The sequence below is a fragment of the Trifolium pratense genome, linkage group LG2 (genome assembly GCF_020283565.1).
Source record: "Trifolium pratense cultivar HEN17-A07 linkage group LG2, ARS_RC_1.1, whole genome shotgun sequence".
In the NCBI taxonomy this organism is placed as follows: Eukaryota; Viridiplantae; Streptophyta; class Magnoliopsida; order Fabales; family Fabaceae; genus Trifolium; species Trifolium pratense.
The window spans coordinates 22,373,686-22,428,812 of NC_060060.1; the positions used below are offsets into that span (position 1 = coordinate 22,373,686).

At 32.3% G+C, this 55,127-nt stretch overlaps 7 protein-coding genes across 8 annotated transcripts; 4 read left to right on the top strand and 3 right to left on the bottom strand.

Annotated features, from left to right (window-relative positions):
- Nucleotides 1-1,050: 1,050 nt before the first annotated feature.
- Nucleotides 1,051-3,046, top strand: LOC123910269 (glutathione S-transferase U17-like). The gene is made up of 2 exons (XM_045961358.1): nucleotides 1,051-1,660; nucleotides 2,409-3,046. The coding sequence occupies exons 1-2, from the start codon at nucleotides 1,340-1,342 to the stop codon at nucleotides 2,784-2,786; spliced, it is 699 nt and encodes a 232-aa protein (XP_045817314.1). The 5' UTR covers nucleotides 1,051-1,339; the 3' UTR covers nucleotides 2,787-3,046.
- Nucleotides 3,047-3,582: 536 nt separating this feature from the next.
- LOC123910264 (tetratricopeptide repeat protein 38) lies at nucleotides 3,583-9,345 on the top strand. Of its 2 annotated transcripts, XM_045961351.1 has the most exons (14): nucleotides 3,583-3,799; nucleotides 3,884-4,033; nucleotides 4,693-4,791; nucleotides 5,077-5,178; nucleotides 5,805-5,948; nucleotides 6,086-6,180; nucleotides 6,251-6,380; nucleotides 6,461-6,565; nucleotides 7,248-7,354; nucleotides 7,435-7,486; nucleotides 8,073-8,162; nucleotides 8,441-8,525; nucleotides 8,603-8,667; nucleotides 8,757-9,345. In XM_045961351.1, exons 1-14 carry the CDS (start codon nucleotides 3,698-3,700, stop codon nucleotides 8,841-8,843), a joined length of 1,413 nt encoding a protein of 470 aa, XP_045817307.1. In that variant the 5' UTR covers nucleotides 3,583-3,697; the 3' UTR covers nucleotides 8,844-9,345. The 2 variants fall into 2 exon arrangements, with proteins under 2 accessions (XP_045817307.1, XP_045817308.1); XM_045961352.1 differs by lacking the exon at nucleotides 4,693-4,791 and having other exon boundaries at nucleotides 3,631-3,799.
- Nucleotides 9,346-10,676: 1,331 nt separating this feature from the next.
- LOC123910265 (LEAF RUST 10 DISEASE-RESISTANCE LOCUS RECEPTOR-LIKE PROTEIN KINASE-like 1.5) lies at nucleotides 10,677-13,638 on the bottom strand. The gene has a single exon (XM_045961353.1). The coding sequence runs from the start codon at nucleotides 12,908-12,910 to the stop codon at nucleotides 11,030-11,032; it is 1,881 nt and encodes a 626-aa protein (XP_045817309.1). The 5' UTR covers nucleotides 12,911-13,638; the 3' UTR covers nucleotides 10,677-11,029.
- Nucleotides 13,639-18,399: 4,761 nt separating this feature from the next.
- Nucleotides 18,400-28,016, top strand: LOC123910263. Its single transcript, XM_045961350.1, has 4 exons — nucleotides 18,400-19,184; nucleotides 25,063-25,662; nucleotides 26,555-26,840; nucleotides 27,652-28,016. The coding sequence occupies exons 1-4, from the start codon at nucleotides 18,585-18,587 to the stop codon at nucleotides 27,684-27,686; spliced, it is 1,521 nt and encodes a 506-aa protein (XP_045817306.1). The 5' UTR covers nucleotides 18,400-18,584; the 3' UTR covers nucleotides 27,687-28,016.
- An 880-nt stretch (nucleotides 28,017-28,896) lies between these two features.
- Nucleotides 28,897-32,206, top strand: LOC123910266. Its single transcript, XM_045961354.1, has 2 exons — nucleotides 28,897-29,698; nucleotides 31,536-32,206. Exons 1-2 carry the CDS (start codon nucleotides 29,184-29,186, stop codon nucleotides 31,948-31,950), a joined length of 930 nt encoding a protein of 309 aa, XP_045817310.1. The 5' UTR covers nucleotides 28,897-29,183; the 3' UTR covers nucleotides 31,951-32,206.
- Nucleotides 32,207-33,535: 1,329 nt separating this feature from the next.
- On the bottom strand, nucleotides 33,536-34,695 carry LOC123910267 (TMV resistance protein N-like). The gene is made up of 2 exons (XM_045961355.1): nucleotides 34,151-34,695; nucleotides 33,536-33,970 (listed from the first exon to the last, which is right to left on the bottom strand). The coding sequence occupies exons 1-2, from the start codon at nucleotides 34,651-34,653 to the stop codon at nucleotides 33,655-33,657; spliced, it is 819 nt and encodes a 272-aa protein (XP_045817311.1). The 5' UTR covers nucleotides 34,654-34,695; the 3' UTR covers nucleotides 33,536-33,654.
- Nucleotides 34,696-42,312: 7,617 nt separating this feature from the next.
- On the bottom strand, nucleotides 42,313-43,298 carry LOC123904396 (disease resistance protein RPV1-like). The gene is made up of 2 exons (XM_045954068.1): nucleotides 42,743-43,298; nucleotides 42,313-42,580 (listed from the first exon to the last, which is right to left on the bottom strand). Exons 1-2 carry the CDS (start codon nucleotides 43,222-43,224, stop codon nucleotides 42,313-42,315), a joined length of 750 nt encoding a protein of 249 aa, XP_045810024.1. The 5' UTR covers nucleotides 43,225-43,298.
- Nucleotides 43,299-55,127: the final 11,829 nt, after the last annotated feature.

The following is a 55,127-nucleotide window of genomic DNA, read 5'->3' on the forward strand; positions in this document are numbered from 1 at the left end:
TAAAAACAGACACCACCTAATACACACTCCACAGTCACCAAACCACCAAAGAGGACCATAAACCGTTAATTTTGATGTGTCTCAATAACACATCAAATGATTTTCATTTTTTCTAAAAAAATTTATGGATGATCTATGTGTATAAACTTTCAATCCAACGGTGAATTTTATAAAATTTATATTCGTCGTAGAGTTATTGAGAAGTAGTGGTGTACCATGCACCACTTGATGAACTTGTTCATGATAGAAGTGACCAACTAAAACTTATAAAATAACATTAAAGTTTATTTATTTGGATAGACTATTTTTATAAGCTCAAAAATAAGTCAAATCTAAAGGGCCCTAAATCATTATTCGGGAGTCAGTTCTGGTATTAAGTGATTTCGGCCCCTCCTGATTGCAGTTAATCTCCATATTAATCAACCTTTAAGCTTGATACCGAATTTTAAAAAAAAATCTGACCTTAATTTAAATTTGAATTGGACATCATGGGCATACAAGTGTGTACACTAATTAACATCCATGTATGTCCATGACATATTTCATACGTATGAAATAAACTATTTTTAAAAAGGTAAATGCTTGCTGTTTAAAAGAAAAATTCAAACACTTCTAAGAAATGTATTCAAACACATTCTGAAAGTATTTATACCCGATACATTTTAGAGTAACTGGTTTGATAGGTAATTGTTAGTTAGCCATTAATATTCATTATGAATTTGGTAGATGCCCCTTCTTGCTTGCTTTGAATATTGAATTACCGGTACACCGGTTGGTCCCTCCTAGATTTTTTCATTTTTGTTGTTAACATGTACAGTAAGTATGAAATTTCTACGACCATTAAAGGTGGTTAATTTTCGACGGAGTGCCTAGGGAACTCATAACGTTGATTTTCTCCCTCTCAACTAAATTTGTTCGAACACTTGACCACCTCCCTCCTCGAATTCAATATGTACCATAATAGTTTTTTATTTTATTTTAAAAATGGTATCTAGAAGGACACCAATTTTCTCGTTTCCTTGCAGTGTTGTCTATTTATAACCATGACCGACCCAACACAGAAAATGACACTAGAAAAATTTGTACACGAAACATCCTCGCTCTCAACGAAAACTACCGTAATATTGAAGCAACCTTTCGTATAGCCCGAGCGAACTCCAATGACTCAAGCCATGTGGCTTTGTGCCATAATGGTAGTTTTTTTTTACTTTTTAGCAACAAAATAAAATTGGTAGGTAATACTATTGGTAGGTAACAACATGTGCCAAATTTGTTACTCTCTCAGCATTTTTTCTTTCATATAGATATCGGCACAAGAATTTCACATTCTTAATTAACAATGGCTACAAATGACTTGAAGCTTTTGAGTACACCTTCTAGTCCATTTGCATTGAGAGTAAAAATTGCCCTTAACATCAAAGGATTGGATTATGACAACATTGTAGAAACCATGAATCCTAAAAGTGACTTGCTTCTTCAATCCAACCCCGTTTACAAAAAAATTCCAGTTCTAATTCATGGTGATAAACCCATTTCTGAATCTGCAATCATAGTTGAATACATTGATGAAGTTTGGAAAAATAATGGTACTCCTATCCTTCCTTCAAATGCTTATGATTGCGCCATTGCGCGATTTTGGGTTGCCTACATCGATGACAAGGTATTTCTATTCCTTGTTCATTTTTACTAACCTTTATGAAATTTTTATTTTTATTCCTCCGTCTTTGAGTACATTTTATGAGAAAGATAAATCCAACCTTTTCATTTGAAATTATATCAAATAAAAACTGAAATACCATGTTGGATAAAGATACGAAGAATCAGATCGTCTCCCATTGTTCAGAAGTGCAACAAATATTTTTATCTAAGATAGCATACCACAACATGCGGTAACATTTTTTTACACATAAATTGTTTTGTTGCACCGCTCATGGAGACGATCTGAGTAAATATATGACCGGTAAAACTTCTTAGAAGTTCTAACTAGTTAGTTTTATGATGCGAGTTAGAGTCAATATTTTATCCTAACACAGCTAAAATATTTAGTAATTGGAAAATATTCAGTTTTAAGGGTCCGATTGGATGACTTATTTTTGAACTTATGCAAAACAACTAATACAAATAAATAAGTTTTTATGTATTATTTATAAGCTTATTAAGGTATTTTATGAAGTAACAACTTATAAAGATACAATTTTTCCTAGCGAGAACTTATGAATTAACATAAAAGCTTATTTATTTACATAAGTTACTTTTCATAAGCTCTTCAAATAAGCAAATCCAAACGGGTCCTAAGTCTATGTAAAAATAATTAATTATTTTTAATCACAAGTTAAATAAAAATTATGTATGACCATTATAACTCATCTTATTGTTTGTCAATGTTTTTTGTTTCAATGGGAGAGTAGTGGTATAATTCCTCAAGAAATCATTTGGTTGCTCAAAATGAGGAGTCAAAAAAGGCAAATTTTGATCAAATGGAAGAAGTGCTTTTGAGGTTAGAAGATGTGCTCAACAAGTACAGTGAAGGAAAGGAGTTTTTTGGAGGAGACAAGATTGGATTTCTTGATATTGGTTTTGGAAGCTATTTAAGTTGGTTAAGGGTCACAGAAAAAATGATAGGAAAAAAAGTGCTTGATGAAACAAAGACTCCTGCATTGGTGAAATGGGCTGAAGCTTTTGTTGCTCATCCTGCTGTTAAGGGAAATCTACCAGAAATTGATAAACTTTTGGAGTTTGCTAAGGGTTTGGTGCAAAGAATGGCTGCTGCTGCTTGTCCTAAGTAGTTGGAAATGTTTTAACTTGCATGAATTGAATAAAATGCATATTATAGCATATTCTGTAGTTTTTCTTATCTGTTTTTCATGTAAGCCCATATTGTTTGTTGTCACGAGTTATCTTATGAACTTTTCTTGCATTGGTGTAGTACAGATACACAATAGTTTTAAATTGTGATTTGCAACGCAATTGCGATAACAATTGATGTGTATTGCGTGCAATTGCCTGCATTTGGTTGCGATATCAAAAGTTTAGATTGTTACTTCAATTGCAATTTAGAACCATCTGTGATTGTTGATGTGAGTTTGGCGCATGCCAAGGTGTGTCCGGCACATCCCTTTCATTTCATTATTCAAAATAGAATCAATTTGAAAACTAAATTGACTGTCTTCTCAAAATCGCAAACACTCTTTTATTTTATTTTATTTTATTTTTCTTCCTAAATCTCTCATCTTCACCATATAAATGTTATTTTTTTTCACCCGAACATAATTCAGATGATAAAAATATCATATCATATATGCAGAAACCGTTCCTTAATTTATTCTAAAGGTTAATGTTGGGATAGGATTTCACATTTTTTATAGCACCCTGTTGTATAAAATCTAGACTGTCCAATTTTAAATCGGCAGTCCAAATTGTTTTATTGTGTAAAATCATATATATAATATTAACCGTCTGATCTTAAATAAACGGCTCAGATTAAAAACTGCGGAAATTGCATTAATGTTAGACCGACTACTCAACTACAACAAAAATGTGTATAAAAAAAAAAAAAAAACAAAAACAAAAACTTGTGAAATTGACACGAAGAAAGAGTCAAAGAGATGACTAGGATGAACCCAAAAAGCACCTACACGATCTTGTTTGTTATTATTAACATTGGGAACTTAACACATAGCAGAGCAGAAGAAGAACAATGGAAGAAGAAGAAGGAAGGATCAAATTAGACGGTTGTGGGTACGATGTTACAACTTCCTCTCAGCTCTGCATTTCAGCCATCAACTCCTACTACCATCAGGTAATAAGTACTAATTTACATAATCCTTTCTCTCTTTCTTGTGTTTGTGTTTGTTGAAAATCTATTTCGATCTTTTCAATGAAGGTTCTCACCTATGGTAGAAAGAGACGTGTGATTCTGGAAGCACTGGTCCATGATAACAATTGTGTCTTAGCAAACACCTTAGCAGCTCATTTTGTTTCCTCTCATTCTTCTCGAGCTACCTCTTTACTTCATGCCGCTAAGTCTCATCTTGTAAGTTCATGTTTGCTTCTGCGGTCAAAATAAATATTTACTTTTTTTTTTTAATTAAAATTTGAGTTGAATGTAAAATGGTTTATGTTTGTATTAGGTAAATGTGAGTTGAACAATAAATTTTAGTGTAAAAATCATGTGTATGTTCTATTCTGCGGTGAGAAAAATTGATTTTTGAATGAATTGATTCTGGCTAAAACTGAGTTGAATATAAAGTGATTTATGTTTGGATAATAATGAGTTGAACAATATATTTTGAGTGTAAAAATCAGTTCTAGAATTAGAAGCTACAATTTCTGGCTTCAAATAGAATCACTTTTGGAGGCAAAATTAATTCTACTTTAGAGAAATCAAACATGTTAAAACCAATTCTAGACCTCTAGAAGTAGAACCAAACATATACAATTCTTTCAATGTTTACTTGTATTTTTGATCTCCTATTTTTTTCAATGTAACAATGTAGAGTTTTTTTGTTCTTTTGGTCCCTTAGTTTACTAAAATCATCAACTTTGTGGATCAAAATTGCAAATATGAAAGTGTAGGTACCAAATTCCCAAAAAAATAATAAGTGTGGGAACTAAATTTGAGGACTATAATAGTGAATTTGAAAAACTAGAATTAAAGAAAATTCATTCATGATTAGGATTTTGATGTAACAGGAACATGCAACCTTGTACGAGAAACTAGTTTTCGATGCCATCAGTTATTTGATGTCACAAGGTAGAGATGACGATGTAGCTGTTGAGTTGCATTCTAAGGTGAGTAGACTGAGCTTAGTAGAAAGTGAATTTGACCGGACATTTTGATTATCTGTTATTCGTATTTGTAGTAACTGATTTCGATCAAGTTTACATGATCTTTTATACATTATTTCTCCAAAAAGTTCTCTCTAGTGTGGCGAGCTTACTGTGTGGTGTGTACTGTGTGATGCTTACCGCACTTTTTTCTTTCTTTCTAACTCTAGTTGTCTGCTCTGTGCTTTGAGATGCATCTGTGTTTCTACTCAAACTCGCTTAATTAACGAGACTTGTTTTTGTTTGAAGCTTCTAAAGGAGTTCCCGAGAGATTTGGTTTCTCTAAAGCGAGCACAAATCTTGTGCTTCTACATGGGCCGACCTGATCTGTCTTTATCCCTCGTTAACCAGGTTCCTTTTGAATTCAACATTTCTGTTATGTTTCTTTTATTGTTTGTGCAAACAAATTTTCAGTTTTCCTATTAAAAGGTGCACTTTTATTACTAGAAAAAAACTATGTATCTTGTGGATTGTTTAAAGAAGTTGCCGAAATCTTATGATATATAATATAATAGAAAGTTTTTACTCATAATGTATGTTTGCTTCCTTTGGTTGCATTTCCTCCAGAAGTTGAACTGAGGTTGAGATTTTGGGAGTCTTTTGCTGCCTAATTTGTCGAACAGAAGTTGAAATATGTCATGGACATATGGATGTTAATTTGTTTTCGCCTCAGCAATGGGAATATAATCTAATTACTTAACCGAAAAATTCTCTAATGATTTAACATGTTAGTGTTTATTTTTGTTGACCATACTTTTTTATCATTGAAACTTCAAAGTTGCGACAAACACCAAAATCAGGAACATTGTATTATGCTTAGTCATAATTGCTCTTAACCTGTCTTAATCTCTCATTCTTGTCATCAAAACAAAATATAAGTATTTCATATAATTTGCAGATAAACTTATTTTTCTTCTTAGTTTATATTAATTATTATTGAAAAAATGTATAAGTCCTTTTCCTTCTAAGTTTCACAGGTTCTACCTCAAAACGAAGGAGAAAATTACATATATGGAATGCTTGCTTTTCCTTTGTTGGAGCTTGGACGAATGAAAGACGCCGAGGAGGCTGCCAAAAGAGGATTCGAAATCAACGAGCACGACGGGTGGTCACAGCATGCTGTAGGTCAATGTATTTGTTAAAAATTGGAATGTTCACTCTACCTTCATGAAACTGTCTCGAATGTGTTGCAGCAAAAACTTTTTATAAATTATGACCTCAATAATTAATATAATAATAATTGAATTTTGCTATACAGTTGTGCCATGTACTTCAGTACGAGTGCCGTTTTAGAGAAGCTGTTAAGTTTATGGAAGAATGTTCGTCATCATGGAGTTCTTCTTCATCTTTTATGTAAGCATGTATTTATTTAACCATGGCTTTGTCGCATTTTGTCTTAATCAGCTAAAGAGTTTCCTTTCAGGTTAACACACAATTGGTGGCATGTAGCACTTTGTTACTTAGAAGGCAGTGCTCCAATGCAGAGCGTGCTCGAGGTATATGACAATTATATATGGAAGGAATTAGACAAAACTGATGCTGCGGCTCCCGAGGTAAACAATTTTATTAACTTTGTTACTACTAATAGTTTCTTTTTCTTCCTTTCATGAATTCTGACGTCATCTGAACATAGGTTTACTTAAATGCTGTGGCTCTGCTTCTGCGGTTGTGCGTACGTGATGAATTGGAATTTTTTGGTGATCGACTCCATAAGCTTGCAGATTGCCTTGCTGATCAGGTTAGTTATGATACATGTCACATGATATATAAACAAGGAATGGTGATTTAGTAGGATGCTTCAATGCTTCACTTGAAATGTTAAGTTAAATTCTCAACCCTTGTGTGTTTTGGTTTGAGTCGATACTTAAATGTGCTCTCTTCCAATGTATTGAAATCAGACTGAACATTAAACTAGTGATAGTTGCAGTACAGAATATGGACAAAAATATAACAACAATCGTATGAACTTGGAACTGGTGTTGTCATATAGCGCCACTATAGCGTAGCGGAATTTGACCGGACTGCTATTGTTTCATGATACGCAATTTAGTACAAATTGTTGTCAAATAGTGGCACTGTAGCGGAATTTGAACAAGCCACTATTTTCTGCAATCTGCAATAGACAACATTGTTTGGGACTCAAAAGTACAAAGAAGAGAAGTTAACAAATATATTTAACAAGATCTAATAATTTCTTAGTTCATAAATTTATAATTTTCAAGAGGAAATGTACATTACATATGAAGCCTTTGTTTTTCAATAAAATAAAATATTCTTTTCATGTTTCTTTATGATGATTTTGATGTAGCTTTTGTATAATACTTCAAGTATTATGTGGAAAAAACTTAAAACTCTTTACAATTTTAGGATATTCATGCTAAATGTTTCTTTTAAAATGCTTGGAATTATTCTATGTTTAGGCAAACTGGTATTTAGAGTGGCACCTTGATGTATTGACAGTTTGGGCTTTGGCAAAGACTGGACAAATTTCGAAAGCAGACGATCTTCTAAAGGGATTAAAAGAAAGGTGTGGAAGTGTTATATACAGAAAGTGTTGTTTTAGATGCAGCGTGGTATGAATTGTGATAACATGTTATCTTACTGTAGGATTTCGAGGATGACTAAAAAGAAGCAACAAATAATGCAGAAAGGAATGATGGTATGTTTCCGTTCCCACTTCCGTGATTATATAAAAATTGATCGATAAGTGACAAATCACCTTCGGGCGAAGCCACTTTTGGTCTTAATGCTCTTAATATACCTAAAAAAGTGACAAATCACCTTTTGTAAAGTACAACATTGACTAGTAATGTTACCGAAAATAGCATTATACAAGAGTCTTAGACTAGGGGCATATTTGGTTTGACTTATTTTAACTTATTTACTGACAGAAGTTCATATTAGACTGTTTGTGAGAGCTTATGATTTCAGATTATTTCCATAAGTTCTCTAGGACAGCTATGAAAGTAGCTTATAGCTTATATGAATTCAGTTTGACTTTATTTCTTTTTATTTGTTATAGAAATAGCTTATACGTAAGCACTTACCCCACTAGTGTTTATGCTATAAGCGCTTAATTAACATGTTTAGCCAGACAGGGCCTAGGTGTGAGAAGCAATCAGCACATTGATACATTAACTAATAATGTTACAAAAATTTAAAAATGATTAATGCTCATCCAAGTGGACTATATTTTGATTTTCCTTTGTTAATTTTTTTGCCTCCATTTCTTCATTTCAATATAGCTTGCAGAAGTACTTTATGCATATGGAAGAGGTAACTACAAATATGGACTAGAACTACTTGGTCCAGATTTTGACGGCAATGATTGCAAGGTTATATTAATTAGACTTCCTTTGAATTTGTTGTAGTCACAAATTCACACATTCACATAGTCAGCACTCAGCACACCGGTCTTGTTGTATAGAGATTGAGCAGTGCAGAAAGCAAGTAGATTTTACTTTTTTAAGACTCTATCTTGATCTAACAATTATTGATGTGCACTGCGTGGAATTTGTGACGAATTTGTGACTGCACGAAATCCAAATCCGGTATTGTGGCCTTACCATTTTTTTCTTCTGGAATTAATAATGACAATTTTGGTTATGTGAAGATAATTGGTGCATCTGATGAACAAGTTGATGTATTCAACGAAGTTTGGTACATCATGTTGTTGAACAGCGGAGACGCAACAAAGGGTAAAATCTCAAACTTTTCATTTAATTTTTCAAACTCATCATAAATCATCTTCAATTATGATGAACTTTTATCCCAGCAATTGAAGTAATTGATAAGCGAATCAAGAAGAGAGACGGAACTGCTTTCTTATGGCGTTTGCTGGTACGTTTAGTTGCATTGTGTCATCAAATCCTTTGCTTATGGTTTTGGAGAATTGTATTATTGTTATTGCTGCATTTTTTTCCTTATAGGAGAGAGGATACAAACTAGCAAAGAGACCGGAAGCTGAAATTGCAAATGAGAAAGCCAAGTTTTTCGAGAGTGCTTATTTTAACTAAGTGAATAATTATAGAATCAAAACATATCCGGTTCTATGTGAATGCATGTGATGTGAATGCATAAGCTGCCAATGCAAAAGAGAGTCCTACTCCTTTAGCATGGTTCACTATATTATTATGAAATAAATGTAACTCATAGTATATTATATATGTATAAAAAATAAATGCAACTCAAAAGTCATAACAATGACAATGATGCCTTGTTTGTGGTTGGCTAGGAGGAGCCTCCTTCCCCTCCTTTGTCCATGAATGAAAATCTGCGTTCATATAGTTGAACGCTTTTAGAACCCTTTTTTTTTTAGGGCTCGCTTTTAGAACTTGTAGTTACATAAGGTGAACAATAGTCTTAGAATTGGGAGTTGAGCTTAACTCAACTCTACTAAACCAACTTGTAAGGTGATAATTAACTCACTATATAAAGTCATGTCTAGGTCATCTCACCTCTGATGTGGGGCTTCTTATCAAATAGACCAGTGCTTAAAATCGGACAAACTTTTATGGATGAATGATGATGTCCTTTGAAAGTAGAAAAAATGTCTTTTCATCCATAGTACTGAGACGGTGACCTAATTGATGACACAACAAAACTAGAGAAAAAATGAGATAAAGTTGAGTTGAGTTGTATATATTTTTTTTCATTTGTTTTTATCAAGAATAGACATCAATTGAGTTATCGCTTTATCTAAAAGGATAGTTGGAAGTTTACTACTTTAGAAAAGCGACGTCTATCGTCTTTTGATTATTGTACAACAATTGTTGATGGACCAATTTGATGGTTCACATTAAAAATTTCCTTGATACTCCCCATGTGACTATGTGAGCTTCTTTTTTGGCATTATGCAATTTCGAATGCTCATATTTTAATGTCAAATGTTGGGGAAGAAACAAAGTGGGTCATGGAAAAGAAAGTGTTGGGTCCTCATGGGGGGTGCAGCAATAAGATTTGGAAACGCAATTCACGGGAAATATTGGTGGAGAAGTCGTCATTATTTGGCTTTTGTTAGTTGATGTCGTTCTCAAAAAAGCTTATTAGAAGACTTACCAGCCAACTTACTTGGCCACACAGCCACTTAATTAGTATATCTAGCCTTTTTCTATGCCCTTCAACAAAGGATAAAAAAATCCAAATTTGAAAAAGCAAGGCCACGTGGTAGTGGACCACAATCCCTTATTAGGCTTTTTTTCTTAGGGGAAATGGATATCGATAATTCAAAGTTCGGCGCGAGATGCGAGATAAGTAAAGTCTGTCTAAAAATTGTTTTCACTGTAAATTAAATTTGGGTGCTCCCAGAAAACTCATCCTAAACAAAGCTTGTTAATCACTTGGTTCAATGTCTTAGTTATGTTTTTATACCAATAAAACTAATAGTAATTTTCTTAAAATTAAGGATTAGCAATTAGCATAAATAATTGATCCATATATAATGGACTGCTAGCTAACTTCTCATAACCATCTTCTCATAACCATGTTTTCCCTTGCACATCAACTAAATTAGAGATAGACAATTTACCGTATATTTCAAATTTCAAACTCATGTTTAAACGGTAAAAATATGTCAACTGTTAATTTAATATCGAACAGTTTAAATCATAAAGATGGACAATTTACAGTATATTTCAAATATTAAACTCATGTTTATACAGTAAAAATATCTCAACCGCTAATTTAAGATCGAATGGTCCAAATCAATTACTATGTAAAAAACATCCAATTCCCATGAGCAGAAATGAAACTATGGAGCAAATGGTTAATTGACACTCAAACAACATACTATTACTACTAGTAGTATACTATAATATTATAGGGGGCCTAGGGAGAAAGGTGCAGTACAATTCAAAAATGGAAAATGTATTTTTCACAGAACAGTTAAACAGTACTATACACATTTACCCTCATAGATAGATATTTTGAGTAACAAAGCAATATCTAAAATAGTCCTCATCCACATACCCATTCTCAGCTGAGTCAATTCAAAGTACCCTCCCATACTAAATTTAAATTTCAAATACCGGTACTGTGTCACTCACATATTTACCCTACACGTTACGTAACAATAAACATTAATTAGAAGACACCCACGTGCGCACAACACCAACGTGTGAGTTTAATTTTTGTTCCAAGGCGGGTCCACGTTACCCTACGACAAAACTTCAACTCACGGAGTCAAACTCCACATGTGCACAACTCATTCATCCTTCGCCACGTCACCATTCATTGACGTTCGTAACCGAACCCGTTTCAACTCCTCCACAACCTCCTTTGAATCGGGTCGATCATCTGTATCCGATGCAACACATCGAAAAGCCAGCTCCGCCACAGCAGCCACCGCATTAAGCATTTCACCGTCGTTACTCAAATCAAGTACCGGGTCCAGTACCTCTTTCAATTGACCCGTGTGAATCCTCGAAACGACCATGTCAGCAAGTGCCATCTCGCGTTTATCTCTACAATAATCAACTGCTTTAAGCCCTGTAATTAACTCGAGCAAAACCACACCAAAACTATACACGTCACTCTTTTCAGTTAATCGAAAAGAGCGATGATATTCCGGGTCTAAATAACCTGGTGTACCTTGTGGACCAGTCCAAACAAAACCACTAGACGACGTCGTTTGATTATTAGTAGTTTCTTGCAAAACTAACAACCTCGATAACCCAAAATCACCGACTTTAATTCTCATATCTTTCTCAATAAAAATATTTGACGACGTTATATCTCTGTGAACTATCGGTGGTTTAACTGAGAAATGAAGATACTCCATCGCTAACGCCGTTTGTATTGCAATATCAAGCCGCGTTTGCCACGTCAGCTTATAACCGTTCCGTTTACTCTTTGAACCGTGAAGATGTTCCGCTAGGGTTCCGTTAGGGATGTAATCATAAACAAGAATCAAACCTCGTGGATCGCTACAGTAACCGTGAAGTTTAACGAGATTTGGATGATCGATCGATGAGAGAATCAGAATCTCGTTGCAGAATGATTTTGATGAGAATGCCGCTGTGTGATTATGCCGGTGAAGATGTTTCACGGCGGCGATTTTTCCGTCACGGAGGTTTCCGAGATAAACAGAGCCGAATCCTCCGTCGCCGATTTTTCGCTTCGGATCGAAGTTGTTGGTAGAAATGTTTAATTCATCGTAGGTGAAAACCGGTGGAAATAGATTCGCGTTGCGGTGGTTGTGGAGGAATACGGTGGTTGGATCTTCTTCCACCGTCGTGTTTAACTTTCTTGACCGGAGAATTGAAATGATAACTGAGAGAAACAGAATCAACGAAGTGGAAGCTATAATAATAGCGAAAATCGCGATTTTGTTAAGTTTCATTTTCCGAATCCACGGTGGTGAAAAAGTTGATTTTGATTGGTAACAAATGAAGTCTTGATTCGGGTCTGAAGAATTGAAACCGCAAAAACCGTTCTTGTTGATGCAATTGCTGCAATTTGTGAAGTAAGTGTCTTGTGTTAAAGCTTGGTCCCATTGAACTTCGATACCTAAAGTGAGAATTTCATTGAGGTAACTAAGAACATCACTTTGACAACTAGGTTCAGAATCTGAAACAGAGTGATGCATGGATCTACAATCATTGAATATTTCAGTTGGGTTTTTGATGATTTTGCATTGCCAAGGACAAAGACTGCAATTTGGGTGAGTTGGTGGGGAACAAGGTTGAAGAAAAGAGAGACGTGAACATGTTTCATCGGAGAGTGTGAATGGTGTGTTGGAGAGGTTGATTGGTTTGTTTGGGATTGAAGATGTTGAAGAACAAGTGGTGGTGGTGGTGGTGTGAGGGGATAGGAGGATTGAGGAAGTGTTGGGTTTGAAAGAGAGGATTGAGAAAGTGAGGTTGTTGATGGTGAGGAAAGAGTAGGGGGTTGAGCAGGTTAGTTGGAAAGATGGGTGGCCACAGCCTGGGGAGGTTGAGAATGGGAATGGTGGGGTGGATGAGAATGGAGGGCAAGAGTGTAATTTTGTTGTGTTATTGATTGATGAGCATGTTTGAGTGGATGTAGGGAAGAGTAGGAGGAGGATGAGGAAGGAGAGGGTAATGGTTAAGGGAAAGAGAGACATGGTTATGGATATGGGTGAAGAAGAGTGAAAGAAGTGTGGTTTGTGGAGTCATTAATGAATGGGAAATGATTTGAGTAAGATGGGATCTGAAGGAAGGTGAGTGGTAGTGATGCTATGGGTAGTAGAGAGAGGTTCTCTTGGAGTTGGAGAAAGGAAAGAAAAGGGTGAAAAGTGAAAAAGAACACAAAAAGAGGGTCACGTGCAGCGAACACACAAAAGACAAACACTTACCTCAAAATTGGGCAGAGGTTTCCAAATGCAAATTTATTACAAAAGTGAACAGCCAATATTAACCCTTACAACTAGCGGTACCTTTTTCAAAATTAAATTTAAATGTACGTCGGTAATTTTGATTAGTCTTTACAGTTACGTTCAGAAGATATATTAGGTTTGCACTATAATTAATGTGGAACTTCTAACACAGTCACTCACGTCAAGGACTGAACAAGCTAGAACCGGAATCAACAACAACGAGTGACACAAATATAAAAAGTCTCCACAACAAACTGGATTTAGGATAGATTCTGATATCATCTTAGAACTTAACTACAAAATCTAGATTGAGAGTTGAGGTTATCCAATTCCAAATAGAATAAATTGATTAAAACCCAGAATCATTTAAAGGGTAAGAAAAAATAAAGAGAATTGAAAAAAAAAATACACTCTTTTTTCTCAAATCTGTGAGCGTAAAGAAGAAATGAAAGGGGTAAGAGGAAGGTGACTGAGTTAATGGAGCAGAAGGTTACTGAGTTAATGGAGTACAAATTGGTTGGATCTATAGAGTTTTTAGAGATTGGAGAACACTATCATGGTGTTTTTCTTTTCATAGTTATGTTAAAAAAAAAATCATGTTATCAACTTGGAAAACCAGGTTTCCGGTAAAGAAACATAAAGATGAAATCACGTGGCTTTAGAAGATTGGGGTGTGTTTAAAGAGTGTGTTAGAGGGTGTGTCCCTAGCATTACTCATTTTCTAAAGCCACGTGATTTCCTCTTTTTACAATAAACCTCATGTATACTATCAAAATCTTTTATCATTAGATTAAATCCACTAACTTGTAAACACAAATTTAAATATAGTGATATAAGCGTTGAAAAATATATCTATCGGTTAATAATTTTCCTACCTTCATGCTTCAACTTTATGTCAAAAGAAAAAGAATGGAGATAATTATCAATTTTTCAAGACTTTTTGTTTGATTTTTGTTTTAAAAAGGTTTTGTTTGTAAAAAAAAATGCTTTTTATTTGAATAAGTATCAGCCTACATACATAAACTAGTCTGTATACCCGTGCGATGCACGGGACATTTATGAATAAGTGAAATTTAATTTAAAATTTATGTATGAAAATAAAATTTAAAAGTTAAAGATCATAAATAATTAAGCCTTTGAATTAATATTGACTTAATTGCATATTTGGCCCGTTATCTTTATTTTAAGTTTCAAAAGTTGGTCCTCTATGTTTAAAAGTTTCAATTTGGTCTTATTGATGTCAACTTAAGTTTGTCCTTTTTATTTTTAGTTAATTACGTCTAAAAATTTTATGTGACACCTTTCTAAGTTGTCCACACATGCAAATTTGTTAGCTATATGAACGATTTAAACCAAAATTTGACTAAAATGATTAAATTGAAACTTTTTAAACTTAAGGGATCATATTGAAACTTAAAATAAATATAAGGGACCAAATATATAATTAACCCTAGATCTGTCCTAACTTAGCTACACATTTGGTCATTTACGTTTATTTTAGGTTTTAATTTGATCTCTTACGTTTAAAAAGTATCAATTTGGTCTCGTACGTTTTCACCGTTTGTATTAGTTAGTCTTTTTTGTTAGTTTTGTTACATGTGGCAGACAGTTTGCATATGTGGACAAACACGTGGACACGTGTATAGTTGAAACGGTGTTAGTGAAAAAACTAATGGAAATGACTAACTAATGCAAATGGTGGAAACATAAGGGACCAAATTTATAATTTTAAAACGTAAGAAATCAAATTAAAACCTAAAATAAACATAAAGGATCAAATACATAATAAAGCCTAATAAAAATCACATTTTTTAAAAATATCTCTGAAAAATAAGTTACGAAAATGATTTTTAGTGTTTTTTGAAATTTTGTCATTCAAAAAAGTTTGTAACAAAATGATGAAATATTTAAAATGACATTTTAAGATAAACTATTTAAATCAAATTTTCATTTAAATCAAATTTTCATTTGAAGTTTTTATAAAAAAAAATATTTATTAAAAATAGTATAAAAATTCTGAAAGCAAAGCAAGAAGAAAAAAAAATCAGTCACATTGTGTGTTAGTTAAATAAAACTCACAAATAGTAGAAGTAGGTAGTGAAAATATTGGGAAGGAGAAGTCAAATAAAATAATTAATTGGTGTAAATGTAAGAGAGATAGGAAAAAAGTGATGGAAGCCGAAGAGTTAAAATGTTTAGGCGGGATAATGCAAGTTTAGGCGGCTAAACTTGTTTGCTTATGTTTTGTGTTTTAATATATAAAGGATAGAATCCTTTCTAAATTGTGTGACCATTTTTACAGTGAGTTTTGGTTTTATAGACAAGTATTATTTTTCTTTTCCTTATTTTTATAGACATAATATAGACCATTTCAAACATAAAAATGTTATAATATTGACATTAAAATGTCAAAATGTTGTTTATTAAGGACTAAAAACAAAAGAAAATAATTTGTAGAGATGAAAACAATCGATTTTATTTTATTGGGACGAAAACCAAAACTCGCTATAAAAATAGGACTTTAAAATATATTTTATCCTTTAAATAATGATACTCCATTCATGTCCTAATTTAATTGATAAATGTCAATATTATTAGTTTAAACACCTTCATATAAATTCAATCATAAAATTTCGCTATGAAAATATACTCCTCCTACTTCAATGAGTTTTGGGCTAAGTGTATCAATTGAAGTTTCTCGGGCTGGCTGGGCCACTATTGGAGTTTATTTTTTTACTTCTGTAATATACATGGGAAGTGACTTTCTGCACCCTCATTTTTCTTCCATATATCATGTAAAGATGGAAAGATTATACTAGGCCAACCCAATTTAAATTTCGATTAAAAATTAATACCGTGAAAAAAGAAATGACTCCTCTAAAGTGTAAATTAAAAAAGATTAAGAGTTGTTGCAACAAATTCATAATCATGATACCATATACTCCTAGTTGCAACATTCAAATTTAATTTGTTAATTAATGATTCATATTACTCACTTTTTTTAAAGGAGCCAGATTCGTGAAATGTATTTTTCTGAACTACGTACGTGTACAAAATGTTATCATTGTTCTTGTCCTCAAATTTAACATAATACATTGTTTTTGTTGATGTCATGTTCTTTAAAACTTGCCCATTCTTCTCCACTACTATGCCATTTGATGATAACTACTATATGTTAAGGATACAACACCTATCGTCCTAACACCCATTCTAGCTCCATTACACCACCCTTGAATGTCTACCGGCGACCAATACATCCTTTAGCGAAATGAAGAGATGGCATTGATCAACCAACACCATTCTTTGCTCCAATTGCTCCTCTAGTTGCGTCGCTTGCACCTGAACTTCCAATAACATTAAGAAAATGTATTTGTTCTTGCCAGTCTAATCTTAAATATACTTTTTGTTTTAAACTAATATAATTTGTCTACCTCCTACGTTGTTTGTTTCCTCTTTAGATTTTGTCTATCCCTAAGTCTACGCAGGTGATGCCACATAGGACTAACCCCTATTGCCATCAGACAATAGTGGAAGAGATATGGTTGCATTATATTCAAATAACACTTGTGACATTGCTCATCAAATTGAGTTAATTTTGATGTATCTTTTTGACATATCAAATGATTTTCGATTAATGTTATATTCTATATATATGATTTATGTTATAGTATTTTGTAATTCAACGGTCGATTTTGTAATACAATTATCTGGTAAAGAGTTATCGAAAGTGTCATATTTTTAAAGTTTGATACCTTGGTGTCATTTGATGATAACTGATATATTTATTTGATAACCCTGATTTTGTAATATATATATATATATATATATATATATATATATATATATATATATATATATATATATATATATATATATATATATTGGTTTATAATAAGTCGGAGATTGAACCCAAAACTTATAACATCCTACTTAAATCACTCGCCACTAAACTAAACTTAGTGACTTGCTTGAACGTATATTTGAATTCGTTCTACGTAATTGTCAACATTTTTTTTACGGAAATTCTCAACATTTGTTTTAGAATAAAAATATAAAATTCATAATAGATGTATATCTTTCATTTTATACTCATTTATTTGTATTACCTGGAACTTTCCCGTCAACTATATTATTTATTCAATTCAGACTTAGTACTCTTCTAAATCAACCCCACCAGAAGAGTTTCATTCCAATCTTTTTCATTTGTCATATTACAAACATTAAGCCTATAATTAATTACCAACTAAAAACAAGTCATGACCAAACATAATTAACCTTTTCGTTAACCTTTTCATTGCGACGTACTTCGATCAACTTTGTTTCTTTAACCTAGAATCTTAAAAGAAGTAATATAAGGTGTCTTTTGATTTGTAAAATAATTAGTATTAAATACATGACATAATAAAATAAGATAATACTTGACAGATAAAATTATACCGAAGAAAGATATAAATAATATTTTTTATATTCGAAAATAAAATATGTATCTTTTTATTTTTATAGTTGTATTATGGAGAAAAATCTTATGGTTCAGGGAGAACACAAATTTGTGTTTTTGCAGTGTCATTTACTATTTATTTTGTTCAGTTTCATAACTAATTTCTAAATTAAATAGGGTGCAATAAAAATTATTCGGTCATTTCATGTGCTTTTACTTTTCATCACTCAAGAAAAAATAAAAATGGATAAAAAAGGCAAAAACAAATGTTGACATTAAAATAACGTATAAACGTAATATTATAGATTTTCAACGCCGAGAAATCAACCACAGACACAGTTTCCATGTAATTTCAAGTTCAACCCAGGCCCTTGTATTCTCAGTCTCTCATCTTAGACTATACCGTGTGGAAGACTTTAATATTACTATTTCTCTTCTTTTTTCCCCAATTTTGATAATTCTCTAATTTATTTTTATTAAAGAATATATATTTTTAAAAACAATAAATCAATCCAAATGATAAGAGTTTGATTCCCGTAAACATGTGGTAAGAGATTCGATTTATATCTCATGCGTATGAAAAAATTTGATAGGGAGGGAGGATAATTCACCTTATGTACCATGATTCTAAATTATAATCTTCCACAAGTGATAATATTTTACTTTTACAATTCTATATCATCAATTTAAACTTATCTTATAATTAAATCAAAATTTCTCATAAATTTCCTATCCTTTTAATAAAATATTGAAAATGTCAACTTAAAAAAAAAGAACATTCATCTATGCACCTCAAAGTTCAAACTCAAAAGAGACATATAAAACCAAACAATTCAAGTGTCATCTCTTCACTATAATCACCTCTTACCCAAATTGTGTTAACAACAATACACACACAAAAACAGAACACTCTCACAAACCTACCTTATTAATAATCATAGTTACAAACCTTTGATTAATTAACCTTCATTATATCAACTAATAATGGAGTTTTTCAATAAATCAAAGATTATTAAGCTACGAAGCCACCTAGACAAATACTTAATCATCGACGACGACCACATCGGAAAACAAAAACTCCGTCAAAGCCGAAACGGAAGTGTTAGAAGAGCTCAATGGACAATAGAACAATTGGAAAACAATCCTCATCTAATACGGTTAAAAAGCTACAACGGAAAATACTTAACAGCAACAGAAACACCTTTTCCGTTAATTTTAACGGCAAAAACGGTTATTCTAACGGAATTAGAAAACGGTTTAGACGGTAAAAATGAGTGGGAACCAATAAGAGACGGTTTTCAAGTGAAGTTAAGGAGTTACTGTGGGAAGTATTTGAAAGGTAACGGCGGAGCGCCGCCGTGGAGAAACAGTGTAACGATTGATGATTCTTTTGGTTCTGTGAAAATGGATTCTGTTTTATGGGATGTTGAAGATGTGGTTGTTGAGGAAATGAATGAAGTGGTTTTTGAGAGGATGTTATCGTCTTTTACTTCTTCTGATGATGTTTCGTTTAATTCTGATGCGCCGTCGTCTCCGATGTCGGTTTTTTCGTTGGGGTCGCCGCCGGAGAAAGTGAATTCTCAGGTGAGTTTTTCAACTCTGTTTATTGTTTTAATATTTTTTTTTTTGTTGTTTGTTGAATTTTCAATTGTTTTCGAAGCTTTCAATGTTAGTAATTGAAAATCGCGGTTTATTTTTTTCTAGTTTGCGGTATATTGCACGCGCCAACTTCATATACGTAAATAAGTGTGAAAGTGTGAATGGAAGAAAATTGAATTGAAAATAATTTCTGAAAAAGAATAGTTGAGAAATTTATATTTTTTATTGAGAAATTTATGTTAATAAATCAATAGTTGAATAATTGAAATCTAAAAGAATAAGGTATAATTGTTTTAAAATTGTATTTGTCTTCTATCCAAAAATAAAATTCTAAATGTAAACAAAAATGTCTTCAAATTGTGTTTTTTCAAAGATTAAGAACTAGTCTAATAAAAACTATTTTTAGGTACGTGTTAAGAAATTATTATACACAATCAATCTATTTTTTTATTTATTTATAAATTACACTAACTTCTTCATGTTATTAATTATCATGACTCAACTTCGCTAATATAATTTTCTCACACTTTTTTAACAAAAGACAATGATGAGAATGTTATGATTGGTCAATGACAGATATTATGCACCTGTTTATCCTTGAACGTTTAAAATGGGCAAGAAGATAGTTTGGGAGAAGAAAAGAGATAGTTGAGAGAAGAGAGGAGTATGAATGTTGTAAAGTGCGAATGAAGCGCCATGTTTATAGAATAAAACGAGACAAATGATTCATTGTATATATAAGACCATTTGACCAAGACTATGATTGTCGGCTAATCCAGGGTTGTAATGGGTAAAACTAGAAAAAACAGCCAAACTGGTTCGAGTCGACCCAATTTGATGGTTTGAGTTGAATAAATGAGCACCGATAATTTGTAAAACCGATTATCAAATTTAGATAACAGTTTTATCTTGTACAAAAAAAAAAAAAACCGTTTTATCTATCCAAACCAAATCCATATAAACTATTCGACCCAAAAAAAAGCAAGTATAGACAAAAAAAACACTAAAATTTTGTCCATTCACAAAGTCCATCCCACTTGTTTTTTTACTTCTTCAACAAAACAGAATGATGAAAATATTATCAACTATAGATTATCCACCTGTTTATCCATGAACATTTAAAATGGACAAGAAGATAGTTTGGGAGAAGAGGGGATAGTTGAGAGAAGAGAGGAGTATGAATGATGTAAAGTAAGAATGAAGCGCCATATTTATAGACAGGGACGGACTGAAGGGGGGGCAAGCAGGGGCTTCAACCCCCCCCTCCCACATACATATAGTTGCTAATGACACCTCTTAAATAAATTATTGTGATTTTATTTAATAATTTTGAGTTAAATATATTTTTAGTCTTTATAAAATTATGAGTTTTTAAGTTTTGTCCTTCAAAAAATTTACTTTTAATCCATATTTATATTTTATAGGACTATTTTGAGGACTAAAAGTATCAATTTTTTGTAAGAATATTTCAAAATGGGGACTATTCTTAACAAACTGCAATATTTTAAAGGATATTTTAAGTTAAAATTTAATATGACTAAACATAAAAACTCGTTATTTTATAAGGATAAAAAATATATTTAGCTCTATTATTTATTGTTAAAAAAGAAATTCGGCCCCCCGTGTGATTGATTTCTAGATCCGTCCCTGTTTATAGAATAAAACAAGTTGCGCCTCCGTAATTCTCTAATATTTGTCCTCTATTCTAATTTTATGTTCCTGTTTGTTTTGCATTCACGAAGAATATATGGTCCATTATTTTTATAAAATTACAATTAGATTTTCTTAAAAAAATTAAAATAACAAAGTGGGTAAATCAATACCTAACCCAAATTGGATATTGGTGGTTTGACCCGAATCGACCCAATACTATAACAAGCAATTTTTAAGACAGACCCAAACCATAATTTTTTTCTATGGTTCAATTTGGTGTTTTGGCCAAAATCAGTCCAAGTTATGCACTTACAAGTTACAGCCCTAAGCCATGCATTATTCTACTAATTCAAATTATAAAAATCGAGCAATAAAAGATACTAGTACACTTCAAATTCTAGAATTCAAATAAAGTATTTATGAGTTTTTTGTGGGACGTGCGAATGTCTTAAAAGAAAACAAGAAAAAGAAATTCACTTTGATATTTTTAAAACTTTATGTTCAATGAAAATTTGGGTGCTCACACTTTTCATCCCACCCACATATAAGGAGTCCACTTGCAATTGATTGCGGTTTGGTTCTCAGACCCATAAATGTGTTGCTCCATGCCTTCACCAACTATTTTCCACTAATTAGGAAAATGTGATAACACACGTCACACAAACAAATGTTATTTTCACAACAATAAACTCCTTAATTAGGTTGGAGGCATTTGATGTTTCCTTGTTTTTTATGAATAATAACTTGTTGAGTCATATATTAGAAGCAACTTATTATGTGAATATACATTACTATACCTAAATTTATTTTTCTTAACAACCTAAAGAAATTGTTTACATATTCTTGTTGGGATTTATACGCCTCCCCAGCTAGTTAGTAAGCATTCACGAAGTAAATGGACTAACATTGCTTAGAGCATCTTTAATAAGAGTTTTATAAAAATTATTATAGTAAGATAAGATGAACTATGTCTTATTTTTCTTTTCATTAGAGTTACGTGATGAAATAATGTGAGTTTCATCAAGTTTAGTAAGGAAGGCTTTAATTAAGATATGATAAGAAAAACATTTAATTAACATCATAATAGTTTGAGTTGTTTAAGAGTCATATAATTTTTTACTATTAAATTAAATATGCATGAGTTGCATAACTATGACATAATTGTGTGGAGACTATTCGATAATTAATGTCCTAATTTTAATTTTAATAAATCGATTTTAAAGTACAAAATCAAAATAGTGGTTCAATCATTGCGATTCTTTGCATGAATACATGTAATCCGAATCCATGTATCTAGGCAAGCAATTGCTTCATGGGGAGTTTTTCTTATTAATTGGCAATTTGGGAGTGGATTATATATATGAGCTAACAATATTTTATATCTTTTCTAAAAAAAAAAAAACAATATTTTATATCTATGTAGAAATCAGTGAGTTCCTTACAAGATTGTTATTTTGCCAAAATATCTAACATTACATTTTATTTTGAACTTTAGTGTATATACGTTAGTTTCATGCATTTGGGTGTCGTTTGTCACTTTGCAATCTCCACTCTTCATAGCTTCTACATCACGTATTGTTTCTTTTCATTCTCGTATAGGTGCTAATAATTTTTATAGTTGAAAATGACACAAAAATGAAAACAATAAGTATAGACAAACAAAACATCACCTTAATTTCTTTGACATCTACAAACACGCCAAGGCAACGGTAACGCGACAAAGAGCATTATATCAACATCCATAATTAGATCCAGCATAGTATATACCATACATACGTACATACGTGGTTGCTTGATTGGGAATCATTATTGAATTTGGGACGAGTCACCAATTCTATCCAACTTCATAAGTATGAATATTTGTTTGATTTTGTTGAAAGCTTATTAGTTAAGTTTATATAAATTTCAATTTCACACTCAATTCAACTCACTTCTCAACTTTGTCAAAAAAAAAAAAAAAAACCTCACTTCTCAACATTCAGTCGGGGGAGGGGAACTACACATTTGGTTTGTAATTCTCTATCTAAGTCTTAGGTTCTAAGCCTTATCCTACTCCCTTTTTTTAACAAGCCAAAATCCTTATCCTACTCAATATCAGCATCGATCGATATGCTCTGTTTTAGTAAAAAAATAGCGGATAAACTGATAATATAATTTATAGTGAATAGTTTATATCATAGTAGTTAAGCTCGGATTGCGGAGCCGAGCGGCCAGCCCCAAAATTGGGATAGCGGTTAGCGGCATCTCGGGAAGCGGGATGGCCGGGATGCCGCTATTTTTATTTATTTATAAATTACATAAATAATACTATAAACATATAATTAATGTAAAATTAAACAAACATCTCAAAATCCATAAAACATTCATAAATTAAAAATTCAAAACACAAATCTCAAGTCTACGACACCTTCTTCATCATAAAGTAACTAAATATTACCAACAAAAGTCAAACAAAATAAATAAGCAAAAGTCAAGTCTCCAACACTTAAATTAATAAAGTAACTAAAAATTAAAACTCAAGTTCATCATCAAAGTTTGGATCGTGAGAGTGAGAGAAGAGAGTACGATACGCGTGAGAGAAAGAATGAATTGCGGCTAGGGTTTAGTTAAGTGTAAGGTAAAAAACCAATTTTACCCTTACTAAAATGAGTGAGATTTCAAAAATGCCCTTTAAAACCTATGAAAACAAAATCTCAGTCCTAACCCGGGATTGCAACTCGGGACCCGCTCCGCTCTGGTCCACTAGGAACCTGCAACTCGGGATTTATATATTATATTAATTTATAGTTTGTAGTGGATAAGTTAGACAATTAAATTTGTAGTGTTTGATAAAATTAGTTTTTGATTAGGGTAATATGTGTCCGCGTGTGTGTAGATATTAAATTAAATTAAATTTGATTAATTAGCTTATTAAATATGTTTGATTAATATTTAATTTTTGTTAGTAAGATGACAAGGATCTTTTTTGACAACAAGTAAAATGGCAAAGATAAAATTAAGTGAAAAATGATAAGTTATAAGCTTGAAGGTATAAGTTAAGCGATTTAGCTAATCAAAATAACCTATAATTTAGTAAAATTAAACTATGAATTTGTGAGAGATAAAATAGTTACCAAACAAAGCCTTTATATATATATATATATATATATATATATATATATATATATATATATATATATATATATATATATATATATATATATATATATATATATATATATATATATATATTAACTCTTTAGTTTCTAAAAAAAAATGATCATCAAGTTTGATCATAAAATAAATAAAATTTAATCAAGAATTGTTTGCATCCAAAAATTAAATTTGAATTCTCTTGAATGATTTCAAACAAATCTATTTTTTCGTGTGAATTTATAAGACATCAATTCAAAATTCGGCATAATGAAACTTATTTTACAATAATATTTTATCAAACTTTATTTAATATACAGTCAAACTATAAATTAACAGAATCTCTTTTCTCCAAGAATCAGAGGATTAATACAATTAAAATAGAAATTAGTATTACTCCCTCCGTCCTAAAATGAGTGAGTCATTTTGACTATATACACTATTCACATATTTTGTTTTGACCCTATTTTTCTACTAATAAATAAAAACAAATATTAGCTTATAAAATGTTGTTGGATTAATCTCGATGAGTATTTTCAAAATATCATATTTTTATAATTTTTACTATTATACGATTAAAAATATTAATCGTCAAATTATGCATTGACATGCGTGACGTGATCAACTGAGTCACTCGTTATAGGAAGAGCGAGTAACCTTTACCATTTACCGACATAAAATTAGATTACTGTGGAATGAAACCGTGAACCTTCAACAGGTACAACCTCTTAAAAACACACACGTAACTTAAATTCAATCCAAAGAAAGAGATTAGTATTAACCTGTACCGGTTCACCCACGCACGCAATCACCGCGTTCCCCCCCAAACGTGTTGTCCTAGTTGCCACTGCTGACTGTTGCCTTTTCTCAATCAAGACACCTTTTCACTCTGCACACAACACAAACACAAACACAACACATTTCAATAAGTCCAAATTAACTTTCCACCACATTTTATTCCCATATAAAAACCCATCACCATTCACACTTTCATAACAACACAATTTCATTTCATCTCTCCAAAAATAACCATTTCAATTTCAATTAAACTAAATAATCACTTATTATTATTATGCAGACAACAAAACCCAACAAGCTAAGAAGTGGAATGGACTTCTTCCACAGAGCAAAAGCAGTACGTCTACGTAGTCACCATGATAAATATCTTCTAGCAGAAGAAGATGAAGAATCAGTAACACAAGACAAAAACGGTTCATCAAAAAATGCTAAATGGTTTGTTGAATATGTTCCAAATTATGACAACGTTATCCGTCTCAAAAGCTGTTATGGTAAATACCTTACTGCTACAGATAACGCTTTTCTTCTAGGAATGACCGGTAGAAAAGTTCTTCAAACACTTCCTAAAACACTTGATTCTTCTGTTGAATGGGAACCTATTAGAGATGGTGTTCGTGTTAAGCTCAAAACTAGATATGGGAATTTTCTTAGAGGAAATGGTGGGTTACCACCTTGGAGAAATACTGTAACTCATGATATTCCTCATAGGACTGTTACTCAAGATTGGATTTTGTGGGATGTTGATGTTGTTGAGATTCATGTTGGTAGTAGACATCAACAGCAACAACCTTCTGCTCCATCTCTTCCAACAAAGATTCATAACCCTTCTCCTGCTGTAGTGGTTCCTAATGTTTCTGCAGGAAGTTTTTCTAGGCAACAGGTATGGTTTGTTCTTTGAAAAGTTTCAATTTTTTTTATCTGGGTTATTTTGGTTATGATTTGGGATTAAGTATGTATCATTTAGGCCGTGTTTGGATTGATTTATTTAAGCTTACTTAATGATATAAGTTTTGTGAGATTGTTTTGGAGAACTTATGAAACAAAGTTTTTTTTAACTTATTTTCATAAGTTCTCCGATATAGTTTATGAAAATAGCTTAGGTAAACTTATGCATAAGCTTTTGTGCTATAAGTTGCAATTAAGTTGTTTATTCAAACAAAACCTTATTCTTTGAAAATTATCATAATTTTTTTCATCTGGGTTGTTTTGGTTATGCTTGAAATTAGGTATGTATGATTTATTCTTTGGAAAGTATCATATTTTAATGTGCAAATTTTCAATTAGATCAAATTAGTTTAGTTGTGGATAATTTTTAAGGACAAAATGGTAAAATATGTTTCTACTATTAATAAATATAGGAATAAATTGACATATGAAAACAGATCTATGGTAGTAGATTTTCAATTTTCAGCCGCTATATCGAAATATTAGGTTGTTTACTTCTCTTTGTTCATATTTTCATCGAGTATAATAAGCATTATAGGTTGCATTCTGCAGATTTTTTATGATTCATTTTTAATAACAAATTCTATATTTTAAGAAATTTGAAAAATGCCAAGAAATTACTTCAAGTGTTTTATATAAGGCATTTTCTCTGGTGTTCGTCTTCTCTCTATCACGATTGTTGTTGTATCTATCTGTGGCGTATAATGTATTTAGAAAAAAACCATTCCTTAATGATTATAGAGACTAAACTTAAATTGATGATTTCCTGATAGAATTTTGCTTTAGTTGTAGCTTCTTTGGTTAATTGAGTTTGGTTTTATTTGCAGTCGAATGACGATATATCACCTAAGAAGACGGAGGGGCGAATTATATACTACCATGTAGCTGAAGATGATGGAGAAGTGACTGATGAAGGTATGCAAGGATATTCTTTGGTTTTCAAAGGGAATGGAGTTGAGGAATTGAGAAAGAAGTTTGAGGAAGAGACAGGTTTAGAAGGAATCATTGTTTGTAGTCGGAGTCCTTTGAATGGAAAACTTTATCCTCTTCGGTTGCAGCTTCCTCCAAATAATGTCACCATGCAAGTTGTTTTGGTTCTTCCCTTCTCAAAAGGTTAGAGGTCTTTGACCCCTTTTGATGTATCAGTCTAGTCTTAATTGCATTCACATTTTATTGAAATTTATGTGTTCTATAAAATTTTGTGATAGAATCACATTTGAATTTCAACTAATAGGAGAAAATGTTTTAAGAAGAGTGTGTGAAAAAGTGTGTTCGTAACACTAATCCTTTAAGTGTGTTTGGTTTTACAGTGGTGAAAATTGGTTTTAGTTGAGTTGCTTATGTCTGTTAATGTTACTTAAAATCAGTGAATTTAAGGTAAAGAATTTAACGTTTGAAACTTTGAATAGATTCATTTGAAAGTGAGTTAACCAATAAATTTTAGTCTAAAAAATAAAGATCATGTTTAGATGCTAAAGCTTCAAATCATAACTTCGAGTTAGAATCGATTCTCACAATGAACTCCAAACATATTAAATTTTTTTTTTTTTATTCTTTCGAATTACTTTTGGCTCTTCCAAAAGTGAATCCAAACATGCATAAACTAAATTGGTAAGACATTGAGCTCAAGTGGTTAATGAACTTCTTCTAGGACGAATCGTTCGGAAGAACCCGAGTTTGATTTCTGGTGGGAACAATTCTTGTCCGGACTTTACTTATCTCACGGCCGAATTCTGGATTATTAGGACCCCTTCTCCAGAGAACGAGAGGGTTAACACAAACATTTTTTTGCTGAGAAATAGTATTGGATATTTGATTTTTCTGATTTAAGTGCTTGCATTGTATTTTAGACATCATTCATTTTTGTTTTAATTCTTTCATCATTTATCAATTCTAACATTTTCTTTCTTTTCTTGTGTTTCAGTGGCAAGAGATTTGGAGGCACAAGGTTTTCTTTGAGAATCCAGATTTTGCAACACATGGCCTTTGTACATACTGATTCAAGCTTGTGAGAGTTATAAGTGAAAACAAAATTTAGGATTTGAGAATGTGTTGTAAGTTGTAACTTATAAGTTCCTCCTTGTACTAGTCCATTGCATTATTCAACAGATTACTATGGAAGCAGGTTAAAATTGTCATTGAAAAATGGATTTTAAGTATAACAGCAATGTTCAATGGTTTTGTAATGTTCTAGGCTTAAGATTGTTTCTCTAGGTGATGCTATGACATGTTCATATAAGTTTTGTCAGAATCAGATAAAGATTTTTTAATTATAAATTTATGATAGTACTACTGTCTACTTAGTTCTTTAAGCATTTTATTATGAGTAACTTTTTTTTTGGTCAACTTCAAAGAGATTTCAACCACTGCTGGGGCAATGAAACAGGTGAAGTGGTTGCATTTTAGGAGCTATTCCAACCACAGCTGGATGTGATTTCAAGAGCTAAATGAGAATCAGAATCCGAGATAAGTAAAATTTAATTAAAAAATATTCCCACAAAAAATTATACTCTAGTTCTTTGAAACGATTAGTCCTAAAGGGATCTCAGTGTAACCTTCACTTTTACGTTTTTCCCATTTTGGATCCGGTAGTTGCCACATTCTCTAATGTAAGAAAAATACAATTTTATGGACGGAAATTGTCTGTTGTACTGTTTTTATGCAGTAGACAATCTCGACTGCTGAAACATAATCAAACGACTCTAATTAATATAATTTTATTTAACTATTTTTTCACAATTTTAATCTCAACTATTCACTCAGACTGTTGTTAACAATTACTAGATGTCTTAAATTAAATTTTCAAATTTTACAAACACACAAAGTAAGTACATAAAAAAAGGCTTAATTACAGTTTTAGTCCCCCTATTTTCACCATTTTGAAGAATTGGTCCCCCTATATTAAAATTCGACAGTTTTGATTCCGTAACACATATTTTGTTTAAAATATAGTGATACAATGTGTTTTAAATTAACTTTATGAAAAAAGTTTCTTAAAATTTTATCGATGTTGGTATTTTCTCATGATCATATCATATGCCACGTCGTTTAAAACATATCACATCGTCAATTTATAGTTAAAAATTATGATAGAGAGTCAAAACTATCGCATTTTAAAATAGAGGAACAAAATCTGCAAAATAATGAAAATAGTGTAACCAAAATTGCAATTAAGGGTAAAGAAAACAACCCTTCCCACATTTTTCTGCTTCCCCACTCTCAAAGGGTCACACTCTCTTTACTTTCGTTAGAACTTAGAAAATAAACCAAAATCCAGAACAACCTTTGTGAACTCCGTTTGTCTTTGTTGTTTCCTGACACACCCTCCACAATTACTATCTGAACCCACTACCCTCACTCAATCTTCATGAATCTCAACACCAACCTCTTTAACTTTTAACAATTCAATCTTACACCAAACAAAAATCCCATTTTCACCTCATTTTTTGGTCTCTAATGGCTTCTTCACCTTTATCATTAACATCCCCATTCTATTTCACAAAACCCCACCAAAAAATTTCACTTTTCAAACCCCATTCTCTAATCCTAAACACAAAACCAAAAACCCTTCATCATGGTTGTTCTCCTATTTTCACACATTCTCTTGCAAAAATAGCTCATACCCAAATCAAAGTTTCATCTAAGGAATGTTTAGATGCTATTGATGAACCAGAAAGATTGATTTTTGATAATGAAAAACCGGTTAAATTTGCTTTCTGGGTAATTTTCTGGGCTTCTATGTCTTTGGCTTGGTTTGCTTATTCAAAGGATGCTAATGCTGCTGTTGATTCTATTAAAGCTTCTGGATTTGGATTGAAGATTGCAAATTCTTTGAGGCAATTGGGTTTGCCTGATTGGGTTGTTGTGTTTACTCTTGCTACTCTTCCTGTTCTTGAGCTTCGTGGAGCTATTCCTGTTGGTTATTGGTTGCAACTCAACCCTGCAACTTTAACTGTGGTTTCCATTCTTGGGTTAGTTTTTTTTTTCTTAAACCTTTTTTTTTTTGTGAAGGAGAAAAATGAAATGATATATTTTTCTTTGTTTTTGTTAAGTACCTTTTTGGCTAATAATATCGGATAGCTGATAACTTATAGTGAATAACTTATAAGTTAATTTATAGTTTATAGCAGATAAGCTAACCGATTGAATTTGTAGTGTTTCATAAAAATAATGTTTGAACTAGCTTACAAATATGAAATAATATAAAAAAGATATGTTTGATTAATATTTATTTTTTTAAGTAAGATTATAGGGGTATAATTAGGAGAAACAATGATAAGCTATTAACTTTAGGTTCCATTAGCTTATCAAAATAAACTATAAGATAGTGAGAAAAGAGTGTAACCAAACAGGTATTTTTTTTTTATAATATGAGCTTATAAGCTCTAAGCCATAAGCTCAAAGTTTGGCCTCGCCAATAAGAGCCTTGTTAACTTATGTGAACAATAAAATGACTTTTTTTTTGCCTTTTCACTGTTGCAAAGGTAGGGATGAGTGATAGGAGAAGATGACATAGAAGGTAGGGTAGGCTCTTCATTTCTATGGTTGTGTGTGTAAAGGAAATGTGAATCTTTATATATGTCACAGTCACACCTTTATAGAGGTTGTAAGATAGACCTAAATATTTATGTGGGAAAAAATCAGGACTTTATATGATGTTTTTTGTTTAACATCAAATGTGAGTTGGTTAATTGTTAGTCCTTGTTAGCGGGGTGCAGGGTTTTAAATAGTGGTTACGGTCGCGTCACAATTTTTATGTTGCAAAGAATTGTGGTAAAATGCAGCCAATGCGGTCTCAATTGCTGTTGCATTGTGGTTTTGGGAACATCTAAAAACATCAAAAACTGTTATTTCACGGCTTTGATCATGGTCGCAGACTGTTATTTAAAACCCTGAACGAGTAAGTTGGATAAAACCCCTAATTTCGAATAGTTAAACTACACATCTCAGACTCACCACTTTAGCTGCCACCTCGGGTTTATGTAGGATGTATTCTTGAAATTCACTGTAATCATGCATTACATTTGCCATTAGTTGGTCTGTAGAATTCCTCATGGTTATTGTTTAGGAGAATGTGCTTTTGTTGTTGTGATACTGTTACCAATTTCATACAATATACACCTTCACTTTGAACAGTAATATTAGAGGATATTTTCCAATGTAATTTCATCTTTATTGTTATGGATAGGGTTTGGTGTTCTCATTTTAAACACGGTTTTAATTTGTTATACTATGTTTCTTTTGATATGAAACACAGAAACAAACACGGACACTGAAAATAACATAAACATGGACACATTTGTTATTTGTGTGTGTAGCTTGTTTTAGTTGAAAACTAATTAATCTTGACCATCCTAATATGCATGTTTTAATACAAGGATGAACAAAGGTAGGTAACGACATTCCCAAACGAAGTGTACTGAACACTGTTAACAATTTTAGCTTTTAACTTCTTTTTATATTTTAAGTTGATTTTTCTGTTAGTTTTAACTTTTAACCTCTGGTATTAAACCTTAGAAACAAGTCATAGTTTCTGATACCTCAAGAAGGAGAAGAGTCCATTCTATATAGAATCTTTAATGCATGTAGTAGTGTTTCAAATAGCGGCCATAGTAGAGATATAGTGTAGTGGAATTTGAGTAAATAGCTATGGTTTTGTGATATGCTATTTAGTACAAGCAGAATTTGAACAATTAACTATTTTCCGCGATCTGCGATTGACAACTCTGGCTTCTTGACATATTCAGTTTGATTTTTTGGTAATGGGAGTTCATGGCTTAATGAACGAGTTTTGAACTAATGATGTAGGAACATGGTACCTGTGCCATTCATCATACTGTACCTGAAAAGATTTGCATCTTTCCTCGCTTCTAAGAGCCCTTCAGCATCACGATTCCTCGACATTCTGTTTAAGAATGCCAAAGATAAGGCCGGACCAGTGGAGGAGTTTCAGTGGCTTGGTCTGATGCTGTTTGTCGCGGTCCCATTTCCGGGCACAGGAGCATGGTCTGGAGCCATTATAGCATCTATTCTTGAAATGCCGTTTTGGGCAGCGGTGTCTGCGAATTTCTTTGGTGTTGTATTTGCAGGGCTGCTCGTAAATTTGATTGTGAACCTTGGTATGAAGTATGCAATCATTACCGGTATCATCCTTTTCTTTGTTTCGACATTCATGTGGACCATCCTTAGAAATCTTAAAAAAGGATTGAGTTCATCAAATTGACGTTTTAAAATGCCGTTTGTAGTTTTCCGTATCAATACAAAGACCTTTGTTAGAAGATTTCTTATTCATTCTATTCATTGGTTTTTATGAGCTTATATTTATGTAAATAATAACATGTAAGATTGAAATGGCTAACATTTTGTGTACATCCATATAGTTTTAAATTGCGACCGTAATATTTAGGTTTTAGTGGTCTCCACAACAGCATCGCATCGCAATTGCGGCCGCATCCTGTTCAAAAAATAAAATAACTTATGTTCAATAGCTGTTTGCAAGCAAATGGAAACAACTTATGACATGTTCATAAGCTATATTGGTATAAGCATATGAAAACAACTTATGACATGTTCAATACTATTGGTATAAGCACTTGTGAGACTTTTTGAAAGAGCATATGGAAACAACTTATGACATGTTCGTAAGCTGTTTGCAGCTTATTTCTACAAGTTATCTAGGTTAGGCTATGAAAATATCTTATAGTTGATATAAAAATAGTTCATTTATTTTATTTTTTGTCATAGGAACAACTTATTGACAAGCACTTATATAATAAGTGCTTCTTCTATAAGTGCTTAATTAAACTGTTTATCTAAATATATATTGCCTTAGTTTAAATGTTTTAGAGTAATCTCCAAAGATATGTGAACACAAAATACTGCCTAGAGGATATGTGAAGAAGTTTTGTATTTACAATGGATTAAAATTAAATCATATTGGCTTACTTTACCTTTGAACTGAATATTTATTTGTCGTTGTTGTCCCTTAAATTTCTGTATTTAATTTGCCAACTTAATTTTTCTATATGATATGCATTCTTATGAATGGAATAGTTCGTTTTGGATAAAATTTTTCTGTATTTATCATAATTTTTTGGGTTCAAGTATAAGAAATGGTGATTTTGTAGAAGATGAAACTTGTTTTGGTTAGCTGATTGGGGGTCTTAATCTTGATCCATGAATGATGTTTTAAGCTTCTGTATTATTTGCAAAAGATAAGTGCCAGACATAACATAATAACACAGATTTTTTTGTTTAAAGTATTGAGCAAGTTATTATCGTTTGGTAGACAAAAAGTTATTTTGATATTTTAGATAACTTGTATCTGAGACAAAAAAATTGTCTTCTGGTTTAATTGGGGACAAAAAATTCAGTTCAGTTTTCGTACAATTTCTTGCCCCCAACTTGTCTAGTCTCAGGAATAATATTATAATCAGTATAACCATAGTTATCCTATTCAGTCTTTTTTATGTTTTAGAAAATCAAACACGGTTTTATTGTTGAAACATCATGCTACAAGTTTCACATTAGAATCTCACCTAAAAGTGAGGTTTAAGTTAAATGTCAATCTCACTCAATATAATAGTCTTTTAGGTTGAATTATCCCTTTAGGTTTGTGCTCCTAAGATTGGTGAAAGGGGATACCCACAAAGGGTTTTGACAGGTGAAGAACTATGACTAGATAAAACTGAGTGAAGTACTGAAGTGTCGTGGAATGAAAGGCGTCGAGGACGTCAGCTCTCGAAAAAAAAATCATGTTGATTATTGTAAAAAATTAAATAAATCATGTCTATTTAAATATCACCTGATTTTTTGCACTTTGCAAAAACTGATTTTATTAAGAATTCTTATCATCATGCTCATCAAAACAAAACATCATATAACTAATAAACAACAATTGATTTGTCATAGATCTAGTACATAAATTTTAAAATCCAAATATGTTTCTTCTTGAAGAGGAAAATCCAAATATGTTGTTATCTTTTGATTCTAAATGTGAAAGCAAATCAGGTGACAAGCGAAGCAAGCGAAGACTTCTCTCCATATTAAGTTCTGCGATACGTTGATCAGTTGCTTTATACTTGTAGTATTCGTCAATGTTTGGTACTCTTTCATAGAACTCATATTGGAGCTTTGCAAGTTGCTGTAACTTAGCAATCTGCTGATCTATGTCGCTAACATATACTCGATTCAGCTTGTTAAGTACATCCATAGCAATTTCCTCAACTATTTCCAATTCTGTCCTGTATACAACAAAAACAGCACATGTTAGGGTTGAATTGACTGTGAGTATTGAGTTTAATTCGTAGTTGTGTATCGTGTGCGAGTGTTACAAATTTTGGAATATCTAGATAATAATCGAATTAAAAACGGCGAATTAAAACCAAGATAATAATCGAAAGAAGATGATGATAAAAAGTTACTTGTTGACATTGCAATCCCAACCAGTATAGTTAGAAGCTTCAAGCAAACCACTCCTCCATTCTTGCACCTTCATCTCATCCTCAAAGTTCCTCTCATGCTTAGCAAAAGCCTCAGCATAGCTTTCCCTCTGGTGCCTAACATTAGAAGGATCAATGTCAAAGAAAACGGGCACTACCATTTTCCCTTTCATCTTTTTACATTCAAGAATTTTCACAAGCTCTTCCAAGCACCATTTAGACGCGGCATAATTTTTTGAAAAAACAATAATAGAGAGCTCGGCTTCTTCGATGGCCATGGCCCTAACAAGGGTGGTCGGTATTTCATCCCCTCTATTAACATTGTTGTCTATGTAGGTTTTTATGTCTAATCTTTTCAAAGCACCATTAAGATGGCTTGTGAATGTGTTGCGTGTGTCCTCACTTCTAAAACTAATGAACACTTCATGTTTTTCTTGAGGAGTAGTATTGGATGAAGAGGTGGAGGATGGATATGACCATGCCATGATGATTTTAATGTGTAAGCATGTGACTATACTTTACTAGTATATATATGAGATTTTGTATAATACATCCACTAGTATTAATGAATGTGTGTTTTAGTAAGGTATAACTAAAAAATATTAAATACACCTTAAGGTGAATGTTGTTAGAACACTCATTCTAAAAATAAGTGGGTATAATAGGAGGCGGATGGTATGATATTCGTCTCCACCCCGTTGGATAAAACCATATTCATATCCGTTCCATATTCGTGTGAGTATTCACTAAGTGGTTAATTCATGAATTTTGAGGTATCCGCATATATTTACATATATTTATGGATAATGATTATTTTGTTTAAAAAAACTTGTGATTTTTCAAAAGAAATTTACTTGAAATTTGTTTATCTTCTTTTAAAGAAGAAATATATATTTTTCATTAAGACATAATAATATTCATACATTTCAATCTTAATTTAACAACAAAAGTCAACACATTCATTTTCCTTCTTTTCACCAAAATATTATATAATACTCATCCATTTATCTTAAGAAACAAAATTTATACATTTTTAATCAAAATAAAGTTCGTCACAAAGTTCTAAAGAATAAAAAGTTTTTTTTATATTTGATAATTAAAAATATTTATGTAATTTTCTTATTTACTAATATGTATGGATATATGTGGATACGCATACTATTAAATTCGCATCTGTATCAATTAACTAATCTAATGGGTAGTTGAAATATTCATTTATCTTACCCGCGGATATCCAACAGACTATCCGTTTTGTGTCAGTGACAATTTTTTTTTTGTTAAGTAGCCTAGTGGCTAGACTCTCACACATTTTAATGTGGAGAAATATGGAATCCGGGGTTCGAACCCCGATCACTCCACTAATATCTCTGATAGATACTATTTGAACTACACTTATAGGACTGTCCGTGACAGATTTTATCTACGAATATCTATGGATACGAATATGTTTGCAGTCCCTATGTAAATTAGCAACTTCTATAAATTTTTTTTTTAAATATACTCACCAATATTTATGAAAATGTGTTTTAACAAATTAAAACTAAAAAGTGGTTAAATACATACTCCTTCATAAACACTAAAGGTTGTACTCTCTCTATATATATATACTGTATTTGTAAATACTTGTTTTAATTTTAAAGGTTTATTATGCTGCTACGTATGCTTCGATGGGTGAAAGATAACGGTTGTTAGTTTGAATTTCATGGTTACTACTTCGTTATACGACCTTCCCCGAAAGTTATATTATGAATGAACCGAAGGGATTTTTTATTTTTTTTTTTAAATTTTTTTTTCAATGGCAATGAACCGAAGGGGTATATATCTTTTAGAGAACCAAAGGGCTAGTATTTTCCACAAATTATGACATGGTAAAGATTTCACTCTCGGTCTTGTTAGCGAGTGTCTACGAAACACTCTTTAAACATTCTATTTAAAGAAAAAATGTGAAGTCTACTCTACCCTTTCATATAATTTGAGGGTAGATGAGTGCTAGCAACACACTCTTTAACAAACATACTCTAACACACTCTCTTTTATTGGTTAAAATTTATATGGGTCCCATAAAAGTTATATGAGTCCACATTTTTTTATGGGACTCATGTGAATTTCAACCAATAAAAGAGAGTGTGTTGGAGTGTATTTGTTAAAGAGTGTGTTGCTAGCATTATTCTTTGAGGGTATATGTCCATCAACCAATAAGAACAAGTCACATGAGTAGATTTATGTGGTACCCACAAAACACTTGTAACAAACTTTTGAATTTGCACGTGCGGAGTTGCATATAGCTTGTTTTTATTGGTTGATGGGTATATATCCTCAATTTATGAAAGAGTAGATTAGAAAAAACAAAGAAAAAATTTATTTAAAAAGTAAAATATTTCGATTTCAATTCATAACATGTTGACTTCACATATTTTTATAATTTTTTTTATAAAAATTTATTACGTATTTAAGATGTTTAAAAAATGTTCCGAGAATATGTCATGTTTTATAGTTTTAGTACATGTAAGTTTTTTGTTTTGTTTGGATTTAGTCCTTGCAAATTCAAAAATTGGTGTTTTTAGTCCATGATGTTATATGCGGTCTAGTATAATTATGACATGTGTTGCCACGCTTATAAAAAATAAAAAAAAATGACATGTGTTGCCACATGGTCCAATAGGATGACTTGAGGGATTAAAAGCAATTTTCGGGATGCCTACTCTACCCGTTGATAATTTGAGGGTATTTACGACAACTAATAAGAATAAACCACATAAGTAAATTTGCATATTGTACTCGCAACTAACTTTGTAAACAACTTTTATTTTAATTCAATTGCATATGGTTTGTTCTCATTGATTGTTGAGTAAATAACCCTAAATTATTAAAAGGTATGTTAAAAAAACCCCATTTTTTAATTTGTAGACCCTGAATTAATCCAAACAAAACAACTTAAAGGCACTTAAAACAAAAAATACTATAGTTGTTAGGACTAGTATCATATTTAAACTTTTATTCTATTTAGGATGTTGGAGATCCCTATGCAACTCATTTGCTTGAAAGAAATTTACCTATTAAAATTTAATTTTATTGATCCATAAATCATAATTCAACTGATAGAAATATCGAAATTATTAGATCGAGCGTCTATCCGGTATTCGAACCCTATCCTAAGTTAAAGAAAGTCATCACAATCCCTTGTATCATGCGTGTCCATTACTCCTATGATCATCTCTGATACTACAGCTTTGTTTGTCTTTATAGAATTAACTTATTTCCTTATTTGTATTCATGTAATCATTGACAGCATAATTGTAGGATCAAATTGATCCACCTCTATGTATATTTAAACACATCATGTGAATGAATAATATAACACATTCTTGATCATTTCTAACTTGGCATCAGAGCTTTAAGCTTGAAAGCTCTCGATCCCCTTAGCCATGTCATCCGCTGCACAAACAAACCAAAAGAATGATTTGCCCTCAACCATCTCTGTTAAGCTGGACAGAGAAAATTTCCCCTTGTGGAAATCGCTGGTCTTACCTTTGATAAAAGGAAGCAAGCTTGATGGGTATTTGCTGGGGACAAAAAAATGTCCTGAACAGTATATTACATCAAACGATACAAGTAGCAAGAAGAGCAATCCAGAATTTGAGGATTGGCTTGCTCATGACCAACAAATCCTAGGTTGGTTGCGTAACTCGATGACAGAAGGAATTGCAACACAACTCTTGCACTGTGAGACATCCAAGGAACTTTGGGATGAGGCCCAAGGTCTTGCTGGGGCACATACAAGATCTCGAGTTATTTATCTCAAGTCAGAATTTCACAGTTCCAGAAAAGGAGAGATGAAGATGGAGGAATACTTGATTAAGATGAAAGGGCTTGCTGATAAGCTCAAGCTAGCAGGATCTGCAATTTCAAATTCTGATCTTGTAATCCAAACTCTGAATGGGTTAGACATGGATTACAATCCTGTTGTGGTAAAGTTATCAGATCAAATTGATCTAAGTTGGGTCGAATTGCAGGCTCAATTATTGGCTTTTGAAAGTAGACTAGAACAACTCAACAATATCAATAATCTCAACTTGAATGCCACTGCAAATGTTGCTAACAAGACCAAATTTAGTGGCAACAGGTTCAACTCTCGAGGAAATTGGAGAGGATCAAATTCAGAGGTATGAGAGGTGGCAGAGGCAAAGGTAGATTCCATAATTCAAAGCCAGTTTGTCAGGTATGCACCGGTAGTCACACAGCTATAAATTGCTTTTATCGCTTTGATAAATCCTACACAGGCCCAAATTACTCAAATTCAGAAAATGAGAAGCAAGGTACACACAATGCATTTGTAGCATCACCCTACAATGGTCAAGATTATGAGTGGTATTTTGACAGTGGAGCTAGCAATCATGTTACACACCAGGCTGATAGATTTGAAGATCTCACTGAACACACTGGTAAGAATTCATTGATGGTTGGAAATGGGGAAAAACTCAAAATAGTTGCCTCAGGTTCCTCCAAAATTAACACTGTCAACCTACACAATGTTTTATATGTACCACAAATTACCAAAAACTTGCTTAGTGTGTCAAAGCTAACATCTGATAATAATGCTATTGTTGAATTTGATCATGATTATTGCTATGTTAAGGACAAGGTGACAGGGAAGGTTCTTCTAAAAGGCAGACTTAAAGATGGATTATATCAACTTTCCGATGCTACTCAAACCAATAAATCGTGTGTGTACTTGTCAGTAAAAGAAAGTTGGCACAGGAAGCTTGGCCACCCCAATAATAAAGCTTTAGATAGAGTGTTAAAGATTTGTAATGTAAAGACTTCACCAAGTGATCAACTTGAGTTTTGTGAAGCTTGTCAGTTAGGAAAGTCTCATTTGTTGCCTTTTAAATCGTCTTCCTCTCATGCTCAGGAATTCCTAGAATTAGTTCACACTGATGTATGGGGTCCTGCACCAATAAATTCAATTTCTGGTTTTAAATATTATGTGCACTTTGTTGATGATCTCAGTAGGTTTACTTGGATTTATCCTCTCAAACAAAAATCCGAAACCATTCAGGCCTTTATGCAATTCAAAAATCTAGTTGAGAATCAATTTAACAAAAGAATAAAAATTATACTGTGTGATGGTGGAGGTGAATTCAAACCTGTCCAAAAGGTTGCGTTAGACACATGGATTCAATTTAGGATGTCATGTCCTTACACTTCACAACAAAATGGTACAGCAGAAAGAAAACATAGGCATATTGTTGAACTTGGCCTAACCTTATTAGCCCAAGCAAAAATGCCATTGATCTATTGGTGGGAGGCATTCTCCACTGCAGTATATTTGATAAACAGGATACCGTCACCGGTCATTAACAATGTGAGTCCCTTCTCATTGGTCCATAAGAAAGAACCAGACTATAGTATCTTAAAACCATTTGGATGTGCCTGCTACCCTTGTCTCAAACCTTACAACCAACACAAGCTCCAATTCCGCACAACCAGATGTGTTTTTCTAGGATACATCAATGCACATAAAGGGTACAAATGTGTCAATTCACATGGCAGAATTTTCATCTCAAGACACATAGTGTTCAATGAGAACCACTTTCCTTTTCATCATGGGTTCCTTGACACAAGAAATCCCTTGAAAACAATGCCTCTAACTGAAAATATTGTTACCACTTTTCCTCTTTGTCCCGCAGGAAACACAGATAACAATACAAATGGAGTGGAAGAACCAAGTTCAGATGAAGAGAATTCAAATGCACAAGAAAATTCCAACAATGATCAGATAACAACGAGTGAAAGACTCATTGATGTCAATGAAGACTCTACAAAAGAAGTAGATGACTCAGTTGAGGAATCAAACACAAATGAGTATGAGGAAGGCTCAGTAGAAACAGAAATACAAACAGAACCAGAAATTAGAGAGGCAGGCCAAGAGAATAGCACACGAATATGTACCAGAAGCAAAAATGGAATTTACAAGCCAAAGCAACCATATATTGGGCTGATACAAGGAAACTCCAATGAAAAGGAACCACTCAATGTGAGGGAAGCTCTTGCTAGATCTGAGTGGAAGAAGGCCATGGATTCAGAATTCAAAGCACTGATTTCAAATCAAACATGGATTCTAGTACCAAACCAAGGTCAAGACAACATAATTGACTCAAAATGGGTGTTTAAAACTAAGTACAAGGCAGATGGAACAATTGAAAGAAGAAAAGCAAGGTTAGTGGCAAGAGGTTTTCAACAAACAGCTGGCTTAGATTTTGAAGAAACATTCAGTCCAGTTATTAAGACAAGCACAGTGAGAATCATATTGTCAATTGCAGTTCATCTCAATTGGGACATTAGACAATTGGACATAAATAATGCCTTTCTTAATGGACACCTCAAAGAGACTGTATTCATGTTTCAACCAGAAGGGTATGTAGATCCAGCAAAACCAAATCACATATGCAAATTATCTAAGGCAATTTATGGTCTGAAACAGGCCCCGAGGGCTTGGTTTGATAGCTTGAAAGATGCTCTTCTAAACTGGGGTTTTCAGAATACCAAAAGTGATTCCTCCCTCTTCATTCTCAAAGGTGGTGACCATACCACTTTTCTACTCATTTATGTCGATGATATAATTGTAACCGGTAGCAACACTAAGTTTTTAGAGGCTTTCATTAAGCAACTCAATGTAGTATTCTCTCTTAAAGATCTAGGACAATTACATTATTTCCTAGGCATTGAGGTACAAAGAGATGCAGGAGGATTATACTTGAAACAATCAAGATACATAAGTAATTTGCTCAAGAAGTTTAACATGGAGAAATCATCACCTTGTCCAACACCTATGGTTACTGGGAGACAATTCACTACTGAGGGAGAACCAATGGCAGAACCAACTATGTATAGACAAGCCATAGGTGCCTTGCAATATCTAACCAACACTCGACCGGATATTGCATTCTCTGTGAACAAACTAAGTCAATATATGAGTGCACCTACTACTGAACATTGGCAAGGAATAAAGAGAATTCTGAGATATCTACAAGGGACTGCAAACTATTGTCTACATATCAAGCCTTCCACTGACTTAGACATAAATGGATTTTCTGATGCTGACTGGGCTACAAGTGTAGATGACAGAAAATCCATGGGTAGACAGTGTGTTTTTCTGGGTGAAACATTAATCTCTTGGTCCTCAAGGAAACAAAAAGTTGTGTCAAGATCAAGCACTGAATCCGAATATAGAGCTCTAGCTGATTTGGCAACTGGAGTAACTTGGATTAGAACTCTCCTAAATGAACTAAAACTGCCACTACCAAGGAAGCCAATATTGTGGTGTGACAACTTGAGTGCTAAGGCACTTGCATCAAATCCTGTTATGCATGCCAGGACCAAACACATTGAAATAGATGTCCACTTCATAAGAGATCAAGTACTGAAAGGCCAAATTACAGTGGCTTATGTACCAACTGCAGATCAGATTGCAGACTGTCTAACTAAGCCACTCACTCACACAAGGTTCAACATGTTAAGAGGCAAACTTGGGGTGACTCATGCACCATTAGTTTGAGGGGGAGAGTTAAAGAAAGTCATCACAATCCCTTGTATCATGCGTGTCCATTACTCCTATGATCATCTCTGATACTACAGCTTTGTTTGTCTTTATAGAATTAACTTATTTCCTTATTTGTATTCATGTAATCATTGACAACATAATTGTAGGATCAAATTGATCCACCTCTATGTATATTTAAACACATCATGTGAATGAATAATATAACACATTCTTGATGATTTCTAACTTCCTATACTTTGTGTGACATTATAAATGATAATTATACCATTGTTTCATATGCAATCTCAACTAGTTCATGCAAAATCAAACTCTTTTTTACCAAATAGACAGTCATAGAAAAATAGAAAAATAATATATTAAATTTTACAAGTTGAATGCAGTGAATATTTCTATTTTGAATTTCTTAATGTAAATATATCTTAAAATAAATTACAAAGTTGGATCATGACTTTTAACTAGTCCTTAAAGGAATTTAAATATAGAAAAATTACATTAATAAAATAATATATTGATTTTTACAAAGTTAAATGTAGTGAATATTTTTATTTGGAATTTTTTAACACATGCTTAATGACACATGTTAGCTTTTTCCTTTTAAAGCATGTCCGGACTCCGGAGACAAGCGAAACAAACGCATACTTCTCTCCATTTTTAGTTCAGTGATACGTCGAACCGTTGCATTATATTTGTTCACGTTTTCAAGGCCAGCTACTTTGTTATAGAATTGATATTGGAGCGTTGCAAGTTGCTCCAACTTTGCAATCTTATGATCCAAGTCACCGACATATACTCGATTTAGTTTTTCTATTACATCGTTCGCAATTTTCTCAAGAAGTTCAGATTCCATCCTGTAGGTAATATAATGATCATGGTAAGAGTTAATGTACTGAGAAATTATAAAAAAAAAACTAACAATATATATATATACTCCCTCCATAACTTTGGCCCTTCATTATGTTATACATATATATCATTTAAAAAAAAAAAAAAGAATATGAAGAGATAGTTACCTGTTGACAGAGCAAACCCAACCAGACAGATTAGCTGCTTCTCTCAAAGCCTCCCTCCACTTTTGCACCTTCGCCAAATTTCCCTGAAATCGTTCCTCATGTTTAACGAATGCCTCCTCATAACTTCCCGTTTGGTTGCGCACATGGGAGGCTTCAATATCATAAAAAATAGGCAAAACAATTTGCCCCTTCATCTTCTTACATTCAAGTATTTTCACAAGCTCGTCTAAACACCACTTAGAGTTTCCGTAGTTTTTGGAAAAAACAACGACGGAAAGTTGTGCCTCCTCAATGGCCCTAAGAAGCGAGGACGATATCTCATCCCCTCTTTGAAGATTGTAGTCTATATATGTTCCGACTTCAAGTCTAGTCAAAGTGGCGTGGAGATGGCTAGTGAAGTTGTAGCGGGTATCCTCGCCTCTAAAGCTAAGAAATACTTCATGCGTTTGTTGAGGAGTAGAGGAAGAGGTTGACCATGCCATGTTTATTGGCTAGCTAGCTAGGCAGCTTAATTAATTTTAAGGGAAATGTAACTCTTGCTTAGTGTGAATTTGAGTACAATACGTGATGTTCATTTTATAACAATAGTTATAGTTATATATAGTTACTAGAACATCGACCCGTGCGGTGCACATATCTGATTAGCTGTAAGATATATAATGATTAAATAAGATATGATAATTTCAATAATGTAAGAAAAAAGTTGAGTAACATTAAACGATAGTTCAACAATAATTTTGAACAAATATTCATACAAAGAAAATTATGTTATATTACGGAAGACTTCCTTATAGACCACATTCGAAGTCTTAGTCGTATCTTCACCGTCGTCATCGATGATCAATATTTTTAATCATTTTCTAGAAGTAACTCTTGAAATTGCAACATACAACTGACCATGTGAAAACACTGGCGACGAAAGATATATCCCAACATGCTTTAAAGATTGTCTCTGACTCTTATTAATAGTCATCGCAAAAGAAATCATTATAGGAAATTGTCTCCGTTGAAATTTAAAAGAAATTATCACGTTAGATGGTGTCAAAGAAAATCTAGGTATGAAAACCTGATCACCAATATTTTAAGAGCACGTTTTCGCAATCTCGTAATAATAAGTCTTGTTCCATTGCATAATCATAATTTTTTACTCAAATTCCTCAATAGCATAACTGGAACTCCAACTTTAAGTCTCAACTTGTGATTTGGAAGTTCCAACGTAGAAATCGTGTTCAAAAATTCGGGAGTATGAACATCATCCACTGTTTAGCCGACTACATTTTATGTGAGTGGAGTATCATAACTCAAATATGTTTTTTCTTCGCCAGGAATTAAATCCAACAAATAATCATTTATTGTGTCGACTATTGAATTTTTAGGAGCTAGTATAGCTATATTTTGGAAATACGTTATATCGTTCATGTTTTGTAAAAGTTGGGGATAGATGCTTTCAACGATAGAAGCAAGAGGATCACCAGAATTTGGAATCAATAAATCTGATGGAATGTCAAGTTTTAAATCATCGTCGTTGTCATCTCCAATTTCTCCATCGCCAACACCCAAAACTCATTCAGAAAACAATCTTCTTTGTTCAACGTATGCACTCGAAGCACCACCGAGAAGCCTCGTGTTTTTACTCAATGTTAAAACTTCACAAAAATTCCAAAGAACCGAAGAATTAATAGTAGCATGAACAACTTCTGGCCTTGTATCTTTGGGTATTACTGGTAGAATTTGTCTAAAATCTCTGCCAAAAACAACAACTTTTCCACCGAAGGGAATGTGTTTATTTTTTTCATCAACAGACTTGAGAATATCTTTTAAAGTTCGATCAACAGCTTCGAAACAGTGTTTGTGCATCATTGATGCTTCATCCCATATAATGAGCTTTGCTTTTTGTATTAATAGCGCCAAATGGCTTTTAGGAACTATGCTACATGTTGAAAACTCGTCAAAATTTAGAGGAATACAAAACCTTGAATGTGTTGTTCTACCACCAGGTATAAGCAATGCAGCGATCCCACTTGAGGCAACTGTTAAAACTATATCACCTTTTGAGCGTAATGCGACTGACATGACCCTCCAGATAAATTTGTTCTATGTACCGCCATAACCACAAAGAAAAAACACACCAGATTTGTTTTCGTTAACTCTTGTCATGATTGTGTCATATACTTTACGTTGCTCTGAAGTCATAGTTGACATCAATCTAACATGTTCCTCAGCTAATGATTGTCTGTTATAATTCAATTCGTCGTGTATTAAACTATTTTGTATACCAGGAACTAATGATGTGTCGTCTCCAGGCATTGGAGGATAATCTTTTAAACTCTTCCCACAACTACGTAACATCATCTCAATATCTGCTAGTGCATATTGTATCAATTGATCATTGGTTAATATTAAATCTGCAATGTTAAAATCAAAATAATGAATGTGATTAGTGACATGACTATGGTTGTGTTTGGTTGTATTGCAAAAAAAAATTGATTTAGCAGAATTGAGTTTGATAGATTTGGTTTTGGTTAAAAGTGAGTTAAACAAAATTGATTTATGTTTCGATACATTAACGTAAAAATAAAGCGTATTTATAAAAAATATCAATTCTTTTTCCATTATTTTTTTTTTGACAAAATTCTTTTTCCAATTTTAAAAAACTACAATTTAATAAACTGCATAATAAATAATTTAAAAAGTGATATAAGCAAGATTACATGAGTAATTGAAATGTGAAAGATGTTTTTTTTTAATAGATTTCAATATTGTTGAAGGTGTTATAGTATGATAATATATATATATATATAACTTTCCAAATTACACGTGATAATAACTTTCCAAATCTCACATGATAATTATTCTCTAAATTTATGATCCGGTAGAAAAAAATCATTGATCAGGAAAGACATAAAAATATTTCGTGATGAATAATATAGTCAACAATAATTTTGATATGATATACTTTTAAAATTGATGGTGCTTATCAATTATTGCACATAATTTTAATCACAATTGGTATACTTGCCATAGTGGTTGGAAATATTGCCTTGCATCGAAGGGTTGTGGGTTCGAATCATAGTCAAGACAAAATTGTATTATTTTTTAATAAAAATTGCATGATAAAATGGAGGGAAAACGGAAAAAACAAATTAGGGTTTAGAGTTTGCTTGTGTATACAAGCTTATAATATATAAAAGATGTGAGAACTAATACAATACTACGAATTATGAACCTTCCCAGCAAGTACTATACTTTACAAGCTATAAATTTAATGTGTATAGGTACGTTGTACCGGAAGCAAATGTTTTATCTTTTATTATTTATTACTGTATTTGTTGTGAATTCGGTTAAAAATCAAACCGATGAAATACTTGATGTATAGAGGAGAAGAATGACAACCAATATCAAGATGAATAACAATAATAATCATAAACGATAAAAACGATAAAAGAGAAAATAAAAAAACACACATATTTATTTGTCCAGTTTGATCTAACAATGACCTAATCCGAGTGAGAGAACAATTTTCCGTTCCACTAATCAAAAGAGTAACCTTACACAAGGTTTCCAAAAGTGTTACAAGAATTAATCTTTAATCATAATTCTACCATTTTCTCGAATCTCTTCCCGTGACTAAGAGACTCAATTTGATAGTGTTTCCCAATGTGTAATCAATTACTCTTTGCTCAACCCTAGAGTTAAATCAAGAGCTAGTCTTTCTTGTTTCTCTCTCATCCCAAGAGACAGTTCCCGTGTTTCTCTCTAAAACTCTAACCTTGTGTTTGCGGTAAATCCTAATTGAATTCCCTACATCTTACTTTCTTGTGTTCCTCTCTTGAATAAATCAATCTCTATATTCGTTATAAGTTTATCTGCTATAAGTTAAACCGCTATTTTTTATCGAACATAACTTTATTTGTACAAATTTTTTACATAAGCTGAAAAATAAACCAATTTTAACGGGCTCTTAGAAGCCTAGTCAAAAAAAAAAATTAGGAGCCTAAATGCTTCTTATTCCCGCCCAAGTGTTAAACGCTTTCCATTTATGATTTATTTTTTAGTCGTTTTTATTTTTTTATTAATTACCACCGTTTTTGTTACCGGATGATCCGGTCCTATTAAAAGAAAAAAAAAAGTTTCCTGTATTTGATTTATAAAAAAACTATCGACGTGCGTTTCGCGTCTGTCTGTGTCTATTATGTAAATTTATGTTAAAAAATTAAAAAAAACTTGCCTTATATTATGATGAGTTTGTTAATAAAAAAATTTTGCTGCTAAAAAAAAAAATCAACGGTATTATTGGTATTATCAAAAGTTCACACCAAAATTTTTTTATATCCTCTTTATATGAGTACTAGCATGCCAGGCAGGCGCGTTCTGCGCCTGTCTATGTCTAACTTATGTCCAAAAAAAATATGCCTTATGTTATGGTGAGTTTGTTAATAAAAAAATTTTGTTGATAAAAAAAAGATGTGCCTTATGTTTTGATGAGTTTGTTAATAAAATATTTTTGGTTATTAAAAAAATTTAAGGATATTATTGATATTATGAAAAGTCCACATCAAAACTCATGTATCATCTTTATATATATTATAGATTATAGATAGGTAAAAGAAAAGTAACATGCTACAAGAATTTTTTTTTTTTACACAACTTCCTACAAGAGTTTGGAGTTTTGATATGTAAAATATAAGTACTGAACACAACAGTACAAGACAGAACAACATAACTTGCATAAGACAAACATTTAAGGTATTGAACAAACTTTGTATTGTACGATGTTTGATGGATAAAAAGTTATTTTGATATTTTAGACAACATGTGCATAGGGCAGACAATGACCCGAGCCAACTCGTGAATAATTCGAAGCTCGATTCGATAATTGACTCGTGAACTTGATTCATGAACCAAATAAAGTGAATTTAAGTTAAAAATTAAGTTCGTTAAAAAAATGAGCTAAACATAAACTATATATAGAGTTTGACTCATTTGACTCATGAACTAACTCGATTATAATATCTATAACTTTCCAAATCTTTTAAGTTGTACACATCAATGAACTTTTCAGTTCCCTATACGGATATTACTCACTCTCCCAAAAAAATAATTTTAATACTTTAAACTCTTTTTCTCAAAAGGCTTTTTATTATACACTTGGGATGATTTTCATTTTAATTTAATATTTACTTTTTCTTTTAAAAAATAGCTTAAAAGGTTAAAGATCAAATTTTGACAAAAAAAAATTGACTTTAAAATCATGTGATTTGACTTAACAGGTTGAACCTAACGAGCCGAACCGAACTGTTCGCGAAGTTTAAACGAGCTGAACTCTAGCTTAAAAAAGAGTTCGTGTCAAACTTGAGCCGAGTTTCGAGCTGAACTAATTCCTATTGAGTTTAATCGAGCTCAGACGAGTTCGACTCAGCTCGATTCATTTCCAGCCCTACCTGTGGAGAGGACAACAAATTGTCCCATGGTTTTGTGGGGACAAGAATTTCAGTTTTTGTTTAGTCTCTTGGCCCCATGGTTTGTCCAGTACCAGAAACAATTTTAAAATCAAACACAATACAACTGAAATTGTTATGTCCAGTCGCTCGTTTTTTAGCAAATCAAAGAGCAAAAATTAAAATTATTTCCTTATTGGTGAAGATAATCGCCAATTACCTGTAGAAGATTACCTACACAAAATTTCCAATCAAATTTCCAGTGGCTTATTCCTTATTGGTTATGATTTTGTGTCAATTGATCCTAACCCATATGAAATAGTTAATCAAGTGGTGCACCTTGTACAAGTCGTGAATAACACTATAACGAATACGGATTTTATAAAATCTATTGTTTGATTGAAAATTTATATCATATAGATCATCCATGTCAAATTTTACAGAAATTGAAAATCATTTGATATGTTATTGAGACCCATCAAGATTAACGGTTTATGAATTTTTATTGAATACCGCTAATTTAAATAAAAACAAAATTTATAAATGAGTTCAAGTTATTCTTTATAAATGTATGTACAAATATTAATGTAAATATTAGTTTGGAGTTTGTTATTGATGGACAGTATATTTCTCCTACACATATTAGTTTAAGTTATTTTGTATTCAAAATTTATAGTAACCGAACCAAATTAAAATGTTTGTCTTTCAAACCCAACCAAATTGTTAAAGTGGTTTGATTTTATGGTTCTGAACCAAATCATAAGTAACTTTTCACTAAAACAAACTGAACTATTAAAGTGAACCGAACCGAACCAAACTGATAATCATTAATCGAACCGAACTGTTTCAGTGTAGTTTCAAAATTGTTAGTTATGGTTGAGTTTTATTTTTTCAAATGCATGTAGTAGTGTTTCAAATAGCGTCCGTGTAGTGGAATTTGAACAAATAGCTATAGTTTTGTGATATGCTATTTAGTACCAAATCTTGTAATATATTTGATATAGTAGCGCTATATCAAAGCGGAATTTGAACAATTAACTATTTTCGTTGTTAACAATCTTCTTGACATATTCAGCAATGAGAGTTATTTTGTGGCTTAATGAACGAGTTTTGAACTAATGATGTCGGAATATGGTACCTGTGCCATTCATCATACTCTACCTGAAAAGATTTGCATCTTACCTTGCTTCTAAGAATCCTTCAGCATCATGATTCCTCGACATTCTGTTTAAGAATGCCAAAGATAAGGCCGGACCAGTGGAGGAGTTTAAACTGTTAAAGTGGTTTGATTTTATGGTTCTGAACTAAACCATAAAATTTCAGTGGCTTGGTCTGATGCTGTTTGTCGCGGTCCCATTTCCCGGCACAAGAGCATGGTCTGGAGCCATAATTGCATCCATTATTGAAATGCCATTTTGGGCAGCCGTGTCTGCAAATTTCTTTGGTGTTGTATTTGCAGGGCTGCTCGTAAATTTGATTGTGAACCTTGGTATGAAGTATGCAATCATTACCGGTATCATCCTTTTCTTTGTTTCGACATTCATGTGGACCATCCTTAGAAATCTTAAAAAAGGATTGAGTTCATCAAATTGACGGTTTAAAATATCATTTGTAGTTTTCAGTATCAATACAAAGACCTTTGTTAGAAGATTTCTTATTCATTCTATTCATTGGTTTTAAAATGGCTAACATTTTGTGTGCATCCATATAGTTTTAAATTGCGACCGTAATATTTAGGTTTTAGTGGTCTCCAAAACAGCATCACAATTGTAATTGCGGCCGCATCCTGCTTCAAAAAATAAAATAACTTATTACATGTTCAATAGCAGTTTTCAAGCACATGGAAACAACTTATGACATGTTCATAAGCTATATTGGTATAAGCATATGAAAACAACTTATGACATGTTCAATACTATTGGTATAAGCACATGTGAGACTTTTTGAAAGAGCATATGGAAACAGCTTATGACATGTTTATAAGCTGTTTGCAGTTTATTTCTACAAGTTATCTAGGTTAGGCTATGAAAATAGCTTATAGTTTATATAAAAACAGTTCATTTATTTTATTTTTTGTTATAGGAATAACTTATTGACAAGCACTTATATAATAAGTGCTTCTTTAATTAAACTGTTTATATAAATAGGGCCTTAGTTTAAATTTTTTAAAGTAATCTCCAAAGATATGTGAACACAGAATACTGCCCAGAGGATATTTCAACACATTATTCATTTAATTGACAATTATGTGAAGAAGTTCTCTATTTACAATGGATTAAAATTAAATCATATTGGCTTACTTTACCTTTGTACTGAATATTTATTTGTCATTGTTGTCCCTTAAATTTCTGGATTTAATTTGTCAACTTAATTTTTCTATATGATATGCATTCTTATGCCACTTGGGTTGCTGCATTGGTATTGGCTTGGGAATTGGGAGTGTGCTCCTTTTGAGGTCTGATGTTCGATTATCTCTGGCGCCAATTTGAGTGGCTAATTTAGCTTCTTCAAAAAAAAAAAAAAACACATAAAAACTTTAAGGTATCGAACAAGCTGTTGCCTAAAATATTTGGTAAACAACAGGTTATTTTAATATTTTAGATAACTTGTATTTGAGACAAAAAATTGTCCTGGGACAAAAAATAGTAAAATACAATTCAGTTTTCATACAATCTTTTGCCTCCAATTTATCCAGTTTCAGGAACAATTTTAAAATCAAACACAATACAAATAAGTTTGAAATAACTTCTACAGTTCTATTATTTTTTGAATAAATTTGCACATTTTTGTTAGAAATATAAAGTAATTTTTTTAATCAATAACAAACTTTAGAAAATGTTCAATTAAATCCTTGAAAATTAGTAGTTCATAACCTTTGTTTTTTTTTTTTTGAGTAAATAAATAACCTTTGTTAGTATTAGTAATTAATAACCATTAGTTAAAGTGCCACTCTTCCCGTGAATTTAGCTCGGTTGGTAGGGATATGCTCACATTATATATATAGGTGCCGGAGTTCGAACACTTTACTTATTTATCTTTAAGGTGAAATTTCTAATCACTAAATTATTATACCCAAGAAAAAAAATTGATGACTAACTCGATATTGGGCCGAAGTCCTTAGTCCAATAAATTAGAAAAGCCCATAGATTATAAGCCCACTCTTTTTCTATTTCTATGTTACACGGTTTAGAGTTTACGCAACGCTTGTTTCATTGTTCTGTTAGGTTCTAACGCTTTGTTTCATTGTTCTCTGTCAGGTTCTTTTTCTTCAGGAAAAGAATGAAATTGATCGAACTTTTACGAATCAATGTTGTTGGATCTTCAATCATCTTCAACATCAAAGTTTTGATCAAGAAATTGAAAGATACTCCTTTTTCGTCTGCTACGGTAATTTTTTCATTCTTGATCATTCAATTTTCAAGATTTTTTCAATCTTCATTCTTGAATTTAATAGGGAATAGAAAACCCTATAAGATTGTGACTGTTGGAATCGATGGATATTCTTTGATTTTTAAATCTGACCGTTGGAATCGTTGCCATTTTCATTTCTGTTCCATTTTCTTATTATTGATTATTCAAGAATATTCAATCTTCTGCTTGAGAAAAAAAAAAAGGTAGAATCTTACCCACTTTTTTTTCTTTCTTGTTTTTGATTATTCAAGATTTTCCAATCTCCTGCTTGAAATAGAGTGAACTTTCAATTTTCTAAATCAAAATTTCACAGGGAATACAAAACCCTAATCACTTTGAGATGGAATGTTTTTTCATTAATTGAAAAAGGGGTGGAGTATATGGCCCTAGTAACCCCTAATCTAACTGTTGGAATCGATGAATATACTTTGTTTTTTAAATTTTCTAATGGATGGATGTCTCAATAACCTTCGAGTAAAATGCATTTTGAATTCTTTGTTCATAATGCAAAAGTCGGATGATGCCTTTCAATGCAATTTTCATATGAAATTGTAAACATGACTTAAGGGATGGTATCTATTGTCCTTTTGTGACCATCATTGGAAGCTGTCGCTGAGATAAAATGTTTTTTTCATTATATATGACGGGTGGTGTGGTATACATGAGGCCGCTATTTCGACAATAAGATGGATATACTTTCAATTTGAGTACTCAAGAAGATTCAATCTTCTGCTAGAGAAAAAAGTATAACCTTACCCATTTTTCTCAATCTTGAGTACTCAAGAATATTCAATCTTCTGCTAGAGAAAAAAGTATAACCTTACCCATTTTTCTCATTCTTGAGTACTCAAGAACATTCAATCTTCTGCTAGGGAAAAAAACCTAACTTGTGGTCTGTCCCAAGACTGCTGCAAGACTGCTGCTGTTTGGCACCAGTTTACGGTTGATACATATTGTCATACTGAGTTTTTTGTTCTTGATAATTGAAGAACATTCAATCTTCTGCATGAAAAAAAAACTTTAATTGAGTAAACTTGTTTTATACTAACTACTATATCCGACCCTGTTTGCACATTTTTGAATCAATAGTTCAATACTAGTATTGGGAACAATGATGGGATGCTAATTTTCTCATTTTTGATTATTCAAGATTTTTCAATCTTCTGCTTTAAATAAAGTGAAATTTCGATTTTCTAAATCAAAAGTTAACAGGGAATACAAAACCCTATAACACTGTGAATCACTTTGAGATGGTATCTATTGTCCTTTTATGACCCTAATTGTGAAACTGTCGCTGAGATGAAATATATTTTTTAATATCTATGAAGGGTGGTGTGGTATACAAGAGCCCACTATTTCGACAATAAGATGGGGATATACTTCTTGTTCCATGATTTTTGGAAGGGATTGTCTTGATGACCCAAAAACGTTGGATGATGCCTTAATGCGAAAGCTAGTTGTTGCCTAAAATGCAATTTTAATATGAAATTTTATTCATAATTTAAGGGTTGGATGGTATCTATTGTGCTTTGATGAACTAGTCCCTAAATGTTCGATTGTCTTGATGACCCAAAAATGTTGGATGATGCCTTAATGCGAAAGCTAGTTGTTGCCTAAAATGCAATTTTAATATGAAATTTTATTCATAATTTAAGGTTTGGATGGTATTTATTGTGCTTAGATGAACTAGTCCCTAAATGTTGGATTGTCTTGATGACCCAAAAACGTTGGATGATGCCTTAATGCGAAATCTAGTTGTTGCCTAAAATGCAATTTTAATATGAAATTTTATTCATAATTTAAGGCTTGGATGGTATCTATTGTGCTTTGATGAACTAGTCCCTAAATGTTGGATTGTCTTGATGACCCAAAAATGTTGGATGATGCCTTAATGCGAAAGCTAGTTGTTGCCTAAAATGCAATTTTAATATGAAATTTTATTCATAATTTAAGGCTTGGATGGTATCTATTGTGCTTAGATGAACTAGTCCCTAAATGTTGGATTGTCTTGATGACCCAAAAACGTTGGATGATGCCTTAATGTGAAAGCTAGTTGTTGCCTAAAATGCAATTTTATTATGAAATTTTATTCATAATTTAAGGCTTGGATGGTATCTATTGTGCTTTGATGAACTAGTCCCTAAATGTTGGGTTGTCTTGATGACACAAAAATGTTGGATGATGCCTTAATGCGAAAGCTAGTTGTTGCCTAAAATGCAATTTTATTATGAAATTTTATTCATAATTTAAGGCTTGGATGGTATCTATTGTGCTTTGATGAACTAGTCCCTAAATGTTGGATTGTCTTGATGACCCAAAAACGTTGGATGATGCCTTAATGCGAAATCTAGTTGTTGCCTAAAATGCAATTTTAATATGAAATTTTATTCATAATTTAAGGCTTGGATGGTATCTATTGTGCTTTGATGAACTAGTCCCTAAATGTTGGATTGTCTTGATGACCCAAAAATGTTGGATGATGCCTTAATGCGAAAGCTAGTTCTTGCCTAAAATGCAATTTTAATATGAAATTTTATTCATAATTTAAGGCTTGGATGGTATCTATTGTGCTTAGATGAACTAGTCCCTAAATGTTGGATTGTCTTGATGACCCAAAAACGTTGGATGATGCCTTAATGCGAAAGCTAAAATGCAATTTTAATATGAACTTTTATTCATAATTTAAGGCTTGGATGGTATCTATTGTGCTTTGATGAACTAGTCCCTAAATGTTGGGTTGTCTTGATGACACAAAAATGTTGGATGATGCCTTAATGCGAAAGCTAGTTGTTGCCTAAAATGCAATTTTATTATGAAATTTTATTCATAATTTAAGGCTTGGATGGTATCTATTGTGCTTTGATGAACTAGTCCCTAAATGTTGGATTGTCTTGATGACCCAAAAATGTTGGATGATGCCTTAATGCGAAAGCTAGTTGTTGCCTAAAATGCAATTTTAATATGAAATTTTATTCATAATTTAAGGCTTGGATGGTATCTATTGTGCTTAGATGAACTAGTCCCTAAATGTTGGATTGTCTTGATGACCCAAAAACGTTGGATGATGCCTTAATGCGAAAGCTAGTTGTTGCCTAAAATGCAATTTTATTATGAAATTTTATTCATAATTTAAGGCTTGGATGGTATCTATTGTGCTTTGATGAACTAGTCCCTAAATGTTGGGTTGTCTTGATGACACAAAAATGTTGGATGATGCCTTAATGCGAAAGCTAGTTGTTGCCTAAAATGCAATTTTATTATGAAATTTTATTCATAATTTAACGCTTGGATGATATCTATTGTGCTTTGATGAACTAGTCCCTAAATGCTGGATTGTCTTGATGACCCAAAAATGTTGGATGATGCCTTAATGCGAAAGTTAGTTGTTGCCTAAAATGCAATTTTAGTTAGAAATTTCATTCATAATTTAAGGCTCGGATGATATCTATTGTGCTTTGATGAACTAGTCCCTAAATGTTGGATTGTCTTGATGACCCAAAAATGTTGGATGATGCCTTAAAGCGAAAGCTAGTTGT

Bases quoted from the DNA above. Each gene is read 5' to 3' on its own strand.
- LOC123910264 (XM_045961351.1), top strand. From the start codon at position 3,698: ATGGAAGAAGAAGAAGGAAGGATCAAATTAGACGGTTGTGGGTACGAT. The intron at 5,179-5,804 runs GTTCCTTTTGAA...TAAGTTTCACAG, and splicing joins CTTTATCCCTCGTTAACCAG to GTTCTACCTCAAAACGAAGG. The intron at 8,163-8,440 runs GTTATATTAATT...GGTTATGTGAAG, and splicing joins TTGACGGCAATGATTGCAAG to ATAATTGGTGCATCTGATGA.
- LOC123910269 (XM_045961358.1), top strand. From the start codon at position 1,340: ATGGCTACAAATGACTTGAAGCTTTTGAGTACACCTTCTAGTCCATTT. The intron at 1,661-2,408 runs GTATTTCTATTC...ATGGGAGAGTAG, and splicing joins TTGCCTACATCGATGACAAG to TGGTATAATTCCTCAAGAAA.
- LOC123910265 (XM_045961353.1), bottom strand. From the start codon at position 12,910: ATGTCTCTCTTTCCCTTAACCATTACCCTCTCCTTCCTCATCCTCCTC.
- LOC123910263 (XM_045961350.1), top strand. From the start codon at position 18,585: ATGGAGTTTTTCAATAAATCAAAGATTATTAAGCTACGAAGCCACCTA. The intron at 19,185-25,062 runs GTGAGTTTTTCA...ATTATTATGCAG, and splicing joins CGGAGAAAGTGAATTCTCAG to ACAACAAAACCCAACAAGCT. The intron at 26,841-27,651 runs GTTAGAGGTCTT...CTTGTGTTTCAG, and splicing joins GGTTCTTCCCTTCTCAAAAG to TGGCAAGAGATTTGGAGGCA.
- LOC123910266 (XM_045961354.1), top strand. From the start codon at position 29,184: ATGGCTTCTTCACCTTTATCATTAACATCCCCATTCTATTTCACAAAA. The intron at 29,699-31,535 runs GTTAGTTTTTTT...CTAATGATGTAG, and splicing joins ACTGTGGTTTCCATTCTTGG to GAACATGGTACCTGTGCCAT.
- LOC123910267 (XM_045961355.1), bottom strand. From the start codon at position 34,653: ATGGCATGGTCATATCCATCCTCCACCTCTTCATCCAATACTACTCCT. The intron at 33,971-34,150 runs GTAACTTTTTAT...TGTTGTATACAG, and splicing joins TGGGATTGCAATGTCAACAA to GACAGAATTGGAAATAGTTG.
- LOC123904396 (XM_045954068.1), bottom strand. From the start codon at position 43,224: ATGGCATGGTCAACCTCTTCCTCTACTCCTCAACAAACGCATGAAGTA. The intron at 42,581-42,742 runs GTAACTATCTCT...TATTACCTACAG, and splicing joins TGGGTTTGCTCTGTCAACAG to GATGGAATCTGAACTTCTTG.